This window comes from Elephas maximus, chromosome X, assembly GCF_024166365.1.
Source record: "Elephas maximus indicus isolate mEleMax1 chromosome X, mEleMax1 primary haplotype, whole genome shotgun sequence".
Taxonomy (NCBI): Eukaryota; Metazoa; Chordata; class Mammalia; order Proboscidea; family Elephantidae; genus Elephas; species Elephas maximus.
The window spans coordinates 4,679,190-4,749,355 of NC_064846.1; the positions used below are offsets into that span (position 1 = coordinate 4,679,190).

Below are 70,166 nucleotides of genomic sequence, written 5' to 3' on the forward strand. Positions count from 1 at the left end.
GACACTCCTGGGCCCCTGGTGGCCTGCCCCATGCTGTCCCATGGTCTCAGGGGCTTCCAGCCTGGCCCGTCTTTCTAAGCACATTGCATTTCCAAGTGCTCAGCACTGGAATTGATCTGCAGAGGTGACTCACAGGCAGACAGCCAGCACAGTCATGAAGCCCTGTCTGCATGCCCAATTTGCCTGCTCAAGTTGTCACCTTGTTAATGTTATTTACCAAGCCCAGTGCCCTGAATGCCTGTCCCTAGCCCCTGCCAGAGCCCTCCAGCCATCATCCCTGTACACCTGTCACATCCTGTCACTGCTGCCTGAATTCAACAGGTCTGGGCAGCCTGCCTGCAGACCTGCCTGCTAACGCTTCCTGTCTCAGGAGTCAGAAAGGTGGCCTAGCAGCCCCAGCCCCAACCTCTCCCAAGGCAGGTCCCTGGGGCGCTTGTCCCTCAGTCACATCCCTCTGGCTTTCCTCGGGCAAGAAAGGGACGGGGTTGCTAACAACGGCTCTGCGGCATGAGACTGTGTGGCTGGCAAGTGTGGCCAGGGTCCTGCAGGAAAATGAGGGGCCGAGGGCGAGGCAGGGGATGGGGAGACCTGAGATAGATGCCCAGAGAGCTTCCTCCTCTGGTTACTGCCTGGCCACTCCTGCCCCGGCCTGTGCCCACGGCTCACTTCTCATTACTCCAAGGACCTCGGGGGGTTCCCCTCCCTGGAGTCACACAGTACCGTGAAAGGGTCCCTGGGACAGGAGGGTGGGCACAGGCTTGGAGCGCGAGGCCGGCTCCACTCGCGGCGCAAGAGCGCCCCCACTATGCTCTGCGGCCTGATGTGGAACAGCAGCAGCATGGGCTGGCCAGCCCAACACCACCTGGGCCCCTGGCTTAAGCTGCCACCCACTCACACGGCTGCCTGCCCACACCGCCTCCATCTGCCTCCAAAACCCGAGTCCCAACAGCTGCAGCCCCCATCCATCCCATCCTCCACCAGCACTGGACAGACCAGCCTGCGCTTGGTAGGGGCCAGGGAAGTTCTCACCTCCCCAGAAGTAGAGTGCCCCAGAATGGCAGAACTGATGGAGTTCTGGAGACCTTACCCATTATACAGATTGGAAAACAGAGGCTGCAAATTTAAGGCATCCCCTTGTCCGTGGGCAGGCTTAGGAACTTCTGAAAATTGTCATCTCATTACTGCTCCCACTCTGAGGTTCTGAAGCCCCTCTGACCACCCACCGTGCCCTCTAAGACTAGCTAAGAGAGTTGGGCTATGCCTCAGGGACTCAGATCCTCAAGAACCAGATGGTCAACCAGTTCCCGGGGATACCCACTCCCCCGACTGGCCGCTGACTCCACCACTCTGAGAAGAAGTTGGAAGGACTTGGATGTGGCACAAGCCCAGGTTATGAAATCGAGTTGGCATTTAAATGACCTAACAACAAATTGGCCAATTTAATTTGCTTACTCAATCCAATAAAGGAGAAAGAAGAAAACCCATCTAATTAAAAACATTGATCTGTAGAAACTGGCAACTCCAAAGGCCTGGCTGGAAGTTGGCACTTGACCAAACTTGAATGAGGCAAGTGTATGAGTTGGGATAATACAAACCCATTCTCTTCCCCCAGGAGGGCTGCAAAGACCTTGAGAGATTCTCTTCTTAGAATCAATGGGAAGCTGAGCCCCAAAAGGAAAGCCACTTATCCAAGTTCATCCAGTGATGTCAGGTCAATTCCAGGATCTGTGGAGCCCAAGAGGGCATTGGGTTCAAGAGGTCATTGGGCTCATGTGCCACTCCTGCCACTCCCAACCAAAGACTGGGGCCCTTGCTTTGCTCTTCTACATTCTTGCACAGATAGCTTCCTGGACCTGGCACCCACCCTGCTTGCCCAACCAACCCATCAGCATTCTTCAAGACCCTGGGCAGGTATCATATTCTTGGGGACAAACCTCTTCATGGAGAGCAACAGAGTGGCTTGCCCAGACCCCCTTTCAGCACTGCCCAGTTTGATCATGTGAGTACAGGTTGGTTATAAGTGCTGAAAAAGAGCAGGGTCTCACCAAGGAAGGATTGCTTGATTGGATATAAACATAATACTCTCTTCCCCAGCTCCTCCACCTTGATATGTTTCGGGGGTAGAAATGTCCAGGCCCCCAGTAAGCGGCAATGGAGTAGGACTCAGCTTAGGTTCCTTCTAGGCCTTCCAGAGGTGTGGCCCTTGTTCCAGCCACAGCCCTGAGCCCCTTTGGGCCTGTTCTTAGCCAGCCTCTTAGCTAGAAGTGCATCTTCATCACCCTCCCCATCAGGGCTAGCTATAGCTGGCTTGGTGTTGGGCCCTAAATCAGGGCTGAATTGTCCTTCCAGGTAAATGTCTACCTCAGAAAGAGGCAAAACCACTCAGTATTTGGCAGTCCTTGCCAGCAGGAAGGTGACCTGCAATTGAACCCACAGCCAGTATGGCATGCCTTCCTCCCTCTGGAACTAGGTGGCATCCCAGGCTTGCCTGCCCAGCAACCCGTTCTGCTCAGGGAGCTCCATCTTCAGAAGGACCCACTAGGGACCGAATCCCCACCTGCTGAGTCCCCATCTGCACTCCCTCCCCAAATAGCCTCAGTTAGGGAGAGAGAAGGATGAATCCCACACAGACCTGCCCTCAAAGAGCAAAGGAAGAGAAGACATGACTACGGATGAGCACTGCGGACAGAGAGAACACACCTGCTTGTAGGGTATCAAAGAAAGCTTCAGAGAAGAGAGTACATTGGAGCTGATTATGAAGGATGAGAGGGATGTTGCAGGCTGGGGTTGGGAGAAAGAGGTAGATGTGAGTCGAGTACCCTGTGGGACAGCTCTGGGTACGTCACAGAGTGCGAAGGATCCTTGTGCGTCTGAAGCATGGAGTATGTGGATGGGCAGAGAGACGAGGCTGAGCCGCTGAGGTCTAATTCACTAGAGCCAGTGCCAGCCCCTCAGTGGTTGCAGGCATTTGGCATCCGAATAGCATTGTGAGGGTGCCAGTGGCTACTCCAAGTGCTGTGGGTAGAGTGGAGAACAAGCCAGTGCCAATGGCTGCTCTTTGGCAGTCTAGTGGGGGAAATAGATAATAAACAAGGAAATAAATGAGATGATTACTGAGGGTGGTGAAGGCTATAAAGAAAGCCAAGCAGGGTGATGAGCTGGAGCTGACTGAGGAGATGAGGGCTATGTTAGATCTGGGGCACTTTTAGAGCCCTGAAGACAAGGACCCAGCCATGGCAAGATCCAGAGAAAGAGGAATCGAGGCCGGGGCAACAGTAAGTGGAATAAAACCAAGACAGAGAGAAGTTCAGCGTGTGCGTGGCATTGAAAAGGGGACTGGCAGGACTGGGGCAGAGAGAAGCAGGGGGAGGAGTGGACAAGGTTGGAAAGGCTGGCAGGTGTCACCTCAGGCAGGGCATGGATTTTGGTTGAAGAATAATGGGAAACCACTGTGATATGATTTTCATTTTTTAAAAACAGTAGTGGCTGGGGGCAGACTAGACTTCATGGGGCATGGGTGGGAGCAGAGCAACCATTGCTGCCATCCGGGAGAGAGCTGGTGGTGGCCTGGACCAGGGTGGGGACAGTGGAGACGAGAGAGTACTTCTTGGCTGATTGGATGTGGTGAGTGAGGGAAAGAGAGGAGTCAAGATGACCTCAAGGGGTTTGGTCTGAGCAACTGGAAAGGAGGAGCTGCCATCACTGAGAGGGGGAGATGTGGGGGAGCAGGCTGGGGGGACACGCATTAAGAGATGGGTTAGTGAGCCCTGCTTGGCCTTTTGCTTGGTGAGGGAGGGTCCACAGAGCACAGCCCACCACCTTTCCTTAGGTCCATGCGCCCTCTGGTGGTCAGGTTCTCTGTCTCTGTGCACTGGGGGCTTCAGGGCTCCTGCTTCCAAGCAAAACAGAAGGACATCTTCTGCCTTGCCCTCCCCTCTTCCCGGAAGGGGGGGCAAGTAGTCAGGCCAACTTTAAGCTTCAGGCTGAGGAACAGAAAGATGCTGTTCAGGCTAGGACTCAAGCTGGGCCGAGGTGGGGTGGTCATGGTGAGCCAGGCAAGGGCCATCAGGGGTCTGACCAAAATGAGAGGGTGAGTGGTGGGCGGGAGCAGGGCATTTTGTTTTCTATAGAAGGTCACTAATGCATAGAAAAACAAATTGATGGCCATGTACGAAGAAGGCAATTTACCTCAGGTGGGTCTTTTCAGAGGAAAATAAAAAAACGCTCCAATTTAAACACACTGAATTAAGAGCAGTGAGCAACAGACTGTGCTGAATAAATACAACACATAATGGAAAATGTCCTTCAGTTCTTATATTATGACCAATTACGGGAGAGGCGGGGGCAGTGGCCGGCAGCAGGCTTGGGGAAAGTCATGCTTCTGTGGAGAGGGCAACCCAGAAGGGGGCAACCAGTGGGGGGGGGAGGTGGTCAGACACAGGCACCATCTCCTCAGGCTGACATCCATGTGCTTACACTGTATCCACACTGGAGTCCACACAGGCACGTGCACACACACGTGCACACACACACACAGGTATTCCTTCATCCTTTTTCCGATGAGCAAACTACACTTAGATGAGATGAAGAGACACTTGCAGTACGATATGCAAGGGGCTCTAGCATAGAAGGCTGTAGTGGGCTCAAAAGAGGGGCCTGTGAACTGAGTCTCAGAACAAGAGGAGGCAGAAAAGGGGGACGGTGATCCAGGCAAAGGGAAAAGCATAAGAAAAACCCCAGGAGCTTAAGAGGGCACAGGCATTCGAGGCGCCACAAAAAGCCATGGATGGCTAGGGATAGGGATGTCTGGGGAAAGGGAAGCTAGGGAGAGGGTGGCAGCTGAGTCATGGAAATACATGTCTCCATCCAGTGGATACTCCACGTGACCCAGAGGGGCCACCTGCTTTGCCCTGAGGTAAACCAGATTCAAGACTCAGTGTCTACCCCATGATGTTGGGACTGAGCTGAGGGTGAATCAGGCTCCAAAGAGAAACCCGGCAGATTTCTTGCTGAAACCAGGGCAAAAAAACTTCCAATGTAGTCATCCCCCTGCTTCTGGGCCCAGTGCCATCCTAGGCCTACGAAACTAACAGCTTGCCCAGGTTCCAACATCTGATGAAAACTGAACTCCTTAGTGCAACCTTAGCAACAAGCATCTTAGCAAGCAGCTGGCTGGTCTCCAAGGACTTCTCCTACTGCCTGCTCATCCTTTCTTATGTGAAGGGGTTCAGAACCTTTTCTTGTGCCCATCACCCAAATGGAGAATGTACAAAGAATACTGCCCCATCATGAATGCTATCTCCTTATTGCTGCCACTCTCAAGGACCGGGGCCTGGAACCGGCAATGTTACAGAGCCCTCCAGGTGAGTCTTCCCTTGTTTGAGATTGCTTACTGTAGGCTAGGGCAGAGGCCAAGAGATTATGCTGCACTGAAAAGAAATCTGACTAGAAGAAGAATCCCCATAAAAATGAATAGTGTGCATCAAGGCACCTGAGTCTGCACCTAGATCTTCCTGCCTACTGATTAGAACTTGTTCTTTGGGTTTCTGATCATCCTGTAACTCTCAGCTGAAATATCTACTCCTCCAGATCTTTCCCAACTCCCCAGGCAGAGTCAGTGTTTCTGTTCAGGTACAGTTGCTGACAGGTGGAAATGTAAGAGTTTGGGTCAGTTTTGTTCACTCATTCATTTATTCCTCTAGTCCCCCAGTGAATGAACATTCTCTGAATGCCTCCTCTGTGCCAAGAATGTCAGGAGGTTGCAGACAGAGAGTGAAGGAGACTGTCTTGGCCTTGTCCCCAAAGAGCTGACATCCTGGAGGGGGAAACAGGTCCATCAAAGTCCAACCACACAGTGTGATGAGAGCCAGGAGAGAGAGGCTCACAAGTGCTGGGAGGGCTTAGAGACGAGTTGATTGACTGCCTAGTGGAGGAGGGAGTGCAGTTAATGGGGCAAGTCATCCTCAGCTGAGTCCTGAAGGACCACTGAGGGTTATGCAAGGCAGGGGAAGGTGGCAGGGTATATTACAGGTAGGAAAATTCTGGATGGGAGGAGAGAAATATGGAGAAAAGAGAAGGAGAGAGGGAAGTAAGGAAGGGAGGAAAGAATGTGAATAGCATTGTTGAGGAATAACCACAAGTAGTTCAAAGGAATTTATTATTGTAAGTGCTTCTAATGCAGGTATTAACTTGAATAGTCCCCCACCGGCCACCAGCCTCCAAGACCTCTTCAGAAATGCTCTGCACAGAGGGGTGACAGCCAGATTTCCTGGACAGCCCCTTCTCCAGGTAACACTGCCCACTGGCAAATTGCCAGCTGCATTTCTTCTCATTCCCTGGCCTGGAATGGACCAGAAGTCAGCAGAATCATCATCTCCCTAGTTCAGAGATAACTGCAGAGACCCGCTTCTGGCTGGCAGACATATAGACCAATCGATAGGGAGGGGCAGCCTGGGGTGAGCACCCTCCTTGGGAGGCAGACTCTGGGTACCTGTGCTAAAGGTCTGCAGCCAGTGCTTGAACTACATACATATGCAGGGAGATGATGATTTGGGACACATGTTAGCAAAAGCAGGGGTCAGAACCAAGTGGGGAGTGGCTAGGTGCAAAGGAACCTGGAAAGAGGAGAGTATTGTAGCAGGGTGCACACCATTCTGCAGATGGGCCTCTTCAGAGAAGATTATTGCCCAGGCTCCCAGTCCCAGAACACGTACCCTGAAGACAGTTCAGACTTGAGAAAGCTGAAGCTCCCGGAAGTCCAGCCAGCACAGTCTGGCTGTTAGTTGGACTTTAGGGGTGGGGTCCTCGATGTTTGGGCCAAGAACTCTAGGATCAGAGAGGCTTCAGAGAGATTTCAGGGGGACATGAGGGTAATGCAGATAAATACAAAGACCTACACAGTTCTTCTAGGTCCTGGGGTCAAGACCAAGGCTGGAGAGGCAGTTAGGTCCCAACCATTATGGTTTCTCTACAGCAGCTGGCTCCGGGCTGTTTATCCCATCTGACAGGTAATCCTCTTCATTGTTCTGCTTCATCTTGGTTTCCAAAACTGTGATTCGCTGCTTGAGCTTCTGCTGGGCCCCCGTGTACTCGGCCAGCAGGCGGCCAAAGCGGGTGTACAAGGTCTCCATGTTAGTTTCCAGCTGCTCTAGCTTTTCCTGCACATCTACCTCCATAGTGGCTGCTACCTCATTCTCATCCAGGAGCCCCTCCTTCATCAGGATCTCCCTACCCCTCTCCTCCAAGACCTTCTTGGCGTCAGGGTACTCAGTCACTGCTTCCATAAGATCATCCTTGGACAAGCAGAAGAGATCTGAGTAGCCAAGGCTGCGGATATTGGCAGTGCGTCGATTGCCCATTTTGCTGCCCTTAATATTAAGGATGCTGATCTCTCCAAAGCAGCTCCCAGCTGAGAGCAGCGCATACTGGGTCACCCCATCATCAGCCACCACTGCCAACTTGCCCTCCTTGATTATGTACATTTCCTTGCCAATGTCCCCCTTACGGCAAATGTAATCCCCAGGGCTGAAGACCTGAGGACGGAGCTTCAGTACCAATTCCACCAGCAGCCCAGCCTCACAATCCTGGAAGATGCGCACTTTCTTGAGTGTGGACAGGTGGACATTGATAGCTATCTCAGCTCTGAGCTTGGCTGGCAGGTTCTTGAGAACTTCTCGCTCATCCACAGTCTTCTTATTGGTCCACAGGTAGTCAAACCACTTGATGACCTTGGCTTCCATCTCTTTGCTGACCTTGCGGAACTGCATGTAGTGTTTGACAGCATCAATCTTGGCTTGAAATTCAGCTCGGGTGGCATTCATGTTGGAAATCATGGAGCCGACATTTCCCACAATGGTGGCAAAGATGAGGACACCAATCAGGAAGTCAAAGATGACAAATAGGTATTCCTCATCCTTTACAGGGGGTGGTGTCTCCCCAATAGTGGTGAGTGTCAGTGTGGACCAGTAAAGGCAGTAGATGTATTCCCTAGCCAGGTAGCCATACGCAGGATCAGTGATGTTGGGGTAAACCCAGGTGTCGACTCCAAAGCCGATGGACTTGGAGATGGCATAATAGATGCAGGCATTCCAGTGGATGATGACCAAGATGTAGAGGACTAGGTTGCTGATGCGGAAGATGTTGGGGTAGCTGGTGCGGGTCTCAGTACGGTCAAAGAACTCAAACATGCGAGCAAAGTGCAGTAGGCGGTTGAAGCGCAGCTCAGGGCTGTGGATGCCCACAGCGAAGTAGATCAGGTCTGTGGGGATGATGGAAGCCACATCCAGCTTGAACTGCATGGTGTGAATGTAGTTGTCCCTCAGCTTCTTGGGATCTTTGACCAGCAGCCCTTGCTCCAGGAAACCTAGTGGAGATGAAAGCCTTGAGTCTGTCCCTTCTACTAGGTTAAAGTTAAGCAAGGGATAAACTATTTTATCAATTCTCCTTCCCAGAGAAGGGTATAAGAGCTAACATAGCAGGGCTGGCCAGAAGGGTCCTAGAAACCAACCCCAGGTCCCAACCTCACTAAGCATGAGATTCAAGATTCAAACTTCCAACTGAAGTTTCAGTCAGACAGTTGAATCCAACATGTGTCCAGAGGGCTTCTTGGAAATTGGACTCAGGAGTTTGGACTTGTGGGTCCTGCCTGAGCTTCCCAGTTGCTCACTCACCTGTGCGCAGTCGGATGAAAAGGTCAGCAATGTAGACCATATCTGAGAAGTAGTCCAGCACCAGCCACACTAGGTAGTAGCCTTTCTGTAGGTCACTGAAGCAGGCTCTGCAGGAAGACAGGGCTGGGCTTCATCCTCTGAGCCAGCCAAGGTGCTGGAGGTCCCGAGCTGAACACCCACTGTGTGCAGGGCTTGAGATGATCACTGGTGAGTCACATTCAGCCCAGCTCTAGAGAGACATTTAGAAACTCCTCCCCCAACCCTTGTCATTACATAGATATTATGGCTGGTCAAAGGAAGGAGTAGTTAAACTCTGACTAGTTGGTCACATTTAGAATAAAACCCCAGCCCCCTCCCCTGGCCCAGTCTTCAATGCCTTACTCACAATCCTCCAACCATACTAGGCCCTTCCAAAGCAGGGTATCTGCACTTGTTCCTTCTGCCTGGAATGCTTCCTCCCACCACCCTCAGGAATCTAAGTAGCTGGCTCCCTCTTACCATTCAGGCCTCAGGTGAGATATCACCTTCTCCAAGAGGTCTACTCTGACTTTCCTTTCTCCAGTAGCTTCCTGTCACCAGCCCCTGGAATCATCTTGGTCTTTTGTTCTGTTTCATGTTTACTGTCAGTGTCCCCACTAGCCTGAGAGCTCCAGGAAAACAGAGACCTTATCTGTCTTGTCCACATTATCCCCAGCACTGAACACAGAGCCTAGCACCCAACAGGTGCTGAATGAATCACTGAGGCAGGGGCTGGAAAAACTACTTGTATAGAGTGGCTTTTGAACTGGGCCTGCAAGGAAGAATCTTCGTAGGTTGAAAATGGGTGAAGGGAGTCTTCCCTTGAGGAAACAATATGTTATGATCCAAGAGAAGTGAGTGCTGGGACTAGGGTGTTCCAGAAGGGGGAGCTGGCGAAAAGGCAGTACCCAGGCCTAGAGGGCCTTAAAGGCCATGCTTAAGGCTTGAACTTCACCCTGTGGGCAATGAGGAGCCACTGAAGGGTTTCTGAGGGGAAATCACATCATCAGATCCCTGTTTCTACCTACTGTGCTAGTTGCAAGAGTGGAGAACGCACCGAAGCGGCAAGAGTGCCCACAAAGTTGTAGTTGTCCCAGAGAGAGATGAGGGTGACCTCACCTAAGACAGTTTTGGTGTGGTTGGGGAGGTAGGAGCAGATTAACAGACACCTGGACAACATCCAGCATGAAGGCTTGGTGACATGTTAAATAGAGAGGGGAGGTTGAGGGTGACAGAGCAGTTGGAGGTGTCGTTGGCAGGTAGGGAATCCAGGAGGAAGGCTGAGTTGGAGTGAGCTGTGTCCACAACTGGCACTAGGTGCTTTCAAGCCCAGGGCCTGTGGGCTCAGCTGCTTTGGGCACCCTCTCCCACGCCCCTGCTCACCTGGCGACCAGTAGGCACCAGTTGTAGAGGACAGGCAGGGCAATAAAGAAGAGCCAGCGGTAGTACCAATCCCCAGCCGGGTCCAAAACAAATAATTCAAATTTCTTCCTGAGGAGAGAGACAGAGGCCAGGCTTGAGGATCAAGCCCACCAGTGTGGCAGCATCCCAATTCCCAGGGTCCCTGAGAAAGCCCTGCTAAAGGGATGTGCAGGATAAGGTGTATGGGTGTCTGAGTAGAGCTCACATGTGTGAGGGGCACCCCTCTTCCCATCCTGACTCCAACAGACCCTCTGCCTCCCATGCCCTCCAGAGGCCCCTTGTCCAGGAGGGTGTGGCAGGGACAGCACTTTCAGTAAGGGTGAGCCTCAGAGCCTGGGGAGAGGGTTCTAAAGAAAACAGGAGAAGTGCCAGGTGAGGAGCCCATGTGCTTCTTGCTCTCCCACCCTCCCTGTTTGGTTGCTGACCTCCAGCGCCTAAAGCATTTTCCCATGTGCTGTGTCCCGCCTTAGCAAGAGCCCTTTCCTCCACTGGCCAGACACCTGAAGTCGCCTATTTATTCATCAAAGAACGGTCCCCCCGGCTCCATCTTTTCTGCCCCCCGCTCAATAGTTCCAGGCCTTCTCTGCAGCCCCCGGCATGGCCTCTTCAGATAGCCAACTCCTCACCCACATTGGGACTGGGAGGGGCATAACAGCACTCCCTAATCACACCTCCTCTGCACCTACTGACTGCTGGAACAGGCCCTGGAGCCCCAGCCCCGCCCTCATTTAGGTGCCCTCGCTGCTCGCTACATGAGCAGCGAGAGGAGATCTGGGGTGAGAAAAGCCACCAAAGGCGCCCATGGCAAGTGGACCAGTAGTTGTTGGGGAGGCTGTGGACAAGGACAATGGAAATGTTCTGGATTTTAAAAACATAGCAAGTCTTCCCTGGCCTCCTCTATCCCTACTATGGCAAGGCTTGGTGTATCCCTCCCTGCTTGTGGCCTGGCAGTGCCATTAGAGAGCCCACCCAGCCCTCTGACTGCACACTTGGGAGCCCTTTGAGCCCAACGCTCTGGGCAGTTATACTTGGTCCCCTTGCCCTCGCCGTCCTTGTCACTTTTGCCATCGCCTTGCTGTGTAGTCACAGTCTGGAGCTCAGGCCCACGGAAACGCTCGAGGAACGAGTCGGGTCTAGGGTCCTCCTCACGGAAATTCTTGTTGGCCCACTCTCGGATGACTCCCACCAGGCGGATGATTCTAAAGGAGAGAGAAAGCAGGAGCATGAGCTGGAGAACCACATTGTTCAGAGAGGACCTGCCACTGAAAGCTCTCTGTGAGGGAAATGGAAGACAGGCAAGTAAGCCTGGAAGCAGGCCATAATTTCCCCAGTGCTAACAGCTGGGATTGAGGCAAGCTGTGGCGTAGGGGCTAGGGAGCAGGGCACCACCCCTGATGCAGCCCGAAAGGCGGGGGTATCCTGGGAAGGCTTGCTGTAGGAGTTGCCACTTCACTTGATTGTGAAGAACAAACAGGAGGTCTCCAGGGCAAGATGGAGGTTGAGTTAAGCGTTGCCCTAGACTTCCTGATTTTCCTAAGTAGCCTATGACTCTCTGGGATGGAGATTGCAGGGCCCTCTACCTAGGCCCCTTGACTGAGATGAATTCCTCCCCCTGACACTGAGACAGGCAAGTCTGAGAGGAAGCCTGCTCTGGCCATTCAGTTCTTGCCTCCCAGGAGCATGGGTGGTTGGTCAGGACAGCACGACAGTGGTTTCCCAGAGGACCTGATGGAAAGGCCTAGAGAGACCAAGAGGAGGAAGGTCATTGGAGCCACCCAGGTAGGCCCTATTGGTGGCAGCAGGTGGCAGTAGGACAGTGGTGGGACCCACCTGCGGAAGCCACCCCTCCACTGCTGGGGGGCATCCATCTCCGCCAGCCTCTGCAGTTCTGAGGAGGTGTCATCATCAGCTGCAGACTGTGGCCTGCAGAGGAAGGAGCAGAGTTGACCAAGGGTTCTGTGGGAATACCTTTTCTCCTATCAGCACTCCCTCCTCCTGGGACGTGCCAAGAAAGCCCTTCATCCCTTTAGAAGGTGTCCTTGAGTCAAAGATTGTTTGCTCTATGACAATGAGACAGAGCGGGAAGGGAGTAACAGCCCCTGAGCCATCTCTGAAACTACCAGCCACAGCAGACTTACCTGCTGCTGGTCCGGCGGTCATCTTTGCCGTTGGCCTTGATGGTAGAGGGTACATGGTGGTTGTGGTTATTGGCTGGGGAGCTCTTCACACCATTGGATTTTTCTGTCATCCTCCATGTATGGCCCCAGGAGCCAGGACCCTCACCTGCCAGGGAAAGTGCTAAGAAGAAGGCCACAGAGGACCCAGACACCTACAGTGCTCAGGTGAGCAGGATTTGAGCAGAGCCAGGGCCCACCTGGCAAGTCCCAGCACCCCCGGGTACTGTCATGGCAGGAATCAGCATTGCCTGAATGCCAGGCTCTAAGCATTAAGAAGATGATGGTGCCCCCCCTCCCCCAACTCTGATAGGTAATTGAAAATTACCACAGTGCTGAACTGCAACATGTGTCAGGTGGTCTAACCCAGGTTGTTTTCCTTTACTCCCTCCCCATGAATATTTTGAAATAAATAACAAAAAAAAACAAATAGCAACTATCAAATCTAAAACAGCCCAAAAACACAAACGAAAATGGTTGAACCCATCTTTGGAGCCCCTGCTTTGCAGATGTCTGGCACATGCTTAGGCTGCCGTGCACCTCCAAAGTTGCCACTATCCCCAAGCTTCTGCCTCACAGGAGTGCATGTTCCTCCCTGGTCCAAAGGAACTGCACCTCTGCCCAGACCACCTCAGAGCTCACACTCCTCAGGCAGGAATCCCCTTTCTCACCAGATTCTTCAACCAGCTCCAATCACACTCTTTCCAGCACCACCTCAATAATGCCCATCACGCTGACTGTTATGGTTGAATTGTGTTCCCCCAAAAGATGTGTTAAAGTCCTAACCCCTGTACATGTGAATGTGACCTTGTTTGGAAATGGACGTTTTCTTTGAAGATGTTGTTCAAGAGGTCGTTTTGGAGTAGGGTGGGTCCTAATCCTAATCCCTTCTAAGTGGTGTTTTATAAAAGAAAACAGTAGACATGGAAACATACAGGGGGAAGACAGATGCCATGTGAAGATGCATCGATAGGCTAGGAAAACCAAGAAATGCCCAGGGCTACCAGAAACTGAAAAAGACAAGGATAGAGTGGACGCAGAGAAAGCATGGCCCCACTGACACCCTGATCTTGAACTCCCAACCTCCAGGACTGTGAGAGAATAAGTTTCTGTTCTTTAAAGCCACTCGCCTTGTGGTATTTTGTTATAGCAGCCCTAGGGAACTCATACACTGAGGAACAAGAAGAGGCTTGTGAATGGAGCAAGGAGTGAGGTTTGGAAGAGAACATGGAGGTGGCTGGCTGACGTAGGCCCTGTAGACAGTGGTCCAAATTTAGTAGTCTCTCTCAAGGGCTACTGGGAGCCTCTAAAGGGCTGAGCAAGAGAGTGTCGGGGACAGTATTATATTTTAGAAAGATCCATGTGGTTGCTGGGTGGGAGATAGAATTAGAAGGGGAGCAAGGGCAGAGGCAGGGTGGCCAGAGGGAAGGCTGGTGCAGGAGGTCTGCATCATCACTGAAGAAGATGGTGCCAATGGGGCAAAAGGACAGTGGGCAGACTGCAGAACTCTTTAGGATGGAGAATGGTAGGATTTGGAGATGGGTTGGATGTAGGGAATGGGAGAGAGAAAATAGGTGGGATCCTACAGGAATTGAGGACAAAGTCAGGGTCCAGGACATTTAACAGCTGAGCAAAGGAAGAGCCTGGACATATAAGAGTTGAGCAAAGGAAGAAGTGCCCCAAAAATCAGACTGAGAAGGAGCAGCCTGGAAAAAAGCAGAAGGGAAATAGAAGATTGTGCTCTAGTGTTTCTGACACGGGGTCAGGATGACTGAGACACTCAGAGCAGCTCCTTCCTGCTGGGGCTATCAGAACAAAGACATGGTCAGCACGTCCCCACCCTCCAGATTTACTGACACCCCTACTGCTGGACTCACAGCCCCCAGGCTGTTCCTGGACCCCCCTCCTCAGCTTGTTCCAGCTTCTGAAATTGTCACCATGGCGATGGCAGGCACGTCAAATGCTGTGGTGAGTGGTAACAACAAGCAGCCACAGAGCTGCTTGCCTGCTGCTCTCTGTGGGACTGTGGCATCAGGATGTTAATGAGGGCACCTGAGGGACAGGAACCAGCATCCCCAAGCCCCTGCTTGGACCCTGGGGGCAACAGGTCATGGAGACAGAAAGTTCTGGGTGATGCAAACAAAGCCAGGGCTGCTCACACTGATCAGGGTTTCAGGGATGGCCTCCTAGAACAGGTGGCATTGGACCCAAAGCATGAAAATGGAGAGGGATTGTAATCCAGGCCCAGAGTTAGCTTTAATAGATCACTGTTAAGTGAATGAATGCAGAGGTAGCTGAGGACAGTGAAGGGCAAGTGAGTTGAGAGGATGCTGGGACACTGGCGTGGGGTAACTGGCTTGGGGTGGCTGGACCCAAAATGGAGAGTGAGCTGGGCTTATAGGAATAGGGCAAGGAGGCCAGGGCCAGCCCAGGGAAGGTCTCAAGCACCAAGGAGAGGGCTTGGGACAACCCCCTGTTGATAGAGAGCGCATGCAAGTGAGCGCATAGATCCCCAGCTCCCTTTACTGATCATTCCCAATAGCCCTAGCCCTGAGTCCACAAGAGGGACAACTCTGGGGGCACACCATACGTTTGTGCCCTCTCTAAGGTTCTGGTTCCAAGACAAATTCCTCTCCCATGATCCCTGCCTCTTCTCTGCCAGAGAACAAGCCCTTCCCTTAATCTGGCCCAGCGGCTCTGCCACACACACTCCCCTTCATCAGAGCTGCCCTCTCAGGCTGGTTGCCTGGGAACAAGGGCTCTCCCCCCACCCCAGCAGGCAACTTGGTAGATGGCCCTCCTCAGCACACTCAATCCAAGAAACCTCATCTAGTTTCAAGGCTCCAATCTCCATCATGTCCCAAAGCAAGGTTTCCAGCCCAGTTCTCTCTCTTCTGAGCTCCTCACCCATATTTCCAACTGCCTGCTGGACATCTGGTTGGCCCACAGGCACTACAAACCTGACATAGCAAAAATGGGGCTTAACATTTCACCCACAAATGGGCTTCTCCTCCAATTTGCCATTCATAAAAGACCCTGCCTTCTACCCAGTCACCCAAGACAGAATCCTGGATGTCATCCTTAACTCCTGGTTTCCAGTCTCTGTCCTCAGTCAACTGTCTCCCCAGCAAAGTATCAAAGATCTGGCCACCCACTGCCCTTCATTCCCAATGTCCTGGCCTGGTCTTCCCCCACTGCTCTCCAGGCCTGCTGCAGCAGACTCTGACTGGCCCACCACTCACTGGGGTCTGGACTGGAGGTGGGAAATGGACACCATTAGGGTTTACGTGGGAGTTAAAAATCTCAGGATGGATGGGGCGTGGTCCCCTGTGTCATTAGAGAAGAGAAAGAGGCTGAGGATCTGTAACCTTGACAGACAGCTCACGGGGATGATCAAGTGGAGGACATGAGAAGGGCAGGCCAAGTAGTGTGAGGAACATGAGGAAAGAGTTCTCAGGGAAGGGAGAGTTTCAGCAAGGGAGGAGTCTTCAGGGCCAATGCTTCTCCCCCAACTGCAGGAAAACTAGGGCTGCCTGCAGAGCCTGAGCCTTCTTCCTCCAGAGATGAGAGCTGGAGTAGGGCCACTGGATTGAACAATGAGGACCTTGTTGGTGACCTTACTGAGAACAGTTCCAAGGAGTAGTGGTAAAAGATGCAAGTTTCACAGGGTCTAGGAGTGAGTAACAGGAGGTGAGGAGCAAGAGATAGAGAATGTAGCTGATTCTCAAAGTTTGACTGTGAGAGAAAAGAGAGAGATAGAGTGGGACCTAGGGGAGGATATGGGATTGAGAAAGGTTCTTTGTGTTACTATTGTTATTATTTTGCATAAAGAAGATAATAAAGCAAGTTAAAAGATTTCAAGGACAGATTCAGTAGCTAATGAAAATATCTGCCTTAGTGACCAACTCCAGTTGAGACTGTAGCCCATGAGAGATGGGATAATGGGTGGGTCCAGGTACCAGATGAAGTGAGAGGAGACTCCTCTAGAACATAGGGACATGGGTTATTCAGAAGCAGTCCAGGAGGGAAGGAGGCAAGAGGTATGTTTTAGATGGAGGTGTAGTGAGAGACAGTTGAAGGGGTTCACTCCTGGAAAACCCCAGCCTTCTCAGTGAAGTGGGAGGGGGCTCATCTTAGAGGCACCAGGCAGTGGTAGGTGTAGACTTTGGAGGAAGCCTGAAAGTTTGCAATAGCTGCTGCAAGGATGGATGAGGGAAGCAAAACAAGTGTGGGGACAGAACCAGGCTTGGTGAGAAAGACTGCAGGCCAGGTAGTTGCTAAAAAGAACAGAGACAGGGAGGGGATTTTTAGATGGATAATGGGATACTCTAAGAAGGTAACTTTGAAACCGAGCACGAGACATAATTATTCTATGAAAAGCCCAACTCCAGTCATGGTGGACTTCTGGACCCCTTTTCTCCTCATTCACTTGGATTCAAATTGAGCAACTAGCCCAAGACTACAGAAAACTAGCCCAGACAAAGGGGTTCCTGAATCCTGTTTGAAAGCATTTTGAAGATATTCCTTCAGAGTGTGGATGGAGATGTTAAGGCCAGAGAGGGAAGGGACAATTTAGTCATACAGCCAAAACTAGAAGCCAGAGCTACCAACTCCCAGGTGGTGGGCTCATTCAAATGCTCATTACTGCCCAAAGCTCTTTTATTCATTTATTTATTCCGTGAACATTCCCAAAGCACCTACTGCATGCCAGGTCCTGTGCTTGGTGCTGAGATTAGAGAGATGAGTCCGGCAGGGCTCCTGACTTCAGTGTTGCTCCCAGATTAAAAGAGGAGACAGCCAGGAACACAATTAATCCTGAGAGTCATTACTCTGTCCACATTCTACTCTGTTTCTGAGCAGCATTAGACATAGCTTATTTGCTCCCTCCTTTTTTTCTGGCACAGTGGTTAGGTGTTGGGCTGCTAACCAACTGCTCCTTGGAAACCCTAAGGGGCAGTTCTAGTCTGCCCTATAGGTTCCCTATGAGTCAGAATCAACTCGATGGCAATAAGTTCTTAAAACATTTGGTTTCCATTCTCCTGGTTCTCCTCCTTCCTCACTGCCCCCCTTATTATTAGTATCATTTGAAGAAGCCTCCTCCTCTTGCTCAACTCTAAAGGCTGAAGTGACCTGGGTCTCAGTCCTTGGATGGATCTTTTGTCTTTTCCATCCTTATCATTTCCTCATCCAGCCTTATGGATTTAAATACATCTGTATGCTGATGACTCCCAAATATACATCATGAGACTTGACCTCCCCCACCTAAACTCCAGTTTGTCTTCCTGACATTACCTATTGGATTTCAGTAGGCTTCTCAGTATCAATAGATCCAAAACTGAGCTCCCAGTCTTCCCCTCTAAACCTTATTCTCCCATACTTGACTGCATCTTATTTAAAGGCATTGCCATTTTCCTGGTTACTCAGGTCAAAACTTTAGAGTCCTCCTTGACTCCTCTCTTTTATATCCCATGTACTTTACTTATGCAAGTCATGTGGGCTCTACTTTCAAAAGATATTTTGTATCCAATCACTCCTCACTATCTTCATTGTTACCACCTTTTACTGTCCAAGCTGCCATTTTTCTCAGTGCCTGCCACACAGTAGGTGCTCAATAAATGTTGACTAAATAGTCAATGAACGATCTCTACATTTTTCACAATCCATTATGCCTTCTCTTTATACTTCCTTTATTCACTTAGGTGCCTGTTATATCAATTAGTTAATTTAAAAGGAGCACAAGACCTTCCATTTCTGGCCAAGATGGAGTAACAAGGACTGAATACACCTTCTGGATTGAAACAACCAAACTTAGAAAAATTTATTTTTAAAAAAAGTTTTCAAGACACTAGACAGTTTTTTTTTTTTTTTTTTTTTAGACATTAGGCAACAAAGGACAGCAATCCCTGGACAGGAAACAAATTAGGTGAACTCTAATATTATCCCAGCTTATTGCCTTGCAAGGCTTTCCAGGCCATGGCACGGGGCGAGGGGCGGTGGGACCCGGTGGAGCGTGGCAGATTCTCTGAGTTGAGGAAACAGAGCTGAGGATCCAGGGAGACTAAAGTAGCTAGAGTTTGCAATACATAATACTGGAGAGAAGAGGGCTTCAGGGAGAGAACTCTGGAGGTCTACAGAAGGTTCCTTTCAAACATCAGCTGAGTACTTATTGGGACACATCTATAAGGAAGCTATCCATGCCTGGGAAGGACCCACTCCCCGAAAATTAAAGGTTATAGTCCCCAGGTCACACAGTGCAGGGAATAGTGTCCAATGTCATCAGCCAGACTGGAAAACCTCATGATTTGTGGAGTACTGTGTAGGGGAACTTCCTTCAGAAGTGGGGAATAATTAGTCCTAGATTGAGTACTGCTCTAGTTCCCCTCCCAACGAATCTTGAAAGCAAGACCCAAAAGGATCAACTGTTTTTAAGTAAGTCAACTGCATCCCAGAACAAGGCTCAAGAATGTTTCTAAGAATACAAAAGTATCCAACATACAGCAAGATAAAATTCATAATATGCAGCATTCACTCAAAAATTAACAGGCATGAAAAGGAGTAGGAAAATACGACCCACAATAAGGAGAAAGGAGCCTTGGTGCACAGCGGTTAAGTGCTCATTGGCTAACCAAAAGGTGGGGGTTGGAATCCAACAGCTGATCTGCAGGAGAAAGATGTGACGGTTTGCTTCTGTAAAGATTTATAGCCTTGGAAACCCTACAGGGCAGTTTTACTCTGTCCTACAGGGTTGCTATGAGTTGGAATTGACTTGATGGCAACAGGTTTGTTTTTTTGTTATTGTTGTTTTTTTTTGTTCTTGTTTATATATATATATAAACAAATATATATATCAATCAAAATCAACCCCAAACTGAAGCAAATATCAGAATTAGCAGACAAGGAAATTAAAGCAGTTAATATAAATATACTCCTTATATTTAAAAAAAAAAAGTAAGAAGATTATGGATGATATAAAAAGACCCAAATCAAACTTCTAAAAAATGACAACTACAATTTGTGATATAAAAATACACTGGATGGTATTAACAGAAGATCAGATACTGTGGAAGAAAAGATTAGCGAACTTGAAGACAGAGCAATAAAACTATCCAAAATAAAGCACAGAGAGAAAAGATAATCAGAAAAAAAAGAAAAGAACAAAGCATCGGTGAGCTGTGGCACAGCTTCAAGTGGCCTAATATCGGTGTAATTGGAGTCCTCAAAGGAGGGGGCAGCAGAAAAAAAATTTGAAGAAATAATGGCCAAGTTTTTTCAAAACTTCATGAAAACTATGAACCCACACATCAATGAAACCCAAGCACAAGAAACATGAAGAAAACTACACCAAGGCATACTATAATTAAATTGCTCATATTCAGTGATAATGAGAAAATCTTAAAAGTAGCCAGAGAAATTAGACACATTATAGAAGAAAAAAAAAATTTTTTTTATATACAGAGCAACAAAATAAGGAGGACACCAAATGTCCAATAACAAAGGTGAACTGACATCAAAACAGCTCTGCTGAGCTTCAGACTTTCCTTCCAACTTCCAACTAGACATTACTCCCTGACTGCCCTGGTGCAGTTGCAACTTGTCTTGTCCCAAATCATCCTGAATTCATCACCACCAGTGGCCCTTTGACAGACATTCTTATGTGATTGACAGGGCCTTTAGTTCCTCAGCTGCTGGTCTTCAGGGAGGCTTGACACTGAAAAGAGCATGCCCAGGCTCATCCTCCCTGTCCACAGCCCCCTGCCTAACTCCCATGGTTCTGGGGTGAAGTCTGTTTCCAGGCTATGCCACCCTCCTCACCAGCACCCCCTGCGCCAGAGTGTGCACTGCCTGAAGGCAGGCATCAGTGTCTGTGTTGTTATGCACTGCAACCCCATACAGCACTGGGGCCTGCCCCTGGAAAGCACTCCGTAAATATTGGTGGAGAAAGAAAGGAAGGAAGGAAGGCAGGGAGGGAGGGAGGGAGAAAGGGAGGAAGGGAGGGAAGATGGAAAGGAAAAGGAACAAGACATAAAGGCCACACCTAGGCGAAGCTCTGAGGAAGCTCAGAAGCAAAACTCAGAAGAGGGAACTCAGAAGAAGGAACTGTTGATCCTGAAGCAGTGAGCCTTCCCAGAGAGCTCACAGAACCTTCCAGGTGACCAGATATCCCAGTCTTTTACAGTCCTGCCCATCTTGGATTCAGGTTCATGCTAGTACCAGGTCAAGCCAAGGTTTTTCCACTGTGATTGGGAAAGGGTGTGCCTTCCATGACTGACAGCCTAGAAAGGCAGGCTCTAAGAGTCATCCAGAAACTAGTCTCCCAGTACTCAATGTTAGCCATTGCAGTGGAAACAGTCCTGGGCAGCAGGCAGAGAATGGTGCCAAGGGAACAGCAGTGCACATCATGGGTGGCAGGGCAGTAGAGTGGGTGGGCAGGCAGTAGACAGCAACAGGGAAGGCCAAGAGGAAGCAATGGGCTTCCCCTACAAGCAACTAGAGCCTGGGGGTGCAGGAGCAGGTTCTCGTTCATTGAGCAGCTACCATGTGCTAAGCCTGCGAGGCAAGTTAGCTCATTTATTCCTCACCACAACTTTCCTAGGCTGATACTATTATGATCCCCATTGCACAGTTTCACACCTAAGCACACCCGGCCACAGAGCCAGCCTGGAAGGTGAGCAGAGCCAGAGAGTTAGGCATGAGGGCCCAGAGGAGTGTCGAGGTCAGATGTGCACTAGGAGCAGCAGGCACTTGGGGCTGACAACTAAGTGTGAGCTGAAGCTGCTGTGACCCCTCGTGCCCCAGGCCTCAGCTTCCAGCTGTGGAGAAGGAAAGCTGCAGAAGCTGAGAGTAGGCAGCCCAGAGCAGGAGGTAGAGAAGGGTTATCTACATAATCAATTCCAAACTCTGCCCTTGGGCATTCAGAACCCTTCACCACCTCTCTGTCTTGTGTGCTCTGTGCCTCTGCCTGTGGGGCCATCCCGTGGTGGGACCTGGTGGGGGCATGGCCCGGGCTGCTCCTGGTGATTCTAAGGGCACCGTGGCACCTGAGGACCAACCGTCAGCCACAGTTTGGGCTCAAGTCAAAGCAAATGTGCCAAACCCAAGCACTTAGCATTCCCCTCCATCCAGAGGCCTCTGTTTGACAAGGGGGCTCTACCTGTGCTCTCAAGTCTCAGGGCTCAGGCGGGCAGGGGTCTAAGGACCATGCCGCATGCATACAAGCTGTCCTCTACATGGGCACAGCCGACGCTGATCTGGGCTCCAGCTGAAATGGAGAGCTAAAATGGGGTGCTGCCCTTGGCTCTGGCCAGCTGCCTAGCCTGGAGTCTCCCTTCTGCCAGAAGCTACCAGGGCTTCACTGCAGATACAAAATGGCAGGTGGGCCTGGCTCCCAAAGCCTGAGAGAGCCTGAATGGGCAGTCCCCCCATGAGGTTTCCCAGAGAAAGCCAGGGTGCAGCACGAAGGGCCAAAGTGGAGACTGCAATTCCACGCAACCCCCTTCCCCCACCTCTGTTGCTCCTCATAAGCAGACAGCCATAGCACACCCACCAGCACCCCCAGTGCCCTGGGCCTGGGATGCAGGCAGCCCAGAATGCTCTTGGCCAGGCAGAAGTGGACATGGGCGCAGGCCTTAAGACCACAGTCCCCTCCCTTCCTCCACTGGACCCTGCCTGGCCAGGCAGCCCCTCTGCCCCTCTGCTCCCAGCCACCCGCCCTTGCCTTCAGGTCAGCCTAGTGTGGCACTCAGGGCCTTTGCCATCCTGGAGCCTGCAGGACTAGAAAGGGGACAGAGGTTCCCCACACAGCCACATCCCCGCAGCTCCCTGGGCAGACCATGCACACAAGGGCCCATGCCAAACCCAGGTGGCCCATGGCTACAGGAAGGTGTTGGCCCCTTTTCTCACCAATCAGAAGGCTTCAGAGATGGCGTGTACCCTGGCCACAGTCAGCATCCGTGCAGCCTCCGATCATAGAGGAGCCCTTGGTGCTCATCGGCACCGCAGGGGTGGGGGTGTATCTAGTCAGAGAGCTGCCCCAACCTGCTCTCGGCCAGCAAAGGAAGCCAGCAGGGGCCCAGGAGAGTGCATGCCTGGCCACCCACCGGCTGACGGAGTGCCTGACCCCCTCACTGTGGCCCTGCACACCCCAGGCTCTTTCTTGTGGGCAAAGGCTGAATGCTGGGCTGCGAGGCTGTGGAAGCTGCTTTCCAGACCCAGGTGCTGGCCCCTCCCAAGCTCTCTGGGGAGCTGTCCCTTGCAGGGAGCTCTCATTTTGAAGGACTTAGAGCTGCCAGCTTCCTGCCCCCATGCACCTGCCTCCCGGCCGTGGTCACCATCAGGTCAGCCCACCTGGCCAGGGAGAAGCTGGGAGAGAGAAGAGGTACCTGGAGTAGGGCAGGCTGTTGGGAAGCAATGCATTCCACTCTAAGGTCTGGGCTTGGCCTCCAGGAGGGGCTGGGGCTGGGGAAGGAGAAGGGCCAGGGGGCTGGACAAGCAAGGCTTTGGCTCCCTTTCAAGAGCCAGGCTTTCTGGCTTCTCCCAGGTACAGCAGAGCCTCCTCCTCTCCCCTCCCCAATGCCCACCTTCCTCTGAACCCCAGCCCTAGGCTGTTAGGAAACCACCTGGAGACCAAGGAACTGGGATATTGAGTTTCAGCTTCCACCCAGGCTAGAGGCCAGCAGGTGGGGGGCGGGGAGGGGCAGGGCAAGTCCAGAGGCTTCCAGTCCTCAATTTCTTGCCTGCACGGAGGCTTGGAATATGAGCCCTTCTCTCAAGGGGGCCTTGTGGGGAGGCTCAGATGAGATCCTGGACATACACAGGTACACAGAGCTGCATGTAACCACTTAGAGAAAGTCTGCAAGGATACATACCAAACCAGCCATGGGAGCTACCTTGGGGAAGGGCACTGACAAGGGGCAACGGCTTTTGTCAGCTACACCTGTGATGTTTCCCTTTTTCCGGACAATGCATTCCTGCCTGATGTGTACAATTCACTATTTTAAGAATGCAATGCACATGGCACTTAGGAGGTGCACCCTAGAGAACAGTGGTCATAATTGACTGACTTTTACATCGAGGGCAAGTTTGTCCATCCCTCTGTGAGGCAGACCAACAAAGCCAAACATGTTGCTATCGAGCAGACTCCATGTGTGCAGAGTAGAACAGCTCCACAGAGTTTCTAAGGCTGTGACCTTTCGAAAGCAGATCGCCAGGCCTGTTTTCCAACGTGCCTCTGGGTGGATTCAAACCACCAACCGTTCGGCTAGTAGTGGAGTGCTTAACCATGTGTGCCACCCAGGGAGTCCTCTGTGAAGCCATCAGGCCAGAAGTGTTGGGGACCTTGGTCAGAGGCCATTCCACCAGCACTTTACTTCTGCTGGGCATTAAGGGTGCAGAAGGCCAGAGCCTCTGCCCTTGCGAAGCTCCTGACCCAATGGGGGCACTGGCTGTGTCCTCCTCAAACCCCAAGCCTGGGTAGCACATGAGGGGCCTCACAGAAGAGCAAGAACTAACCTGCTGCTGAGAGATCCCCCTTCCCCACACCCAGCCCCGAGGTGTGAATGAATATCTCCTCTGTCCTCCGTAGGAGACCTGGGGATGTTCAGGGCTTGTCGGGGGAAGGGCCAGGCTCATGTTGGAGCTCTTGGGCGAGACGAGGGCTGCTTGGCAGGGAAATGCCATTGGGGCAAATGCCCTAGCTGGATTATAGCCAGAGGGCTAGGCAAGGGTGCCCCCCCCCACCCCCGGAACCGCCTTGGGTCTCTATGGAGATTGGCAGTCAGAGACACCAGCCCTCCAGAAATAAGCAGCAGGGCAGATGGAGGGGCAGCCAGGGCCCAAGCTCGGGCTCCACCTTAGCTCACCTCTCTTGGGTGTTTCTCCAGGGGACCTACATGCTGTTTATTTGCAACTCAGCTAAATTGCTCCCAAAGGTGCACCTTTGTTTCACAACATATTTTCAACCAGACTTTTTCTGCAAACATGTCCGTGTCTGCGCACGCACACCTGCACCCAAACCCCAAAGGACCGGCCTGGCCCCACCCCCTAGCTGCCTTCTCTTCCTCCAGCTTTCCTGGTCAGTCTGGTTGGAGCAGAAGAAAGGGGCAGCCTGGGGGGCCATGTGCCTAGCTCTAAGCTGCTCCACTTGGCTTGGCTTGGCTTCTATGCCACCCAGAGCAGGGGGCCATGAGGCTGGTGGCTGGAAGGACCACTTGCTGTCCCTCTCTGAACAAGTGGGCTACCCCATCTCCCTGTCTCCCTTCCCTGATCTGCCCTGAGACTGGGGGAAGTGGAGGAGTGGCCTGCAAAGGGGATCCCCAGCTTCTCCTAGCCCTCAGGGGATCCCTGCTTTTTGGCGCCAGTTTGGAGGGGGCAGGGAGGCTTCCAGTTCTCCCAGACCCTCTTGGCTCTCCTAACTAGAAGCACTTGATCTGGGAGGCGGTCCCCTCCCTATTCCACAGAGGTGCTTCCTCTGCCCCCGCCCCTTCCCTACCCCGCACCCTCTCTGCCTGCTCTGGGACCAGAGGGGATCTCCCAGCATTTCTTCATCAAGTGTCCATGGCTCTGTCTTCAGCAGGCACTGGCTCCAGGGTCCACGAGAGCTGTGTCCCACAGGGCTAGCAGGAGGCCTGCAACCTCTCAGAAACACTGTAGGCCCCAGAGTGTAAGGGAGGAGTGGAGGAACTCCCTCATTGGACAGGGGCACACTAAGGATCAGAGGAGGGTGGCATCCTCCTTGTGAGGAAGAGGCAGCTCTAGGACCCAGGGCTTCTGCCTCCCTCAGCAGCCTACCTTCTCTGGGCCCTTTCTCACACTCTCTCTGTGTCTGTCTCTGTGTCTCTCTGTCTTTGTCTCTCTCAAGCACATACACCTAGTGACTGACACACCCTCTTATCTCCAGATGGGGAAGCCATGAGAAATGTTAGAGGCTGGGGAAGGTCCCTTTAGCCACTAAAGCCAATGAGAAAGTTCTGCCTTCTTGCCCCCAGAGAGATGGGAATTTATCCCTTGGTCCCAGGGTAGGACACCAAGCACACAAGAACCCCGACCACCAGGATTTGTTGCTCTTGCTGCACTTTTATTGTTCTCTCTGCAGAGCGCGATGTGGAAGGAAACGCGGGGGGAATACAGAGCCAAGCTCAGCCCACAGAGGGATGGAGCAGAAGGAATGCTGAGGAAACAGAGGCAGGAGGGCCAGCCCAGGCCTACCTATGACACGACGAGGGCCCAGATCCCAGATGTTGCCTGTCACTGGTGTTGCCGTGGGAATGGGGTGCCCCTCCTCACCCTTTAAAGAGGTGCCATTTTGCCCCCTCGGACTTCCTGGAAGCCAACCTCCTCTGCTAGGACTTCTCAATGGGTGGTCGTGACTCCCCCAGGCAGGGGGCCTAGCCAGAGTTGAAAAGTGGCCCTGACACTGCCTGGGGCTGCTGGGGGTGGCGAGAGGGTGGGCAAGGGCTGGCGAGCGAGAGAAGGAGAACAGGGGACAGAAGCGAAGGCTCAGCAGTGCTCATCAGCTTGAAGGTTCAATGGCGCATCCACAGCCACAGGTTGACCACGCAAGCCGACGCCAGGATGATGAAGAACAGCGTTTCCCTGTTGTACCAAGTGGTTCCCTCATCCTCCAGGTCTTGCAGACGCCCAGTGATGACACGCAGCTGCAGGGAGACCAGGAGTGGACAAATGAGCAAGACTCATCTCAGGAGCCCAGGGCACAGCAACAGGGGAGAATGAAGTAAGAATCGAAAGGAGCTTTGACACTCTTTGGAAAGTCAACTGCCTCTGAGTGGGCAGCAGGCAGCCTAGCTGGAGGGCATTCAGGCCCAGGGCTGGGATGGGCCTGGGGGCTGGGGTGTCAGTGTCCTCGGGCCCAGCTTCCTCACCCCTCCCTTGGCATTACTGAAGTTCTTTGGAAGAAGTCAGTCCCTTCCAGCTGTGCCCAGGGAGCCAGGGAAGGGCTTGTCACCCCTGGGGTCCCAGAGTGAGTGTCCCAGAGCAGGGTGACTCAGTGGCAGAGGGGGCCATGGAGCTGCCGCCCCTGCATGCTCAGCCCTGAGCAGGAGGAGGCCGGGGCTTGGTAGAAGGAGGTTAGCCCCTCCCAGACCTTGGCATGTCTCTCTGGAGGCACCTCTCTTCTACTCTTTTGTTCCTTGTTCCTCCTCCTTTCCTGGTCTCTTGTTCCCTTCCAGCATCTCAGGGGTAGAGGTAGATGCAGGGTTGGGCATCCAGACAAGGCACTGAAGCCATAAGGACTGGGAGGAGGAAGAAGGGAGCCTGACATCCCCTCGCTGCTGCTAGAGGGCAAGATGATCTTAAGGGACTACTAAACATCAAGGGGGTGGCCTCAGAGCAGTCGAGGACCCACCTACCCTCAAAGTGGGGCCCTGGGTGAGTTGAGTCACCACAGCTGAATAGCCACCACGTCCTGGGGCCCCCTACATGGCAGATGCTCACCTGCCTTCTCATGACTTCCATCTCCAGCCCATTGAGCTCTTCTAGGCCAATCTCTGCCAACAGATCTGTCTCTGGGTTGCTGGCAAATAAGAAAAGACAGAGGGTCAGAGTGGCTAGTGTTCCCAGGCAGTGCCTAGCAGGGAACACAGAAAGTCCGTGAGGGCAAGCGCGTAAGGTCAGGGGCTTCTCTGGATGGTGACTCTCTCAGTCCCCAGCCATCCCCTTCCCTGGCAAGGAGCCCGGGGGCCTGAGGGCTAGGGAGCCGCAGAAGCCTCAGTGGGCAGTGGGCCAGGAGGTGCAGGGTCTGGTGAGGAGACACCAAAGGCCCCGCATGCCAAATATTGGTCAGCCGCTCACAACTTCTTTCTGGCCAGCCGACTTATTGGCCCTCAGCCCCATTCTGGCCCCTGCCTGAGCGTCCAAGGCCCAAAAAGCTCCAGCTTTCCTCTCACTGGTCCCGGGTAGCCTCCTTACCGCTCATAGTGGTACCGCACGCCTTGGAAGCCCCCAGGGTACTCCTGAGCATGGGCATCCCCATGGCCTGACTCTTTCGCCGTTCGGTGCCCCTGAGGACAGGAATGGTCAGTCAGAGGAGGCTGCTCAGCCTTGGCCCAGTGGTGACGCTACATGTTCCCCGGGACCAACGGTGCACCCCATGGGGAGTCACGTGGCCCTGGAGCCTCTGGAATCAAGGGCTGGCAGATTCAGACAGCTGGGAGAGTCTGGGAACCCCACCCCCATACGCTTCTCAGGAGCTCCTGGCCTTCTTCTAGGTAGAGGAGCAGTGACGTGGGCGGGTAGGCATCAGCTGAGAGTCCCAGCAACCTACAGAAGGAGAATGGAAAAGCTGGACTTTCAGCCAAGGGAATTAAGGCTTGCTGAGGAGACTTCACTTCCCAAGGTCTCAGGAGAAGTGCTGGAGCTGAGGGTAGAACCCTTGTTTCCGGGAAACCACAGACTCCCTCTTGGGGTGAGCCCGGCCATTGCCGTAGTGTTTGTTTTCTGTCCATCTGCTAATGGTTCTCCTGAGTCTAAGTCTCTCGCCCAAGCTCAGGACATGGGTACGCCTGTCCCTTCGAAGAGCCAGTGTGGGGCTGAGAAGCAGAACATGGCTCCCAGTGCCAGACTGGGTTCAAATCAGAGCTCTAGATCCATGTCAAGATGGACTCGTTCTCCAGCTCCTGTTTGAACACACACACTTACCACACGCTGGGCCTGTGCTGGGTTCTAAACCCTTACCGATATCACATCATTTAATCCTCATCACAACCCTATGAAACATTGTTATTAATACTTTTTATTTAATACTTATTAATAATTAATTATAATAATTGTATTAAAGTTTTAATTACACCATCATTACCCCCATTTTGAAAGATGGGGGAAACTGAGACACGGAGATGTTACGTAACTTGCCCAAGTCACACAGTTGGTAAGTGCAGAACAGTAATTTGAACCCAAGACATTTTGCTTCAGAGATTGTGCTCTTAGCCAGTACATATTGAACACTGCTGCCCCTTAAGACTCTATTAAAGTGACAAGAAAGAAATCTAAATGGTACAAATCCATAAAGGTACAGGGTGGGAAACAGAGGCATTAACTGTTCACCCTTCTCTCCCCACCTGGCTAGCAGCCAAGCACTTACCCTCAAGCCCAAACCTGAGCAAAATGTTGTTAGGTGCTGTCGAGTCAATTCCACCTCACAGCGAGCCCACGTGTGTCTAAGTAGAACTGCCCCAGAGGATTTTCAAGGCTGTGACTTGCTGTAAACAGATTACCAGGCCTTTCTTCTGAGAAGCCTCTGGGTGCGTTTGAACTGCCAACTTTCTGATTAGCAGCCAAGTGCTTAACCGTTTGCACCACCCGAGTTTCCGTCGGGGGTGACGAAAAGCTTTTGGAAATGGAGTGGTTGTGCAACATGGCGAACGTAATTAATGTCACTGAATTGCACACGGAAAAATGCCAACTATTTTATTGTATATTATTTTAGCACAATTAACTTCTTAAAAAATGAACAGGCAACCCAAGCTCATCTGCCATCTGAGGTAATTTACGTTAACAATATTAAACTACAAAGTGGAACAATTTCGGCATAAAAGATGTTCACGGGGACTATGCCACCGTGCTCCGTTTGTTGTCATAATGCAAAACGCCCCTTTTTCCTAAGGAGCACAAAGACATCAGGGAGAATTTTCTGTGAACAGAAGTTCACAGTTATGCTTTGTTATTTTTGTTATCTTAAGATAGCTAAAAAATAGCGGTGAAAGGACAGTGGGTGTCAAGGAGACCCAGCACTCTAAGGGGAGCTTAATCAGCAGTCTCTCAGACACCAAACCTCCAGACCATCCTTTGATTTTCCAACTGATTGGGATCAGAAAAGAAAAAAAAAAAATTGAGAGATTTGAAGGCAAAAGAAAGATGAGTGACTAGTGGCCGGTTTTGTTGTTTGTTTGTTTGTTTGTTTGTTTGTTTTTCTTTTGAGGTAGCCTGGTTTGTTATTAACATATCAAGATAATGAGAATTGCCGTAACCACATCTCCAGATTGATGATGCCCTTTCTTCCCATTGCCCATGATAAGGAAGGCCCCACCGTTCATGAAGAGTTGTTGCCTTTTTGATTTTTAATTTTAGATACTCTCTACTTGGCATTGCATACACTGTAAAGCATAAAACTTTTATGTTAACAGGATCAGCATTAAGAAAATCTATGAACTGTGCTAAGTCCCAGCTTCCTTCCATCAATTGTTTTTATTTCTATGTACTTTTGAAGGCATGCTATTTTTTTTTTTTAACTCACAGGATAGTATTATTATTATTTGTCTTCAAATGCTATGGTTTTCCCAGAGGCACGAACAGTTTCGTTAATTCTTTTATTTTCAGATAGATAGGTAAAATTAATAAATCAAGTAGCATACTTCATTTCTAAATTCAATATGATGTCTGTAATTTTTAAAACTGCACTCCTCTAGTCCTAATAGCTAAATTTCATTAACCCAGTGGTGACATCTCCCTCAGTCTCAGGGGCACGGGTCGCATCCTGGAGCCTGTCCTGCAGGAGCAACTTGATTTGGCTTTGGACACGGGAAGCCAGTTCAATATTTCTGGCTTATTTTCATTCACAAGCTGTCTCTGACTTGGGAGACCTTTTTCTTTTTTTCCATTGGGGGTGGGAACATTTCATCATTTACTGTAACTAATTCCCTAGAACGGTCCGGTCTCCTTTCCTCTAAAAATGATTGCCTTTTCCCAGTATCCTTTGCAACAGTGTAACTGCCATTTTTTCTAGAATGTTCCCTCACCCACATTGAATGTAGCTTAAAAGACTGGCAACAGATTTTTGTGACTCACGTGATTGGATTTCCTAATGGCCAGGAAGCATAGAAGCCTCACTTGCCTCACCCTAGTCCTGGCCCTGAAAGATTGATAGTTCAGATTTGGGGCTTTTTTTTTTTTTTTTTTTTTTTGGTTTTTTAAATAAAATAAAGTGCCATTTCACACATTCTATAGTTATACAGAGTAAAGTTATATGTACTCCCCAAGCAATATATGTTTCAGGCATTCTAGACTCCCAAGGGTTGAACTTCAGCTTACCAAAGGACGACCCTGAGCCTCCTGCAGGTCCTCCCAACCCTCAGTTTCCTGCCTGGCACACAGAAGCTTCCTCCTACCCCCACCTCAACATCTGGCCTTGGTCCACCTAGCATGGTCGACTGTAGCCCCTACAGCCAGTCTACCCAATCCCAACTCTGTCACCGAGTGCCAAAGGTCCCATACAGTACCGCTTTCTTGGGTCGGGGAGCATTCGTATTCCAAGCTGGTGAGACTCCAGTCGAGCCAGCAGCCTTTGACTCCAACTTCTGTCGCCGCTGGGAGCCAGCACCCAGGGACCGGAACCCACGATCCATCATTTCTAGGAAGAACAGAGGCCCCAGGAATAGCCATGGAGTTTGTACCAGGGCTTCCTAGGCAAAGGACACACCACGAAGAGAACAGGGCCCCCAAACCTCTTGAGGATCAAACTGCGCCATTCACCCCTGTCCAGCGAGTGACCCCAGCTCTCAGTTCAAAAGCTCATCAAGTATTTACTGAAGGCCCAGTACCGGAGAGAGAGCAATGACTAAGAGATAAGACCCCAGCAATCAAGGAATTGACTGTCTGTGAGTGTTTAAAGAGGAGTGGTTGTGCAAAACAGAAAATAATTAATGTAAGTTCAAAATAAAGAGATAGAGGCACCAAAAATGATGAAAATGGCAACATGATGGAAGGAAAGGACTACTTTTAGGAATCTAGGGAAAGAACATCCCAGATAGAAGAAATAGCAAGTATACAGGGATTTGGTATTGCTGTACTGCTGTGAGGGAGGCACAAGCTCAGGGTGTGATAAGGACAAGCATTAATGCAGAGTGGAGAGGCCGCTGTTGTGTGTATACACCACAGCCTGAGGCACTGAGGAGGGACCCTGGTGTCGTGTAGACCAAGGTCAGGCAAGGCACTAGAGGAGTGGGAGAGAGAACTGGTCTGTGCGGTCTTGTGACTCGAGTCTTCTGAATGTTTTGCAATCACTGCAGTGGTGGCTTGGACAAGGGAGAGACAAAGGGCACACACATGTGGCCCCCACCCTCCTCCCTCATGGGTTGCTCTGGGTTCAGTGACATAATGCGTAAGCTGCAAAATGCTCATATCATGAACCCCTGTCCCCTCAGCACATAAATATATGCACACCAAGGCACACACACATACATTCCCTCACACAAGTACAAACACATATATGCACACACATGAGTGTCCACCCAGGCACGTGTACACCTCCTCCAACACACACATGCCCAGGTGCCAACCACCTCAGGGAAGGGACGTTTTAGGGCATCCTCACCTGTCATCAGCTGCTCCTGGCTTGGCCCTTTGTCTCCAGGACACCGCTCTTCTGCCAAGGACGCTTCCATCTCTTCCTTGAGGCTAAGGGGGCCTCCTGCCATCCCAATCAGCTATGGCCAAGGACGTGCAAGGTGCAGGGCCCAGAGAGGCACTTGGAAATCCACCTCTTTGAAGGGTGGGAGCCCCAGAAAGATATACCCAGGCCTGGGGGTGGAGCCAGACTCCCTTTCTGGGCTCAGGCCTTGGGCCCAGCACCTTCTGTTCCTGCTGTATCTTCTTGGCTGTGTTCGAAGCCTTCTCCCCTGCTACTCTGTAAGCAACTCAGGAGAAGAGATAAGACTTCTCTGCCTGTGGGAACTGCTCTGACTCCTGGGTCTCCTGCCATGGCCCACTGGGGACGTGGCGGGGGGGGGGGAGTCCACCCTCCATCATGGTTAGGGAGAGGCAGGAATAGGGGCAAGGCCCCAAAGTCAGGCAGCAGCCAAAGCAGGGCTAGCTCCCAGGCCAGTGGTGGCTTCATCCAGTCTCCCACCCCCATCCAAGAAGGAACTCTCAGCAGAGCACACCCTGCCTCCGTACCCAGGGTGCCTATGCAGGGGAGGCAGCCTTTCTCTGACCTGGGTCCACCTGGGCAGGAACCATGAGAACCAAGGGAGGGAAAGGCAGGCCAGGAGGGACCTGCCTCTAGCAACACGGCTCCTGCATGCAGGAGGTTGGCCAGTGGCCATGTGTGAGTGGTGGGCTTCAGACCCAAGATCCCAATGGGAGGCCAGGAGGCCTGAAGCTCTTCCCCTCCCAGAGACCAGACAGTTGACCCTGGAGAGGAGAAGGGGGCCCAGAGCACATCTGGCTTATGTGTGTGTATATGTTTGCAGTTTTTTTCATACAAATGAGGTAATACGCTACATGGTTTTCTGGCACTTACTTTTTAAGCGAACAGAGGGCCTTGGGGATCTCCCCACGTCAGAGCAGATCAATCTCAGTTCTTTCAAGATAGCCCAGCTTCACGTCTGTGTATTGTTCATACACTTTGAGCTTTTGGATCCGGTGTCTTTTCTAAACAATGTAGCAGTGAGCACTCCTGGACAGGCCTCCTTGCACATATGTGCCAATGTGTTTGCAGGGCGGGTGCCTCGAATGGAATTAGAGTTCTAGGCTATATGTAAGGAGCCCTGGTGGTGCAATGGTTAAGTGCTCAGCTGCTAACCGAGGGGTCAGTGGTTTGAACCCACCAGCGGCTCCAAGGAAGAAAGGCCTGATGATCTGCCGTCAGAAACATTTCAGCCTAAGAAACCCTATGGGGCAGTTCTACACTGTCACGTGGGGTGGCTATGAATTGGAATTGACAACACCCAACAAGAGGGTATATGTGGAAGAAAGGCCTGGCGATCTACTTCCGGAAATCAGCCAGTGAAAACCTATGGAGCACAAGGACCCAACCCTAACAACAACAGGGTCTCTGTGTGTATGATTTTGACCAATATTGTCAAAGCCCCATCCAAAGAGGCTGCACACAGTGGGGGCCCACCACAGGGAAGAAAGTGTTTGCTTCTTTACGGCCTCATCAACAGAAGACATTATGAGACTTTCTAAAAGGCATCATTATGATGGGTGAAAAATGATATCTATGTTATTGTTGCTCTAATTTATACTGCTTTAATTATGAATAAACCTGAGCCATTTTTCATATGTTTATTGACCTTCTGTATTTCGTTTCCTGCGAACTATCTCCTGGAGGGCTTGGATCTTTATTAAAATAAGAGCTGTTTTATTAAGCGAAAGGGATAAGGATGAAAGCGCTCCTTCCCCTCAAGCTTAGCATCTCCAAAGAAAACATATCATCTTCTCCCCTAAAGGCAGTCGTGAGCACAGAGGCCCCACTGGGGACCAAACAAACCCAGTTAATTGCATCCAAGCTTTTGCTGATATCTAGAGGGCGTTCAGCCCCCACAGAGTCTCTCTCTGCCTGCACACCTCCCTATGTACCTGCCCCCAGTCTGGCTGCCACTCACTCTCCACTGCCCCTGTCAGCAGCAGTGGAAGGCAGAAGGGACCCAGGCCCAGGGCCAGAACTGCTGAGAGTGCCTCCTAGTCCTGGTACGGGGGGATCTTAAGCAAGTCACTTCCCCTCTCTGACGCTCAGTGGCCCCTCATCACACAGAGTAGTGGGCGAAAACTCAGATCCAGTTGTCAACTGTGTTTCATGGCTTCTGGAAGGTACATTTGGGGCTGCCTGGGCTTCAAGGCAGACCCCAGACCCTCTGCATCATAAAAGTTCTGGTTTGGTCACTGACTTATACTGGGGTCCCATGCAAGATATCATTCAAGCTGAAAGTCCTGAAGGAAAGTACAAAGCCTTTGGATGTGAGGACCCCAGGGCCTGCCTCCAGCCCTGTTCAGAGCTTCTCAGGCAGCTGCAGCTCCGAGCAAACCCAGAACTTCCAGGCACCTGGGAGCTTCCTCTACTATTATTAATGAAACTAGGAACCTGTGAACAATTCTCCCTCCTTCTCCTGGATGCAGCTGGTACTGCGGTCACCCCTCACCCCTGGAGCCCTAGGGCCCTCCCCTCAGCTGGAGAGGAAAGGGGCCCAGGACTAGCAGAGGCCTTAAAGAGACAGAGGGACAGACAGAGGGGCAGACACAAGGTCAAACCACAAGGGCTATAGCTGGCCCTGGGAGCAGAGAGAGGCAATGGGCAGTGACAAGGCCACCAAGGATGGCCCGCAGGATCGACCCCATGGGGAGAGGGCTGCCAGAAGGAAGTCACAGGGAGCCCCTTGATCTCCAGGTTTCTGTGTTGAATCAACTTACTGGGTGCTGGGCGCCAGGGATAGAAACCAGATCCCTGTCCTCACAGAGCTCATGCTCTAGGGAGCAGAGCCAAAACAGGCCAACAGGAAGGAAGCTCATGGGTCTGGAGGGAAGTGGCAGGGGCCTGTCTTTGGGGAAGTCATGCCCTTAACCCCGCCACACACTGCCTTACTGGCCTCTGTCAATCTGAGAGGGCCCTAAAGGGTGACCTGGTCCAACCACTGTCCCCTGTCATCGGATTGGTAAAAGAACCTTCCTGCTATTGAGTGGAAGCACTCTTGTGAAGTGTGGGCATGAGGCACCTGGATGAGATGCTCAGTGGCTCCCTGAGCCTCCAGGACCCTTCACGGAGGGGGCTGCCTGAGCATCCGGGGTGGGACCGAGCTATGAAGACTCCTGGGTACCTCAGGCCTGGCCTGGAGGTGGAGCAAAGAGCAGCACAGAAGGTGGAGGGGGAAGAGGAGGGCTGCCTCCCAGCTCTTTTCTCTCCGATCCCCCCTCTCTGAGCCTCAGTGGCCCCTCTTTGCACAGAGCAGAAGGCTAAAACTCAGATCGGGTTGTTGCCAACTGTGTTTCATGGAGACTTGAGCCAAGGGCACCTAGCCAACAAGGAAGAGGTGGAAAGAACAGTGCAGAGCCCAGACACTGACCAGCTCTAAAGCCGAGCTGTGAGCGAGCTGGAGGAAGACGTGGGGAAGGAAGGAACAGAAGGCAGAGGTGAGAAATGCTGTTCTGAGAAGTTGCATGACAAGTGCAGTGAGGCCAAGCCTCCGTTTTACAGATGTAAAAAGAGGGGCTTAAAGAGGGCCAGGGCATGACCCAGTTCACTTAGCAATTCAGTGGTACGGCTTGGGCAAAGACCAAGGTCTTCTGACTGGCAGCCCAGGAGCCTTGCTTGACCAACAGGAGGTCCCATGGAGGGACTGGGCCTAAAGGGTTTGGAAAACATCCTCTAACCCCATCCCTCCCAGATTGCCAGCAAAAAGGTTGCAGCTCCACTTCCTGCTCGCAAGCAGTGTACACCAGGGAGGTAGGGTGGTGAGAGCCTGGCTCTGGAGTCTTACTGCCCCCCTTGGGGTTTGAGCCCTGACTCCCCAATTCTTAGCTGTGTGACCTAGGCAATTGACTTTGCCTCTTTGTGCCTCAGTGGTCCTACCTTGAAAAGGGGGCTAAGGGGTCATTGAAGGGAAGGGACTTAGTTCCTGGTACAGAGTTTGTGCCTGATGCACATGAGCTGCTAGAACTTCCACATGGCCTCCAAGGCCTTCCTGCACTTACAAAGGACAAAGTGTCCATGCCCTGCACACGGTCGTCCCTCCCCTGGGTGTAGGATGCATCTCCAGCTCCGTCAGCAGTCTCCGTGCTTTCCCAGGCCCTCAGCTTCTCCCCCACGCCTGGACGTTTCTCTTCCATACATAAACATCTTCTTCACCTCTTTTGCCAGCACTGGGCTGTGAGCTCCATGAGGGCAGAGACTTTGTCTGCTTCCTTCTCTGTCTCCCCGCCTGCACTCAGCACAGCACAGACACATGGTAGGCACTCATTCAAGAGTAGTTGAGTTGGAAATGACCACAGCATCTTGTCTCACTCATGCTACTGTCCTTACGCTGCTCCCTGAGAGTGTTACCCATGCCATGCACACTGTCTTCACTTTCTCACCTCCCAGACTACTTGTTCTAGTCCAGCGACTCACCCACCGTCAATAAAACAGCCCCTTGTCAAAGGTCAACAGTGCCCTTCTGATTGGTCAACCCAAAGAACCTGCTTTGGTCCTTGTATTCATTTCCTGGGGCTGCTGTCACAAAGGACCACACACTGGGTGGCTTAAAACAACAGGAATTTATTGTCTCACAGTTCTGGAGGCCCGAAGTCCAAATTCAAGGTGTCAGCAGGGTCGTGCTCCCTCTGAAGGTTCTAGGGGAAGATCCTTTCTTGCCTCTCCCAGCTTCTGGTGGTTGCTGGTGATCCTTGGCATTCTTTGACTTGCAGACACATCACTCCAATCTCTGCCTCTGTGGTCACATGGCCTCCTTCCCTCTGGGCTTCCCCTAGGATCATGTTCATCGCATCCCATTGCTATCGCTTGTTTCATGCCCCCCATCCAACCCACCACTGCCTGAGCTCTAAGCAGGCATGATCCACAGCCTGGCTTGAGGCAGGAACACACCTGGCTTGTGGAACCCTGGGCTCTGTCACCACCCACTTCTGCATGTCCTATCAGCCCCAGGACCCAGGGGTGCCTGGACCCGCTGGCCCACCCACAGTGCTCCTGGGATTCAGCACAATCTGTCTCTACTTTTACAGCATATATAGCCTGGGGGAACTGAAGGCAGCATGAGGTTGAAACTCCTGGAAGAAATTATTGAAAGTCCCTGTTATTCCAGCTGCCAGTTTTGTGACGCCTGAAAACAACATGTTTTGTCTGTTACAAAAAAAAAAAAAATCTGAGGAGGCGCAAACATTTGGTCTATTCTTCAGGCTTTGGGATCTCACACCACTCCCCACAGATGGACCCCAGGAAAACCATCCTGACATCCACTTCTCCTCTCCCAACCCCACCTGCCTGTTAGGCCTTTGGCAACCGTCCCACGTCCAGTTGTTGCAGGGAAGAACTGGTTTCAGACTGGCCACAGTGCCCCCGTCTTTGCCAGCACCTCAGAGAAGCCATGATTTCCACCCCCTAAGCTTTTCCAACAGAAATCGGAAATTATCAAACAATATCATTAACATCGGACTCGAGTAAAATTTTGCTGTAAGATCATTCAAAAACTGACAAATTCAAGCTGAATACAGAAGAGGACATAGAACCAGGGATATCAGTGCTGATGTCAGATGGATCCTGGCTGAAAGCAGAGAATACCAAAAGATGTTTACCTGTGTTTTGTTGAATATGCAAAGGCATTTGACTGTGTGGATCATAACAAATTGTGGATAACATTGCGAAGAATAGGAATTCCAGAATACTTACTTAGGCTCGTGAGGAATCTGTACATAGAGCAAGAGGCAGTCATTCTGACAGAACAAGGGGATACTGTGTGGTTTAAAGTCAGGAAAGGTGTGAGTCAGGGCTGTATCCTTCCACCATATCTATTCAGTCTGTACTCTGAGCAAATAATCCCTGTCCCTGACTTGCCCACCCTCTACCAGGAATTCAAGTGTCGTGGCTCTGGCACCGGTGACTTTTAAGTGCAGCAGGCGGATAGGAAAGGGAGGTTCCAGGCCCTTGCATAGTGTCCCGAGGGGGACTTTGGAAGCCTGGGGCCACCCAGGAAGCGTTAGCTTCCTTTTATGGGCTAGCTGGGGACTGAGCCACTATCTAGAATGCTAGTCTCGGGGGAAAAGGGCCCAAGTTCAAAAACCATGTTCAGAACATGACCCCATCTGTGTGCTGAATAGCCTTCATTTGACTTCCCAGCATCCCCAGAAGGTTGGCATCGCTCGACAAGAATGAAACTCAAGGCTCTGGCTGCCATCCATGGCATTTAGCCTCCACATTAAATTCTCAGTGCCATCGTCTCATCACTGCTGGGACTTTTCCAATTCAAGTGCGGATCACTGTCATGGCCGGGGGCTGGCACGGTCTGTGCTGTGACTTCCCATGGCTCTAGTTCACTCCACATCAACAGCTGGGAGTCCTTTGAGGCTCAAAGCCCACTTCCTCCCTGTGGGCGCTGGGACATCATTGCACTCTGAACAGCCCCTGGCCCTAGCCACCTCAGAATTCAGGAGCCAGGACAAAGCTTAAGTGTCCTGTCCCACCTACGTGGGGCGGAGGACAAAGTCTCCCTCCCTGCCTTCCCCAGCTCTGAAACCAAGCAGACCATCCTTCTAGCAAGGATCCCTCTGTTTGCAACCAGGGGTTAGGTGACAGGGAAGTTGCTAACATGATCTGTGACAGATCTTACTCACCTCGTCCCAGGAGGATGGGTCCAGAGATCATCTTACACAGCTTGGGGATAACTTAAGGACTCTGGACATGTCTGCTTCCTCCTCCTAACCTGGTTTAGGCTGTTTCCTTATCTACTTCTGGCTTTTGGAAAAACAGGTTTGGCCTCCAACCATCCATACCTCATGAAAGTCATAGACAGGCATCAACAGTGACCCAAGATGGACGAGGCCAGGACACAAGTGAATGCCATTGCTCTTTATTATTATTAGTGATTTCTTGTACAGAAAGAGACAACGTTCAACAGCTAAACTCAACAACTTTAAAAAGAGAGAGAGAGAAATCAGAAGCAAGCATGTTTGCGGCCCCAGGCTCGAGTGAAATCCTGCCATATTGTTGAGTGTGCAGATGTCCCAGCTGACAATGGTCACCACATGAACACGAGCACAGTTTAAAGTGGGACAAAAGTGACTCTATTTCACAGACATCATTCCAATAGGCTCAGTGGCACATAGCAGGGTTTCTATTGTCACGAATTCACAATAGCAGGGTGAAATAGCAGGTGGGTGCAGGCCTGGGAAGGGGACATCTATAAGGGGAGACTGACTGGGAGGCTAAGGAGTTGGGGATTTGTCTCGATCCTGGATGTCTGTGGTCCTGCTTGGACCCAGAGGATGGGAGAAGGGCAGGCACCAATCACCAGTCAGTTGGCAGCACAGTGCAGCAACTGGGGATGCAGTGAGCCCGAGGGGGTGTGGTGTTTGGATACCTTTGCCAGAGAAATTCTTGCTCAAGAGGGAGAGACTCACTGCCCACAAGCCTGTGAAAGCAAAATCTCCTTAAGTTTGCAAGTTTGGGGGCGAATGATGAGAGGGCTAGTCTAATACCAAAACGTGTGCTTTTACAGACTCCTTGGAAAGCTACACAGGTGTGCTACTTACAACTACAGGTGAGTTCACAGACTCTGTTACTCGGAGGATAAATAAAGGAGTAGGGTGAAAGGCGGCAACACCCAAACATTGCCATGGTGGAGAGAGAACCAGAGATCATCCAGGACGGAAGGAGCCTCACACACAAGAACTGCTAAACCCCAAAGCTGAAGGCACGGTGACGGGATCCTTAATATCTTCAGGCCTTTATTTGCAAAAGGGACTCATTTTCAACTGGATTCCTCTTACACAGAAGACTCTGAAATTTTACTAAAGGGAAAAATATTTCCAATATTTTCACTCAGCAAGGCTCACAGAATAACTGTGAATTCTCTTAAGCTGCGATTTGCTCGAAGTTCTGAGTTAGTGGGCTTGAAATGAGTGGGGTTTTAGTGGCGTCGCAGGCAGTCTGATTACAGTACTCATCTTAAATGAGATAATTACACTGATTAGTATTAGTAGAGTGTAGTGGGGAGGATGTGTTTGTTTCTTAATCGGCACAGTCCTGAAATGGAGCCTCATTACTTGTCAGGCTGAAACCCAGCTTGGCACCTCAGCTGTGAGCGTGAGTATACATACCCAAGACAGCGGACACAGTCCTAGAAAGACAGAGCTGGGGGTATAGGGAGCCATGCCGGCTCTCTTGCTCTGTCTTGGACAAAGGAACATTCTAGAGGCAGTGTTGGCTTTTTTCTCATCTTCTCGGTGCCATTTGGTCAAAAAGTCTACTCTGGCTGGGGGTTGGGAGTCCTCCATTCACTGAGAGAGGCAAACCATCTGGCTCCAAAGACTTAACAAAAAGACAATGTCACACCCGGAATCCCTCCCATTTGGGCCACCAAAAGACAACGTCCAACAAATCAGGCTGATGCCTGGTTTCCAAAGCACCCAATGGAATTCACACGAGTGGCAGTGGGGTTCTTGTGGAGACCGCTCAGTAATGCGTTGACATCAGCCAGAGAGCGACACAGGTGTGCTGGTGGTGTTCACATGGGCACGGCAGCCATGCCTCTTTCTCTTGTGCTTTCATGCGGAAACCCGAGGTGAGGGGCAGAGGGGGACGGACGTGATGGTGGTTCTTGTTTTTAAAAGTCTTAAAAAGTTTTTGGTTGAAAACAAGTGACAGTCCTATTTCAATTAACTTTTTAAAGGCTTTTCTTCTTTTTTTTTCCTTAATGAAAAATGTCTAAATAGCTAGCTCTCCCCCCCTCATTCCCAAAGTCAATAGTCACATGCCTTTCCACACAAAAAAGGAAAACAAGGCCCAGGAGTGCTCAGATAAACATGTGAGAAAAGGCAACATGCACACGTATACACACACATACACACAGACACACAGGCCCCAAGACAACAAAAATGTAGCTACTCAGGGTTAATATTGTATCAAATCCAAGTCCATACAAAGACAGAGTTCGAAAAGTATGTACAGGGCATTCTTAAAGGCCAAATGTGCACCACAGGAGTCATGCCCACTGTGTACTGTACAGCCTTTTTCCTACAATATGCTTCTAAACATCCCAGAGACTGCAGCCTCAATCAACCTCGAAGAATGGAGAATCCACCTCAAGCACCTGAACCAAGACCACAGAGCCTCAGTTGTCCCAGGCTGTGCCAGGGCCTAAAGAAACTGACTCTAGGTTCTTCCCAGGGGCCTGCATTCAGCCTCTGAAGGACACGGACCTGCCCTGGACAGGCTGTTCCCCAGGCGCCTGCTTCCTGCTCTTTCCCATCTCCACCCAGCCCCAAGCTATCCAGGCCCTCAGCAGAGAAGGGCTCCGCAGAGGCCAAAGGCAGTAGGCATTGCTTGGCATCCTCCTTTTGTCTCTGGTCAGCGGGGCCCAGGCCTAGCTCTCTGCCAACTAGAGAGGAGGCACATTGGGGTAAGTGTCTTCTCATGGGCTCCCAGGTCACATGCAGGCACCTGCCTGAGGAAATGCTGGGACAGTGGAGCTGCCTTCCCTAGGCCCTCCAACATGGCCTCCTCCACCATGGAAAAAGAAGGGGCTTGTTAGGTCAAAACTCCCTTTGTGGAAAAGGGCTGGAGTGCAATGCTCGAGTCCCAGGGAAGGGAGAAGAAGAAATTAAAGGTGAAATGCCACGTGGTCAGCACCTCTGGCATTAAGGAAACCTCGGGGGTGGGGGAGGGGACTGAAAGGGCCAACTGGCAGGAGACTGACTCCCTAGGTTGAGGCTCAACATTTTCAGCTTGGGGCCTCCCAACCTCCTCAGAGGCATATGGGGGCCTCAGCTAATACTGATCCACTATAACCTACACATTTTTGGAAGAGTCTTCCTAAGGGCAAAGCTCATGGGCTCCCTGGTGCTTCAAGCACTTCACAGACATTAGCTCAGTCAGCTTCCAAAGGGCCTGTGAGGTGAGGGGAAGGAGACCCCTAGCCATAGGTCAAGTCATCCATGCTGCTGGTCTCACTGGGATAGGAACACAGCCCTCTAACTTTAAACACATTCCGTGGCAGGCTCCCAGGACCAGAGGGGTCTCCAGAAATCATCTGGGGCCTCAAGGCAGAGCTGTATTCCAAGGCCAGGCCCCACTGCCCACTGTGGAGAGCTCTTTAGACAGCAAGAAGCTTGTCAAGCCTGTGTGATTTCAACTGCTGTGGTTGCCAACAGACCCTGGCTGTGCACTCTTTAGGGCCCCTTAAAGATGTGCTACATTTTTTAAAGCACCACAGAGGAAAAATGGTTTGGCTCTGAGGCCAGGAAGAGGGAGGTGGGGTGGGGGAGGCAGTGTTGACAGTGTCTTACGCCTGGTCACTGACAGCCACAGAAAGGAGTTACTGAAAACAGACCAGCCCCTGGCAATGACAGAGCAAACCTCAGCTGGGCCTTCCACCCCGGGTCATGGGTCCCCCCCACCTCCCCACAAAGAAATAAGAAAAAAGGGACACTTTAGGATCTTCTCCCCAGCTAGGCACCATCATTACGGAGAAATCACTGATCTGAAGTTCAGGTTCAACACATGTAAAGGGAAGTATCCTAAATGTTCAAAGCCAGAGAGCACAGGGCTGTGGAGGCCAAGCTCATGGGTCCAATGGGCTTACAGGCCAGTCACCCTGCCAAGGAGAACACTTCAGCTCTCCGCCCCAGAGCCATGTATCAGACGAGCTTGTTCTGACAGCTGCGAGGACGGGGGAAAGAGCGGGGGCTATGCCAGGGCAAATCTTGCACACTAACTGGAGCTCAGCCCATCACTGGAGGTTGTGGGCAGGGTCAGCACAACGGTTTTCCCCATGATGCAGTGCTCTGGCCCAGCCCAGCCAGGACAGAAAGCACAGGACTGTTAGGGAGAAGGGGGGAAGGAGTGCTAAAGGACTGGCCTCTTGCCTGAACCTCTGTGGTTGGGATTCCAGACCCAGACAGGTCGTCCAGTCAGCCCCACAACCTTGGGTCTGAGCCTGTGGACATATGATTCCTTTGGCATAAGAGAAGCCAACCCCTGACAGGTGCACAGGAGGGTAGGGGCATGGGGGCATCCACAAGAGCTGGGCTCTCTGGTCTGTGACTCTTCCCAGGGCACTTTGACTCATGCATGATCCCTACCCCTGATCCTCCCCACCCTGTCGCTGCTAACTGACTTCCTACAAAACCACGGTTATGGAATTATTTGGCAACAAGGAGGCTAAGGCTGTTTTGTGGTGGCACAGTCTTAAAAATTGTTAAAAGAAAATCGAAGACACCTGAAGGAGGTTTCTACCCAGGGCCCTCGTGCCACTATTTATCTGAGCCAGGGTTGGCGGCCACTATCTCCTCATACTTTGGGGGCGGGTCGCTGTAAGAGACACTGGCCTCCTCACTGCTGCTCTCCTGGGGAGCCGTCACCTCCTCGTAGGATGGGGGCGGGGTGGCACTGGACAGTCTGGAGAGGGACAGCTCAGGGAGGTACAAGGTATTCTCGAGCCGGACCGTGGTCCTGGCCCCACGACTGGGTCCCAGCACCACGTGCGGGTTGCTCCCTGCTTCCCGGTGCCCAGAGGACTCAGCCAGACCATGCACAGTGCCGCGGTACACCATGACCCGGGGGAGGCTGTGCCCAGCGCGACTAGCAAGGTACCGGTTCTGAGCATAGGAGGGGTGATGGCGGGTGGCCTTTTGCAGCTGGCACCTCCAGATGATGAACAAGGCGATGACAATTAGCAGCGCCACTCCCAGGAGGGGCACCACCACATACATGGTGTCTGAGCTCTACACGGGGTTCCGGACAGAGTAGACTGCGTTTGGGTACCCCTTCCAGAACTCCATCTGCAAAAGAAGGGCAAGAGTCACTGGCATCTGGAGAAGACGGGCACAGTGGGAGGCTCCCTAAGTGCCCATGCCACAGGTGGGCTTCAGAGGCCCTCGGGAAGGCCAGTCTGCCCATCCCTTCACACCTGATCATCCTCAGGGGGACCCAAAAGACAAAGGGTAATGCCCCCAAGTGAGGAGGACTCCAGGAGTCAAGCAGTTGGAAGGGTAAGGACACTCCTCTGCTCTTCCATGGCTTCCCTTCAATGCTCCCCATTTGGCTGAGAGTCCAGGCCATGTCCTCGGAATCCCGAGGCCGATGCTGCTCCCAGCCCCCAGCCCCCAGCCCCCAGCCCCAAGGTGGTACGTGCCATCTGCTCTTTGTCCTCAAACACCTCCTTGACCTCCTCGTAGCTGCAGATCTCTTCCATGCAGCTCCTCCAGGAACTCACTGGTGTGAAGAAACCACTTCAGGATGGAGTCGGCATTCCTGGCCTCCAGAAACACTGAAGAGAGAGTGCAATGAGGCTGGGGATGAGGAGTGCCAGGGCTCCCTCGAACCAGACTGCCCAGAGGCCGAAGCATGATTACAGAAGGCATGAGGCCTAAGGGATTGAGGAAACACCAGGCTTCAAAGCGCCCCAGACAAGGGTGGGGCTGACTTCCTGTGACACTATGATAATGCCATGGACCTATAAAGCGTCCAAACCAAACCAAACCAGTTGCTGTTGACTCTGACTCATGGCAACCTCATGTGTGTCAGAGGAAAACTACTCCATAGGGTTTTCAAGACTGTGACCTTTTAGAAGTAGATTACCAGGCTTTTCTTCTGAGAAGCCTCTGGGTGGACTGGAACCCCCAATCTTTATGTGAGCAGCTGAGCGCATCAGCCGTTTGCACCACACAGGAACTCCTCAGCAAGGGTCAGGCCTCTGAGACACTGAGAACCAACTCAGTGGGGAATGCAAGCTGCCTAGGGATGATGGGTGGGATTTTGAACATTGAGGTCATGGATGAGTAAGTGCCCAGTGGCCTCTGCACCACCTAGAGAAAAAAAGCAGAGCCCTTATCTTGAAGAATTTATTGTCCTTTGAGGCAGCTGCTGGTGGGGCCAAGGCCAGCTAGATCCATAAGACTCCACCAGGGTGGCATCCCTCTGCCCTGTCATCAATTGCCTTGCCCAAGACGACCAAAAAAAAAAAAAAAAAAAAAAAACCAAACCCAATTCCAACTCACAGCGACCCTATGGGACAGAAGAGTAGAACTGCCCCATAGGGCTTTCAAGGAGCAGCTGGTAGAGTCAAATGGCTGACCTTTTGGTTTGCAGCCAAGCTCTTAACCGCTGTACCACGAAATCTGGCTGGGGCAGATCAGGGCACTGGGTAGACATTAACCTGAGAATTCCTCTGGGAAGGGCAGAGAGCAGATCTATTTGGAGTGCACAGATCCCTCTTGCAAAACTGTCTTTGGGTAGTGGCCATCCCTACTTATCCCAAAGGGAAAAGCCCGGCTACAGTGGGGCTGCTGGTGTGGATGGGCTGTGCACCCCATGAGCCTCAGCTGAGACTCTGGAGGGTGAAAGGAGAGGTGGCATCGGCTCCTGTATTCACCTAGAGTTGGGACTTCTTGTTCTTATGGCAACAAACCCCCTCTGTGCTCATGTCAGTGTCTATCCTAGTGGCCTGGGTAGGTGCACATCTACCAGGAGCCAAGTGCCTGGGATGGGAAAGGAGCTACTTAGCCAATCGGGTGCTGGCCACAGAGCCCCCTGGGGAGAGGAAGGCTTTTCCCATGAGCTCCTAGGCATGGCCTCCACCATTCAGCCTGGGCCTGGAAAGCTCACCAGCCATGATGATTCCTCAGATCCAGTGTCTCACTTGCCTGGTGAAGGAGAAAAGAAGAGTCACAGCAAAATCACACCCAGAGCCCTATGGGGCACCCATTTGGCCCTGGGATGTGCCCAGCCCCCTGGCCTGGGGTCAAAGGTCAAAGAGCACCTCCATGCGGCCACTCATAGCTCTGTGCATCTCATTCTTCCCCAAGCTCCTCCTAAGAGGCACCCTAAGGCCTAACAGAGCCCAAAGCAAAGCTTTCCAGTATGTCCCCAAGATTGTATTCTAACAGTCTAGACAATGTGAGGGTTAAAAAGAGAAAACTCCTACAGGGCAAGGCTCTTCCTTCCTTGCTTCCCTCAAGACACTTCAGAATTGGAAAGACCTTTGAGACAGGTGAGCCATGACGCCCAGAGAGACTGGGGACTTAGACAAGCTCATGCCAATCCACAGTGACAAAAACAAGACCTGAATTCAGAACTAATTTTGATCCCAATGAGAAGTCCCAGATACCTCTAATGACAAACACAGTCCTTGATAACAGGCAGCACATGTTTAAGAAGCAGGCATTGGCAAAAGCTTTCCATGGCAGTCACCACCATCTTAAAGTCACAGCCCAGCTGGGACTAGAGAAACCTGGAGAAACCTTCGAGAACACGTGCTTTGCAGGGCCAAGCTCCCCCATGCACAACACAGTCACCTTCTTACTCGGCCTGCCCAAATCCGCTAGTCCCAAACAAGCCCAGATGACCTGCTGTGTTCATAGTTCCCAGACAAGGCAGCAGAGTACCTGGAATCTTCCGGAAACAGGCACCTCTCCTGCCTTTGCACTAAGGAACACTGCAACAGAGCACCAAGACATTTATTTAAACGATCAGCAGTGAGAAGCAGTGCCTGGAACGTAAGCTGTTGTTCAAAAGCCTGTCTCCTGCTCAGGAGCTATCCAACCAGATGGACGCCACGGAGGCAGAATACTGTTCACCCCCGCAGCACTCTCTCACTCACACACGTATTCCTGAGCACTGGCCACGCCATCCCCATCTGGTAGCAATCACCCTACCTCTCCCCTCTCTAAGCAGCAGCTCTGGTTTTATGACTAACTGGATGCAGGACACATGAACTGTGTAACCCATTTTGCTACCCTTTTTGCCCAGGCTGCCAGGAAGCTCAGCATTAACACTGACATTGACCGCCAAACAAGGACGCATTACCAAATAAGTAAGGTACTAAATAAAGAAAAAAAAAAAAAAGGTACACACGGGCTTAATTGTGCTTACTAATCTGTAGAGCACAGTTTCACCTGGTTTTCACGTCTTTTAAACCCATATGAAATTGTTCACTATAGATTAGTAAGTGAACACAATTAAGCCCGTGCGTACGTTGCTTACTGGGTAATCCGCCTCTGCTGCCAAGCACAGAAATCCTGGAAACCCAGCTGCTAAGCACATATGCCTCTTTCCAGCGACATGGTCTATAATTTTCTATTTATGTTTTCAGAGTCTCACTGTATATTTCATAATATGTCTTCTAATCCTTTTGGCAAACAGGTAGGATCTAAATCATAACTCAGTTTGAAGTGAAAGGTAAAATAGCAAAGCTAACATCCTTCTGGGGGAAACACCATGTCTTGGGGCTGCTCCCTTTTGAGAATAACCCTCACCAAAAACTCTGTGTGCATTTGTCAACAGACAGCCTGCCATCATGAGAAAAGCTGGCCCTCAACCTTTACAAGAGCAAAGACACAACGTGATCTCAAACTCCTCTTCCATCATAAATCTCTGACGTTGTGCTAGAGCCAGCACCTCTGTGGGGTAGGGTGTAGGCATGGCCTGCCTAACAGCAAGTTGTTGACAGCACAAAAATGGAGGTGTTGTGTCAGGGGTTGAAACAGATGGGCAAAGCCTTCACTGATAAAGGAGGACAGAAAATAATACAAATTTCATTGATTATTGAAGAGAATCATAGGGTTTTTTTCTTTTGAATTTTTACACAGAAAAACCACATAACAGTTTACACACAGCCACCTTCTGTTCCAAACATGGCCGACTTGGTGCATGCATGCACACCCACACATGTCATCGCCTGAATGTGTGTGATCCTGACACCTGCCTGACACTTGTGGCAGTCATGAGTTCATTGGTAAGCTCCCAACAAGCCAGGAGCAGCCCCTGGTTAGCAGCTCACCTGGCATGGCCTGCCCCATTAGCCATTCTGTAGTCGCCACCACCACTGCTGCTGCTGCTGGTGATAAGGCCTCCTCTCTGCCCTCCCCAAATGTAGCGCCTGCTTTTTCCCCCTATAAATACACCATCAATAGACTGTCACTATGGCAACAGGGAGGCAGTGTGAGGGCTCCACGACAGAGACTGCTGCTGCAGTCAGGCAAGGCTATGTCCCTCCTGCCCCTGGTGGATACGTGTGCTGTTGAGAGGCCCAAGGCGTTTTTAACCCACTCCCCACAGGAAACATGGCTGAAGCCCGAGGGGTGCAAAGGAAGGAAGGCAGGGGCCACCACAAAGACCTCCCTTAACCCCAACCCAGGCCCAAGCTCCCAGATCACTAGGCTCTGGGACGCCACTGCTCCCAAAGTCCCTGACATGGGGACCAGAGGCCACCAGAGCACCTGGTGTCCAAGATATGGCCTCCAAAGCACTTCTCCAAATCCTAGCCCTTGGTGTCGCCTTCTCTCAGAACCGATCTTCAGGCCAGGCTTCTGTGACCTCCAAATCTCATGACTCATCGATCCACCCGTGAAACGGCCACTCCCAAATTAGGCTCAAACTCCAACTCTGGGGTCCCCTTGCGCTCATGCCAGCCCTGAAAGTGCCTGTCCTCGCCCACTGTGGCCTGCCACAGCGCCCTGGCCCAGCAGCACTCTTCCGGTGCCTGGCTGGGCCTCCAGATCCTCCCCCACAGTGCCTGCGCCCAGCTCTTGGCCCTGGACCCCGAGCCTGCCCTCGGGGCTGGGCGCCCAACCCCACTGGCCTCACCATTCTCCAGGCCCAGAGGCGGCCGCTCTGCCTGCACACGCAGCCAGCCACCTCGCCGCGCCTCACCGCCGGGCCCTGTCCCCGCCCACCTGCTCCGGGTCCACCGGGTCCTCTGCCCGGCTGCCTCCCGCCCCTGCCACCCCGCGGCCTCCCGCCGCCCTGGGCTCCGTTCCGCCGCCCAGGGTCCCAGCCCGGCTGCCGGGCGACCAGGCCCTGCCCGTTACCTCGGACCCCGGCCCGCTCGCTCGGGCTCCGCCGTGGTCCCCCCGCCCCGCTGCTACCCCCCGTGCGCCTTGGCCACCGCGCCCCTGTCTCCAGACCGGGATCGCCGCGCTGCCTTGCGTCCCGGGCCTTGGCGGGGCCAGGACGGGGAGAGCGAGGGCAGGGCCGCAGGCCGAGAGTGCGCGCGCTGGGCCAGGGGCGGTGGCGCGCACCCTCCCGCGCACCCTGCCCCGCCCACTCGCCCCCCAGGCACCCCGTACCCCAAGCACCCCGCCCCGCGTATCCAGCTCTGCAAGCCCGCCCACCCCCGCCCACCCCCGCCCACCCCGCCTCCGCACCCCGCGCACCCCGCCCTGGGCACCCCACCACGCTCACCCCGCAACCCGCTCCGTGCACCCGCTCCCCCACTACCGCGTACCCCGCACCCCCGCCCAATGCGTGGCGCGGAGGGGGCGGGGCCTGCTCTGCGCTCGGGGAAGGCGCTGTCCCCGCCTTGTCCTGGAGTGGCCCTCACCCATTGCCGTTGAGTCGATTCCGACTCATAGAGTGGCCCTTAGGTGACCTAATCTCCTGAGTCCCCAACGCGCTCACCTGCCTGCTTCCCGGGATACCTTGGTTGCCCGGCGCCAGGAGAGGGGCGTGGGCCGCAGCCTAAGCCTGAAGGAGAATGGCCGGGGCGAGACTGTGTGCTGCCAATAGCTGGGTGTCCTGGGCTCTTTCACCTACCTCCCCGACCCTGGTCGTTAGCCCTCCTGTCAGATCGTAGCAATGGGGCGAATGCTGTCTCCCTCGCGGAGTTACAGCGAGATGCAGGAGGACCTTGGCTCAGAAACCCGAAGGCGCGGAAAGGGAAGAGGAAGGAGTCTTCTGGGCCTGCTAAGAGCGCTAGGTGGGGAGTCCTCCGGAGCCTGGGATGCGGGACGTCCCGGAAGAGCCACAACACCAGGCAGGCTGCTAAGAGTGGGGCAGGAAGGTTCAAGGGAGCTAGCTCAGGGACTGGGAAAGCCTCGGAGAAGGCGCCGGCCCACCCAGCTGGGGCTTCAGGGCACCCCCAGAGCCCCCTCCCCTGGGTACGCTGGAGAGGGTGAACCTCTGGAAACACCCCCACCCCTATCCCAGGCAGGGGACCGCTAACCTGCCCTTGGGGATGTGGGCTCCGCCTTCCACCAGGACCAGGCATACACCCTCCAGCTTCCAGGGTTGGCAGGTTGGCAGAAAGTGTCCTTAGCCAGGGCTCAGCTCCCTGCCACCCTGCCACCCTTCCTGCTCCCCTCCCCTGCCCCCTGCCCTGGAGCAGTCCATCCATTCCAGCACCCTTCCCTGGCTGGCTGGCTCCTCCAAGACTCCAGGGCCTCCCCTGGCCTCTGCAGACCCTCTGTTCCCTCTCCCCACTGAAAGCAAGGACAGCCACACCACCACAGCCAGTCAGGAAGGATCCCACAGAGAAAACCAGGATCTCCTGGGGATGAGAATGGGGCTCATTTGCTGCCCAGAGGACTGGGTATATTTTAGAGAACAGCTCAGCTAGGGCGAGGGAGCCTGGGGTCTCCTTGGTGAGGACCCAGTCCAGGCTTAGGGGAACAGTGCTGCTCCTTACTGACTTCTGATGCTCCTAGCTCCCCAACATGTTCCCACCCTGATCTTAACAGCCACCACCCTCACTTTTCACAGTTGTTTATAAGGTGCCACTCTTGGGGTATGCATAGGGTCTCTGGCTCCCCTGCCCTCCCGGTCATTCTCAGCTCCAGCAGCCCCAGTCTTCTTCTGGGTGCCTGTGCCCAGACGTCCTTCCTCCCACTGCTGTCTATGCACTGGATTCATTCTCCCTGCTGACTTCAGATGCCACCTCCACTGAGAAGTCTTGCAGGACGCTTGACCCCATTCCATTATCTGCCTCAGGAACTGCAAGGCGGGGGCAGTGGCCCTGGAGTGAGCTGCCTGCTTCAGACATATTAGCTCTAAGATCTTGAGCAAGTGTCCCAACATCTCTGCATCTCAGTTTTCTCATCTGTCAAATGGGAATGATGATAATAGTACCGGCCTCAGGTATGTTTGGTTGTATACTTTGCTTACGTGCTTGTTCCACTTATGGTCCTGAGGATTAGGGACCGTGTCTATTCATGTGTCCCTCGCACACAGCAGGTGCTCACTAGGTCTTTGCAGAGCTGAGGCAGGAGAGACCAAATAGAAATGAGGAGCTGCAGCGAAGTTAGGCTTGTGACTTACCATCATGATGCCCCCAAAACCAACAGCAGCTCTGGCCCCTGCTTTCTCCCCTCGAGGAGCTGAGTCTTGGGCAGCTGGCTTTCTCCAGACTCTTTGGCTTCCTTAGAGGGCTTTCTAACTCTAGGAAGGCTCCAGGCATTCTGGGGACTGGCTGGGGAGGGCTGCCTGCCTCTCTCCCTCCCCCCCCCCCCACCGCCCCGCTTTTAGATCTTGATCTGAACGTATTGGAATTGGGGTACGACAGAAAGAGAGGAGTCAAGGATAGCTCTCGAGCTTTTAGCCTGAGGAACAGGAAGGATGGAGGGCCATTAACTGAGATGAGGAAGATTGAGATGGAAGAGATGGGATATGAAAGCTGGAGTTCTGGAGCAACCTCAGGACTGGAGATATAAAAGTGAAGAATTAGTAGCAGTTATTGTTAGTTACCATTGAGCTGGCTCTGACTCATGGTGGCCCCGTGTACCACAGAACAAATCATTGGTATGCTCTAGTCCATTGTTGTAGCCACTGTGTATTTCAAGTGTCTTCCAAACTTGGGGGCTCATCTTCCATCACTGCATTAGACAATGTCTGTTGTGCTTCATAAGGTTTTCATTGGCTGATTTTCAGAAGCAGATCACCAAGGCTTTCTTCCTAGTCTGTCTCAGTTTGGATGCTCCCTTGAAACTATCCACCATGGGTGACCCTGCTGGTATTTGAAATATGAGTGGCATAGCTTCCAGCATCACAGCAGCATACAAGCCAGCACAGTAAGACAACCTGACAGATGGGTGGTGGAGGTAGCATTTACTCAGCATTCAAAGTCATGAGACTGGATAAAATCAACAAGAAAAGCAGCCCAAGAACTCGGCCCTGGATGCCCTTGAGATGAGGAGGAAACAGCTAAAGGAGCTAACAGAAGAACGTGTCTCAAGGAGGAGAAGTGAGCAAGTGTATCAAATCCCGCTGACCGGAAAAGTAAGAGGAGGACAAAGAATGGACCATTGTTCTTAGCAATGTGGAGGTCATTGGTAACCTTACAAGAGCAATTTCCAGGAAGAGACAGGGGACAGAGACAGATCGAAGTGAGTTCAAGGAAATGGAAACAGCAAGTATTGACAACTCTTGCTTTTTTTTTTAATTTTTATTGTGCTTTAAGTGAAAGATTACAAATCAAGTCAGTCTCTCATACAAAAATTTATATACACCTTGCTATGTACTCCTAGCTGCTCTCCCCTACTGACTCAGCACACTCCTTGCCTCCACCCTATATTTCCCGTGTCCATCCAACCAGCTCCTGTCTCACTCTGCCTTCTCATCTCTCCTCCAGACAGGAGTTGACCACATAGTCTCATGTATTTACTTGAGCCAAGAAGCTCATTCCTCACCAGTATCATTTTATGTCTTATAGTCCAGTCTAACCTTTGTCTGAAGAGTTGGCTTCCAGAATGGTTTTAGTTCTGGGTTAACAGAGTGTCCGGGGGCCATATCTTCTAGGGTTTCTGCAGTCTCATTCTGTCAACTCTTTTGAGCTTTGCAACAAAGGAGAGCAGAGAAATGGAGTGGTGGTTGTAGGGATATGAGGGGACAAAATAAGGGAGTTTGCTTTAATACGGGAGAGACTACAGCATGTTAATGCGCTTGTATGCCAACAAGCCAGCAGAGGGGGAAAACTTGATGCTACAGGAGAGAGAAGGCAGATGCAGGTAGAAGGGTGGGGCTTGCAGAAGTTCTCTTCTGATGGTTTCAATTTTCTCAGGGAACCAGGAAGGTAGCCACCCGCTGAAAATGAGAATGGGGACGGGGTGTTGGAGGTTTGAAGAGAGAAAGTTTGAAATAGTCTTCTGGGAGAGGGAGAGGGTGAATGTATTAAGGAAATGGAGGATGATTGCTGGGCTGCAGTAAGGGCCAACTTGAGGGTTAAAAAAAAAAATGGCCATTAATTTACAGTGAAATTAGTCAGCATGTCTGCGTGGGTCTCTCCAGCCATGTGCACTCACACAGTTGCAGACACAGAGGAGGTTAGACAGTTGGATTTCGTCAGGGTTGGCATTTTGCCAGATGTACGTAACAGAGTACCTAGGTTGCTGTAGCAAAAAAATACCACAAATGGGGGACTTTAAAGAGGAGAAATTAATTTTCTCATACTTCTTGAGGCTGAAAGTCCAAATCAGGGTGTCATCCGTATTGATTCTTTCTGTGGGCCTCTCTCATAGTCTCTGGTGTCTGCCAGCAGTCCTTGGTGTTGCTTTGATGTAGAGGCTTCTCACCCAGAGTCTGTCCCCAGGTCTTCCAGCCCCCACGTGTGTCTCTGTGTCTAATCTGGCCTTTTTATAGGACACCACTCAAAAGTAATTAGGTTAGAGCCCACCCTGCTCTGGTATGGCCTCATTAACATAACAAAAGAAAACCTCTATTTCTAAACAGGCCATATTTACAGGCATAGGGATTAGGAATTGTACATTGCTTTTTGGGAGACACAACTCAGTCCATAAAACCAGGAAATGAGGCAGGGCTACAGGAGTTGAGTCTATATTCGAGGGAGAAATTATGGTGACTGACCATGGATTTTAGGCAGGGTAAGGAAGAAAGGAACCAGAGCCCTGATGGCGCAGTGTTAAGAATTTGGCTGCTAACCAAAAGGTCGGCAGTTCGAAACCACCAGGCGCTCCTTGGAAACCCTATGGGGCAGTTCTACTCTCTTCTATAGGGTTGCTATGAGTCGGGATCAACTTGATGGCAATGAGTCTAAGGAAGAAAGGAAGTACATAATCAGGGTTTGATGAAAGACAGTGAAAAAATAGTAGGATCAATGGTTTGAGGGTCCCAGTGGGGGTTAAAGGATCATTGGAGTTGTAGTGCTGAAGGAATAAGCTGGTGGTTGGAAAGCGGGATGCATGAAATGGAGATTATGGAGTGTTAAGGATTAAATTGTGTCCCCTCAAAATATGTATGGAGGTCTTGGCCTCCTCCGTACCTGTGGATGTGATCCTGTTTGGAAATAGGAGTTTCCTTTTGTTATGTTAATGAGGTCATACCAGAGTAGGGTGGGTCCTAAAACTAACCCCTTCTGTGTAGTGTTTTATAGAGAGCAGAATAGACACAGAGACACACACACAGGGGAAGACAGTTGCCAAGGAACACCAAGAAATGCCAAGGGGAGATGAGAGGGTAGAGAGGGTCAGAAGCTGGCCCAAAGGACACGAAAAGAAATAGAGGAGGGAAGGAGTGTGCTGTCTCATTAGGGGGAAAGCAATTAGGAGTATATAGCAAGGTGTTTATAAATTTTTGTATGAGAGTCCAACTTGATTTGTAAACTTTCACTTAAAGCACAATATAAATTTTTAAAATAATTTTTATTGTGCTTTAAGTGAAAGTTTACAAATCAAGTCAATCCCTCACACAAAACCCACATACACCTTGCTACATACTCCCAATTACTCTCCCCCTATTGACACAGCCCGCTCTCTCCCTACACTCTCTCTTTTCATGTCCATTTCTCCAGCTTCTAACCCCCTCCAACCTCCCATCTCCCCTTCCGCCAGGAGATGCCAACATAGTCTCAAATGTCCACCTGATCCAAGAAGCTCACTCCTCACCAGCGACACTTTCCATCCCCATTGTCCAGTCCTATCCCTGTCTGAAGAGTTGGCTTCGGGAATGGTTCCTGACCTGGGGCAACAGAAGGTCTGGGGGCCATGACCACCGGGGTCCTTCCAGTCTCAGTCAGACCATTAAATCTGGTCTTATGAGAATTTGGGGTCTGCATCCCACTGCTCTCTTGCTCCCTCGGGGGTTCTCTGTTGTGTTCCCTGTCAGGGCAGTCATCAGTTGTAGCCAGGCACCATCTAGTTCTTCTGGTCTCAGGATGATGTAGTCTCTGGTTCATGTGGCCCTTTCTGTCTCATGGGCACGTAATCGCCATGTGTCCTTGGGGTTCTTCATTCTCCTTTGATCCAGGTGGGTTGAGACCAATTGATGAAACTTAGATGGCTGCTTGCTAGCGTTTAAGATCCCAGACGCCATTCTTCAAAGTGGGATGCAGAATGTTTTCTTAACAGATTTTATTATGCCAATTGACTTAGATGTCCCCTGAAGCCATGGTCCCCAGACCCCTGCCCCTGCTATGCTGGCCCTCGAAGCATTCAGTTTATTCAGGAAACTTCTTTGCTTTTGGTTTAGTCCAATTGTGCTGACCTCCCCTGTATTGTGTGCTGTCTTTCCCTTCACCTAAAGTAGTTCTTTTCTACTATCTAAATAGTGAATGCCCCTCTGCAACCCTCCCTCCCTCCCCCCTCTCGTAACCACAAAAGAATGTTTTCTTCTCAGTTTAAACTATTTCTCAAGTTCTTATAATAATGGTCTTATACAATATTTGTCCTTTTGCAACTGACTAACTTCACTCAGCATAATGCCTTCCAGGTTCCTCCTTGTTACGAAATGTTTCACAGATTCCTCACTGTTCTTTATCGATGCTCAGTATTCCATTGTGTGAATATACCATAATTTATTTATCCATTCATCCGTTGATGGGCACCTTGGTTGCTTCCATGTTTTTGCTATTGTAAACAGCGCTGCAGTAAACATGGGTGTGCATATATCTGTTTGTGTAAAGGCTCTTATTTCTCTAGGATATGTTCCGAGGAGTGGGATTGCTGGATCGTATTGTAGTTCTATTTCTAGCTTTTTAAGGAAGCACCAAATCGATTTCCAAAGTGGTTGTACCATTTGACATTCGCACCAGCAGTGTATAAGTGTTCCAATCTCTCCACAGCCTCTCCAACTTTTATTATTTTCTGTTTTTTGGATTAATGCCAGCCTTGTTGGAGTGAGGTGAAATCTCATTGTAGTTTTTTGATCTGCATTTCTCTAATGGCTAATGATTGTGAACATTTCCTCATATATGTTCGTTACCTAAATGTCTTCTTTAGTGAAGTGTCTATTCATGTCTTTTGCCCATTTTTTTAATTGGGTTATTTGTCTTTTTGCATTTGAGTATTTATAGTATTACGTGGATTTTAGAGATCAGGCGCTAATCAGAAATGTCATAGCTAAAAGCTTTTTCCCAGTCTGTAGGAAGTCTTTTTACTCTTTTGGTGAAGTCTTTGGATGAGCCTAACTGTTTGATTTTTAGGAGCTCCCAGTTATCTAGTTTTTCTTCTATGTCCTTTATAATGTTTTCTATACTGTTTATGCCACGTATTAGGGCTCCTAACGTTGTCCCTATTTTTTCTTCCATGATCTTTATCGTTTTAGATTTTACATTTAGGTCTTTGATCCATTTTGAGTTAGTTTTTGTGCATGGAGTGAGGTATGGGTCTTGTTTCATTTTTTTGCAGATTTTTTTTATCCAGTTATACCAGCAGCATTTGTTAAAAAGACTGTCTTTTCCCTATTTAACTGTTTTAGGGCCTTTGTCAAGTATCAAGTGCTCATATGTGGATGGATTTATGTCTGGATTCTCAATTCTGCTCCATTGGTCCATGTATCTGTTGTTGTACCAGCACCAGGTTGTTTGGACTACTGTGGCGGTATAATAGGTTCTAAAATCAGGTAAAGTAAGGCCTCCCACTTTGTTCTTCTTTTTCAGTAAGGCCTTATTTATCCGGGGCCTCTTTCCCTTTCATGTGAAATTGGTGATTTGTTTCTTCATCTCATTAAAGAATGTCTTTGGGATTTGAATTAGAATTGCATTAAATGTATACATCACTTTTTGTAGAAGAGACATTTTTATAATGTTAAGTCTTCCTATCCATGAGCAAGGTATGTTCTTCCACTTATGTAAGTCTTTTTCGGTTTCTTGCAGAAGTGTACTGCAGTTTTCTTTGTATAGGTCTTTTACATCTCTGGTAAGATTTATTCCTAAGTATTTTATCTTCTTGGGGGCTACTGTAAATGGCATTGATTTGGTGATTTCCTTTTCAATATCCTTTTTGTTGGTGTAGAGGAATCCAAGTGATTTTTGTATGTTTATCTTGTATCCCGATACTCTGCTGAACTCTTCTATTAGTTTCAGTAGTTTTCTGGAGGATTCCTTAGGGTTTTCTGTGTATAAGATCATGTCATCTGCAAATAGAGATACTTTTACTTCTTCCTTGCCAATCTGGATGCCCTTTATTTCTTTATCTAGCCTAATTGCTCTGGCTAGGACTTCCAGCACAATGTTGAACAAGAGTGGTGATAAAGGGCATCCTTGTCTGGTTCCTGATCTCAATGGGAATGTTTTCAGGCTCTCTCCATTTAGGGTGATGTTGGCTGTTGGTTTTGTATAAATACCCTTTATTATGTTGAGAAATTTTCCTTCTATTCCTATTTTGCTGAGAGTTTTTTTTTATCATGAATGAGTGTTGAACTCTGTCAAATGCCTTTTCTGCGTCAATTGATAAAATCATGTGATTCTTGTCTTTTATTTATGTGGTGGATTACATTAATTGTTTTTCTAATGTTGAACCACCCCTGCATACCTGGTATGAATCCCACTTGGTCATGGTGAATGATTTTTTTGATATGTTGTTGAATTCTATTGGCCAGAATTTTGTTGAGGATTTTTGCATCTACATTCATGAGGGCTATAGGTCTGTAATTTTCTTGTGGTGTCTTTACCCGGTTTTGGTATCAGGGATATGGTGGCTTCATAGAATGAGTTTGGTAGTATTCCATTCTTTTCTATGCTCTGAAATACCTTTAGTAGTACTGCTGTTAACTCTTCTCTGAAAGTTTGACGGAACTCTCCGGTGAAGCCATCCAGACCAGGGCTTTTTTTGTTGTTGTTGCTGGGAGTTTTTTGTTTACCTTTTTAATATTTCAATGTTTTTTGGATTCTGCTAAGACTTGCTTTATGACCTAATATCTGTCCTATTCTAGAGAATGTTCCATGTACACTAGAAAAGAAAATATACTTGGTTGTTTTTGGGTGGAGTGTTCTGTACCTGTCTATGAGGTCAAGTTGGTTGATTGTGCCATTTAGATCTTCCGTGTCTTTATTGAGCTTCTTTCTGGATGTCCTGTCCTTCACTGAAAGTGGTGTGTTGAAGTCTCCTACTTTTATTGTGGAGCTGTCTATCTCACTTTTCAATGATGATAGAGTTTGTTTTATGCATCTTGCAGCCCTGTCATTGGGTGCATAAATATTTAATATGGTTATATCCTACTGGCGTATTGTCCCTTTAATCATTATATAGTGTCCTTCCTTATCCTTTCTGAAAGATTTAACTTTAAAGTCTATTTTGTCAGAAATTAATATTGCCACTGCTGCTCTTTTTTGATTGCTGTTTGCTTGATATATTTTTGTCCGTCCTTTGAGTTTTAATTTGTTTGTGTCTCTAAGTCTAAGGTGTGTCTCTTGTAGGCAGCATATAGATGGATCATGTTTTTTTAAATCAATTCTGGCACTCTCTGTCTCTTTATTTGTGCATTTAGTCCTTTTTCATTCAGCGTAATTATGGATAGGTATGAATTTAGTGCTATCATTTTGATGTCTTTTTTTGTGTGTTGTTGACCCTTTCTTTTTCCCACTTAATTTTATGTGCTGAGTAGATTTCCTTTTTGTATTGTCATTTCCTCATATTCGTTGTTGTAGATTTTGTTTCTGCTGAGTTTCCATTTTTTTTCTTGTATGACATTTTGATGTGTAGCATAGTTTGTCTCCTTTGTGGTTACCTTATTATTTACCCCTATTTTTCTAAATTTAAACCTAACTTTTATTCCTTTGCATTGCCTTGTCTTCTCCATATGGAAGACCTATGACTACATTTCTTAGTCCCTCTTTATTGTTTTAATGTTGTCTTCTTTTACAACGTAACATTGCCGTTTCCCTCTTTTGAGCGTTTTTAAAAATCTTGTTGTTGTTGTTGTTGTTAGGTGCCGTCAAGTCAGTTCTGACTCATAGCGACCCTATGCACAACAGAACGAAACACTGCCCGGTTCTGCGCCATCCTTACAATCATTGTTATGCTTGAGCTCATTGTTGCAGCCACTGTGTTAATCCACCTTTTTGAGGGTCTTCCTCTTTTCTGCTGACCCTGTACTCTGACAAGCATGATGTCCTTCTCCAGGGACTGATTCCTCCTGACAACATGTCCAAAGTATGTAAGACGCAGTCTCGCCATCCTTGCCTCTAAGGAGCATTCTGGCTGTACTTCTTCCAAGACAGATTTGTTCGTTCTTTTGGCAGTCCATGGTATATTCAATATTCTTCCCCAACACCACAATTCAAAGGCGTCAACTCTTCTTCGGTCTTCCTTATTCATTGTCCAGCTTTCACATGCATATGATGCAATTGAAAATACCATGGCTTGGGTCAGATGCACCTTATTCTTCAGGGTGACATCTTTGCTCTTCAACACTTTGAAGAGGTCCTTTGCAGCAGATTTGCCCAATGCAATGCGTCTTTTGATTTCTTGACTGCTGCTTCCATGGCTGTTGATTGTGGATCCAAGGAAAATGAAATCCTCGACAACTTCAATCTTTTCTCTGTTTATCATGATGTTGCTCATTGGTCCAGTTGTGAGGATTTTTGTTTTCTTTATGTTGAGGTGCAGTCCATACTGAAGGCTGTGGTCTTTGATCTTCATTAGTAAGTGCTTCAAGTCCTCTTCACTTTCAGCAAGCAAGGTTGTGTCATCTGCATAACACACGTTGTTTATCAGTCTTCCTCCAATCCTGATGCCCCGTTCTTCTTCATATAGTCCATCTTCTTGGATTATTTGTTCAGCATACAGACTAAATAGGTATGGTGAAAGTATACAACCCTGACGCACACCTTTCCTGACTTTAAACCAATCCGCATCCCCTTGTTCTGTTGGAACAACTGCCTCTTGATCTATGTAAAGGTTCTTCATGAGCACACTTAAGTGTTCTGGAATTCCCATTCTTCCCAATATTATCCATAGTTTGTTATGATCCACACAGTCGAATGCCTTTGCATAGTCAATAAAACCCAGGTAAACATCCTTCTAGTATTCTCTGCTTTCAGCCAGGATCCATCTGACATCAGCAATGATACCCCCGCTTGACGTCCTCTTCTGAAACTGGCCTGAATTTCTGGCAGTTCCCTGTCGATACACTCCTGCAGCCATTTTTGAATGATCTTCAGCAAAATTTTGCTTGTGTGTGATATTAATGATATTGTTGTATAATTTCCACATTTGGTTGGATCACCTTTCTTGGCAAGAGGCATAAATATGGATGTCTTCCAGTCAGTTGGCCAGGACATTGTCTTCCATATTTCTTGGCATAGACGAGTGAGCACCTCCAGGGCTGCATCTGTTTCTTGAAACATCTCAATTGATATTCCATCAATTCCTGGAGCCTTGTTTTTTGCCAATGCCTTAAAAAAAAAAAATTTTTTTTTTCAGAGCAGCTTGGACTTCTTCCTTCAGTACCATCGGTTCCTGATCATATGCCACCTCTTGAAATGGAATATCGGCTAATTCCTTTTGGTATAATGACTCTGTGTATTCTTTCCATCTTCTTTTGACACTTTCTGCGTCGTTTAATATGTTCCACATGGAATCCTTCACTAGTGCAACTCGAGGCTTGAATTTTTTCTTCAGTTCTTTCAGCTTGAGAAACACCTAGCGTGTTCTTCCCTTTTGGCTTTCCATCTCCAGCTCTTTGCACATGTCATTGTAATACTTTGTTTTCTCGAGAGGCCCTTTGAAATCTTCTGTTCAGTTCTTTTACTTCATCAATTCTTCCTTTTGCTTTAGCTGCTCGATGCTCAAGAGCAAGTTTCAGAGTCTCCTCTGACATCCATCTTGGTCTTTTCTTTCTTTCCTGTCTTTTCAGTCACTTCTTGCTTTCTTCATGGATGATGTCCTCGATGTCATTCCACAACTTGTCTGGTATTCAGTCACTAGTGTTCAATGTGTCAAATCTGTTCTTGAGGTGGTCTCTAAATTCAGGTGGGATATACTCAAGGTCATATTTTGGCTCTCGTGGACTTGCTCTAATTTTCTTCAGTTTCAGCTTGAACTTGCATATGAGCAATTGATGGTCTGTCCCACGGTCGGCCCCTGGCCTTGTTCTGACTGATGATCTTGAGCTTTTCCATTGTCTCTTTCCACAGATGTAGTCACTTTGATTTTTGTGTGTTCCGTCTGGCGAGGTCCATGTGTACAGTCGCCGTTTATGTTGGTGAAAGAAGGTATTTGCAATGAAGAAGTCGTTGGTCTTGCAAAATTCTATCATTCGATCTCCGGCATTGTTTCTATCACCAAGGCCGTATTTTCCAGCTACTGATCCTTCTTCTTTGTTTCCAACTTTTGCATTCCAATCACCAGTAATTATCAATGCATCTGATTGCATGTTCAATCAAATTCAGACTGCAGCAGGTGATAAAAATCTTCTATTTCTTCATCTTTGGTCCTAGTGGTTGGTGCGTAAATTTGAATAATAGTCGTATTAATTGGTCTTGTGTGTTGCTGTGATGCTGGAAGCTATGCCACCAGTATTCAGATATCAGCAGCGTCACCCATGGAGGACAGGTTTCAGCTGAGCTTCCAGACTAAGACAGACTAGGAAGAAGGACCCAGCAGTCTACTTCTGAAAAGCGTTAGCCAGTGAAAACCTCATGAATAGCAGCGGAACATTGTCTGATGTACTGCTGGAAGATGAGTCCCCCCAGGTTGGAAGGCACTCAAAAGATGACTGGGGAAGAGCTGCCTCCTCAAAGTAGAAAAAAAAAAAAAAGAGATGATCTTAAAGACATGGTTGGAGTAAAGCTTTCGAGACCTTCATTTGCTGATGTGGCATGACTCAAAATGTGAAGAAACAGCTGCAAACATCCATTAATACTTGGAACCTGGAATGTATGAAGTACGAGCCTAGGAAAATTGGAAATCTTCAAAAATGAAATGGAACGCATGAACATCGATATTCAGGCGTAGGTGAGCTGAAATAGACTGGTTTTGGCCATTTTGAATCGGACACTCTTTACTATGCTGGGAATGACAACTCAAAGAGGAATGGTGTTGCGTTCATCGTCAAAAAGAACATTTCAATATCTATCCTGAAGTACAATGCTGTCAGTGATAGGATAATATCCGTATGCCTACAAGGAAGACCGGTTAATACAACTATTTTAAATCTTACTTTGTTTTTTTGATTTCCCTGTCTGGGTTGACTTCTGATTGCTCTGCCCAGTGTTCTAGAGTTGAGTTGATACCTGATATTATTGATTTTCTAACCAAAGAACTCCCTTTAGTATTTCTTATAGTTTTGGTTTGGTTTTCGCAAATTCCCTAAACTTCCGTTTATCTGGAAATGTCCTAATTTCACCTTCATATTTGAGAGACAGTTTTGCTGGGTGTAAGATCCTTGGCTGGCCATTTTTTACCTTTAATTTGTTATATAAGTCATCCCATTGCCTTCTTGCCTGCGTGGTTTCTTCCGAGTAGTCCGAGCTTATTCTTATGGACTCTCCTTTGTAGGTGACTTTTCGTTTATCCCTAGCTGCTCTTAAAATTCTACCTTTTTCTTTGGTTTTGGCAAGTTTGATTATAATGTGTCTTGGTGACTTTTGGAAACCCTTGTGGTGCAGTGGTTAAATGCTACGGCTGCTAACCAAAGGATCAGCAGTTTGAATCTGCCAGGCACTCCTCGGAAACTCTATGGGGGCAGTTCTACTCTGTTCTATAGGGTTGCTATGAGTCGGAATCGACTCGATGGCCCTGGGTTTTTGTTTTTGTTTTTGGTTTTGGTGACTTTCTTTTAAAATCTACCTTATGTGGAGTTCAGTGAGCATCTTGGATAGATATCTTCTCATCTTTCATGATATCGGGGAAGTTTTCTGCCGACAAATCTTCAACAATTCTCTATTTTCTGTTACTCCTATCACTTGTAGGTTATTTCACTTGGTACCGTCCCACATGATTCTTAAAAAAAAAAGACCGTCCCACATGATTCTTAAGGTTTCTTCAATTTTTTAAATTCTTTTAAAAATTTCTTCAAATATATTTTCTTCAAATATATTAGCACCAAGTGCTTTATCTTCAAATTCAGAAATTCTGCCTTCAACTTGCTCAATTCTGCTGCTCTTTCTGTTGAGTTGTCTACTTCTGTAATTTTATTGTTAATCTTCTGAATTTCTGATTGCTTTTTTTATCTATGGGTTTTTCCAGCTTATTAAATTTTTCATTATGTTCCTGAATAATCTTTTTTAATTTCTTCAGTTGCTATATCTGTGTGTTCCTTGGCTTGTTCTGCATATTGCCTCATTTCCTTCCTGATGTTTTGAAGAGTTTTGTATGTTAATCTTTTGTTTTCTGCCTCTGGTAATTCCAGGAAGGCACTTTCATCTAGAAGATCCCTTGATTCTTTGTTTTGAGAGCTTGTTGAGGCAATCAGGGTCTGTTTCTTTGTGTGACTTGATATTGACTGTTGTCTCCGAGCCATCCACAAGTTATTGTATTAGTTTATTTTATCTTTGCTTACTGTGTCATAACTTCTTGCTTTGTTTTGTTTTGAAATGCCCAAATGGGTTGCTTGAGTGAGCTAGCTTGATTATTTTTGCCTTTGGAGCTCTGACGTCCTGTCTTCAGATGGCTAGAGCTGTTACCAGGTATATCAGTCTAGGAGTCCATTCACTTTTCTTGTATGAATTCAGTTCAAGTGTCCAGATAGCTCATCATCAAGTGTGTGGTACAGGCTCTGTCCTACAGTCTTAGAGGGGCAGGGGTGATTGGTGTAGGTACCGGTATCTGGTTGCAGCAGGATGTCACACTCTGAACAAGGCAGGGGGCTGAGAATCATCCCACATGTGTCTCTGAGGAAAGCATGTCCCTGTTCCCTAGAGCGTACAGAAGGGTGGATTCTGCAGACAGACAATTGGCACCCAATGTTTTGGGTTGTAAGGACTGCGAGGAACCAGCTATCCTTGGCCCCCTGTCACGGGTGGCTGGGTGACCTGAATGGAGCCACCAGTTCTTAGGCCCCTTATGTGGGTAGGTGAAGACCCTGTTTAATAGGCAAGGCAGTGTCAAACATCAAACACCCACCTCTCCACCACACTGCTGAAATGATTGGAGTCTGCCAACAAGGGCCTGTTCTCCTGAAATAGGCCCACACGGGTCCATGCAGAGGGGAAAGGTACTCAAAGTCCACTGACCATTTATGCCTGGACAGGAGGCGCTTCTGTCCTCAGCTCCCCTGGTTAGTGGAGCTGGCAAATTATCTTTTCCCCCAGTTGCAAATTTTTTCCTTCTCCAAGGCTGGGAGGATGGCTCTAGGTGCTCAACAGGGCCTGTCTCAGGCCCAGGGAAATCAGCCGCTGAAGCTGGCTTCGGGGGGGGGGGGGGGCGGGGCATGGTAAAATATGTGCAAGTACTTAGCTTTTGCGAAGAGTGCCATTCTTCTCTGGCTCTGGAGGTGTGAGTAGGTTGTGTGGCTGGCTGCTTCTTCCTGAGGAAACTGCTGTTGAATGCTAGTACCAGCCCACTGCCGCCACTCCCGGGAATGGTGCCTAAGTGCTCCCTGTGATTCAGGTCCGGTAACTCCTCTCTACTTCTGAACCATTTATTTCCTCCTCCCCCTGCCCCTCAGTTCTTTTTCTGAGCTTGCCTTTGATGTTCAGGACTCCTAGCTTGTCACAAATATACTCGTTTCACTTGTTTTTTTGAGTCTTTGTTGTAAGAGGGCTCGCTGGAAGTGTCTATTTCACCATTTTGGCTCTGCTTCCTTTTTTTTTTTATATCTGATTATAAAAGTCATAGCATGAACCTTATAAAAATACTCAAATAAAACATAAATACATAAAATAGAAAGCTAACAATCATCCATAATCCCACTACCTGGTGAGAGTCACTTTAGTATTTTAGCATCTGTCCGTCTGTATGTTTTCTTCCACACATATTTTTCTCTCTTGCAGGCCAAAATGAAAGGAATTATGAGCTGCTTTTTTCACTTAACAGTATCTCATGTTCTCGTGGCCATCTGTCCTTGTCAGTTCAATACAGAGTATGGCTAAACCAGTTCTTCTTTACTATTTCCTACTGATGGGCAAGGAGTCCTGTTGGCACAGTGGTTAAGAGATCTGTGGCTAACCAAAACATCAGCAAGTCAAATTCACCAGCCACTCCTTGGGAACCCTATGGGGCAGTTCTACTTTGTCCTGTAGGGTCACTATCAGTCTGCTGATGGACAGACACATATGTTTTAAGTTGCTTCTAGCTATCTCTATCACTTTTTTCTTTTTTCCTCTTGTTAACATTGCTGTTATGGCAGCACCTGTACACCCATTTTCTCCCTTTGCTTTCATTGCTTGAATGGAAAGCCCTCCTCCAATCTCAAAATTAAAAAATATTTGTGATTTTCTTCTGACATTTTTATGTTTTCATTAGTTAACATGTACGTTTTAAAACTGTCTGAAATTGAATTTGATTCAGCCTTTAAGATAAAGGTTAACTACGTTTTTTCTGATTGGTTAATCTGGTTTTGGAACATCATCATTTTTCCACCGGTGTTGGAGAGAAGGGTTAGCTTAGGGGGATTTAGATCCTTATATTTTTGTTGTGGTTGCTGTTAGGTGCCATTGAGCTGATTCCAACTCAGAGACCCTATGTGCAACACAACAAAACACTGCCCAGGCCTGCACCATCCTCACAATTGTTGCTGTGCTTGAGCCTATTACTGCAGCCACTGTGCAAATTCATCTCGCTGAGGGTGTTCCTTTTTTTCGTTGACCCTCTGCTTTACCAAGTGTGATATCCTGCTCTGGATCCTGGTCCATCCTGACCACATATCCAAAGTATGTGAGATAAAGTGTCACCATCCTCCCTTCTAAGGGTCTGTCTTAGTCATCTAGTGTTGCTATAACAGAAATACCACAAGCGGATGGCTTATAACAAAGAGAAATTTATTCTAGTAGGTTACAAGTCCAAATTCAGGGTGTCAGCTCCAGGGGATGGCTTTCTCTCTCTGTCAGCTCTGGAGGAAGATTCCTTGTCCTCATTCTTCCCCTGGTCAAGGAGCTTCACAGGTGCAGGGACTCTAGGTCCGAAGGACCCGCTCTGCTCCTGGCACTGCTTTCTTGGTGGCATGGGATCCCCAACTCTCTGCTTGCTTCCCTTCCCTTTTTATCTCTTGAGAGATAAAAGGTGGTGCAGGCCACACCCCAGGGAAACTCCCTTTACATTGGTTCAGGAATGTGACCTGGTTAAGGGTGTTAAAATCCCACCCTAATCCTCTTTAACATAAAATTACAATCACAAAATGGAGGACAACCACACATGGCCTAACCAGGTTGACACATATTTTGAGGGGACACAATTCAATCCATTACAGGAGCATTCTGGCTGAACTTCTTCCAGGACAGATTTGTTCGTTCATGCGGCAGTCCATGGTATGTATATTCAATCTTGTTCTCCAACACCATACTTCAAGGGCATCAATTCTTCTTCAGTCTTGCTTGTTCATTGTCCAGCCTTCGCATGCATATGAGGCGTTTGAAAACACCATAGCTTGTGTTAGATGCACTTTAGCCCTCAAAGTGACATCTTTGCTTTTCAACACTTTGAAGAGGCCTTTTGCAGCAGATTTACCCAGTGCAATACAGTCATTTGATTTCTTGACTGCTGTTTCCATAGGCGTTGATTGTAGATCCAAGCAAAATGAAATCCTTGACAATGTCAATATTTTCTCCTTTTATCATGATGTTGTTTATTGGTCCAGTTGTGAGGATTTCTGTTTTCTTTATGTTGAGGTATAATCCATACTGAAAGCTGTGGTCTTTGATCCTCATCGGTAAGTGCTTCAAGTCCTCTTTGCTTTCAGCAAGCAAGGTTGTGTCTTCTGCATATCACAGATTTGTTAATGAATTTTCCTCCAATCCTGATGTCCCATTCTTCTTCATATAGTCCAGCTTCTGGGATTATTTGCTCAGCACACAGATTGAGTAAGTATGGTGAGAGGATACAACCCTGACACACACCTTTTCTGATTTTAAATCACCCAGAATCCCTTTGTTCTGCTCCAATGAGTGCCTCTTGATCTATGTACAGGTTCTTCATAAGCACAATTAAGTGTTCTGGAATTCCCTTTCTTAAGAATGTTATCCATAATTTGTTATGGTCCATACAGTCTAATGCCTTTGCATAGTCGATAAAGCACAGGTAAACATCTTTCTGGTATTCTCTGTTTTTAGCCAGGATCTGACATCAGCAATGGTATCCCTCATTGTACGTCCTCTTCTGGATTTGGCTTGAATTTCTGGCAGGTCCCTGTTGATGTACTGCTGCAACCATTTTTTACTTACCTTCAGCAAAATGTTACTTGCATCTGTTGATTTGCCATAGTGTGGTAGTTTGCTTGTTGCTGTGATGTTGGAAGCTATGCCACCAGTATTTCAAATACCAGCAGGATCACCCATGGTGAACAGGTTTCAGTGGAGTTTCCAGACTAAGACAGACTAAGAAGAAGGACCTGGCAGTTTACATCTGAAAAATTGGCCAGTGAAAATCCTATGAATAGCAGCGAACCATTGTCTGATATAGTGCCAGAAGATGAGTCTCTCAGATTGGAAGGCACTCAAAATACTGCTAGGGAAGAGCTTCCTATTCAAAGTAGAACCAAACACCAAACAAAACCTGTTGCCATCGATTCGATTCCAACTCATAGTGACCTTATAAGACCGAGTAGAACTGCCTCACAGGGTTTCCAAGGAGCTGCTGGTGGATTCGAACTACTGATCTTTTGGTTAGCAGCCGAACCCGTAACCACAGTGCCGCTAGGGCTCCACTCAAAGTAGAGTCTACTTGAATGGTGTGGATGAAGTATAGCTTTCAGGATCTTCATTTGCTGATGTGGCATGACTCTAAATGAAAAGAAACAATTGCAAATATCTGCTAATAATCAGAATATGGAATGTACGAAGCATAAATCTAGGAAAATTGGAAGTCATAAAAAATGAAATGGAACACATAAAGATCAACATTCTCGGTATTAGTGAGCTGAAATGGACTGGTATTGGCCATTTTGAATCGGACAGACATATGGTCTACTATGCTGGGAATGACATCTTCAAGAGGAATGGCATTCCATTCATCATCAAAAAGAACATTTCAAGATCTATCCTGAGGTACAATGCTGTCAGTGATAGGATAATATCCATATGTCTACAAGGAAGACCAGTTAATACGACTGTTATTCAAATTTACACACCAACCACTAATGCCAAAGATGAAGAAATTGAAGACTTTTACCAACTTCTCCAGTCTGAAATTATTTCTGTTAGCCACCCCCTCAACATTTCTTTGATATGGATAATTAATATTCCCTTCATCTTCAAGAATCTTCTTTCCCTACAGTCCAGTGGCCACCCTTAAGATCTACCTCTAAAGCATCTCTGGAGCCACCACTATTCCACACTGACTAAAGGTTCCAGTTTTACCATGTATTTCTTTCTTATATATTGCTGATTCTGTTTCTAGTCTAGTCCATCGATGTAGTTCATCTTGTCTTATGCCAGTCACACACTGTTGAAACCATTACAGCTTTAACATCTTCTAACACCTGGTGGGTCAAGTACTCTCTTGCTCCTTGACCACAATCATCTCTATTTCTTTCCCCCCAAATTTATTTGTTCATTATTTTTAATTTATTCTTCTATATAACCTCTAGAGTAGTCACAAAAGTAAAACAATGCCGTTGTTATCCTGGTTGCAATGGCATTAAATGTATCAACTGAATTTGGGGAAAACTGATACTTTTACAATATAAATATTTTCAGGCAAGTACTTGGTATGATTCTATGTTTTCCTAAATCTCGTTTGATGTTCCTCAGTGAAGTTTTTCTCCTATAGGTCCTGCACATTTTAAAATATTTTATGTGTATTTGTGCTCTGTCTCTCTGTTTTTCTCTCTCTCTCTATATGTGTATATATATAATATGTATATATGGGAGCCCTGGTGGCACAGTGGTTAACGGCTAGGCTGCTTAAAGGAAAGTTCAGTGGTTTGAACCCACAAGCCACTCCATGGGAGAAAGATGTGGCAGTCTGCTTCCATAAAGATTTACAGCCTAGGAAACCCTGTGGGGCAGTTCTACTCTGTTCTATAGGGTCGTTATGAATCGAAATTGACTTGGCGGCAACAGGTTTGGTGTGTGTGTGTGTGTGTATATATATATAAATAAGTCAGCAATGACTAGTTAGAAAATATAATGGAAAATAATGTCTTGTTCGCAATTGCAATATATGTGTGTATACACACACATATATACGTATACATATGTCTTAGTCATCTAGTAGTGCTATAGCAGAAATACTACAAGTGAATGGCTTTAACAAACAGAAGTTTATTCTGTCACAGTCTAGTAGATTAGAAGTCCAAATTCAGGGCGTCAGCTCCAGTGGAAGACTTTCTTTTTCTATCGGTTGTGAAGGAAGGTCCTTTCCATCGATCTTCCACTGCTCTGGGAACTTCTCCTTGCAGGAATCCTGGATCCAAAGGATCAAAAGAGATTGGCTCGACCCAAGAGACAGAAGGGGCAACATCAATCAGCGACTATATCATCCTGAGACCAGAAGAACTAGATGGTGCCTGGCTACAACCAATGACTGCCCTGACAGGGAACACAACAGAGAACCCCTGAGGGAGCAGGAGAGCAGTGGGATGCAGACCCCAAATTCTCATAAGACCAGACTTAATGGTCTGACTGAGACTGGAAGGACCCTGGTGGTCATGGCCCCCAGACCTTCTGTTGGCCCAGGACAGGACCCATTCCCAAAGCCAACTCTTCAGACAGGGATTGGACTGGACAATGGGTTGGAGAGGGATGCTGGTGAGGAGTGAGCTTCCTGGATCAGGTGGACACTTGAGACTATGTTGGCATCTCCTGCCTGGAAGGGAGATGAGAGGGTGGAAGGGGTTAGAAGCTGGCGAAAAGGACACGAAAAGAGAGAGTGGAGGGAGAGAGCAGGCTGTTTCATTAGGGGGAGTGTGTAGCAAGGTGTATCAGGATTGGAGGAAGACTTATCAACAACCTGGGTTATGCAGATGACACAACCTTGCTTGCTGAAAGTGAAGAGGACTTGAAGCACTTACTAATGAAGATCAAAGACCACAGCCTTCAGTATGGATTACACCTCAACATAAAGAAAACAAAAATCCTCACAACTGGACCAATGAGCAACATCATGATAAACAGAGAAAAGATTGAAGTTGTCGAGGATTTCATTTTCCTTGGATCCAAAATCAACAGCCATGGAAGCAGCAGTCAAGAAATCAAAAGACGCATTGCATTGGGCAAATCTGCTGCAAAGGACCTCTTCAAAGTGTTGAAGAGCAAAGATGTCACCCTGAAGAATAAGGTGCATCTGACCCAAGCCATGGTATTTTCAATTGCATCACATGCATGTGAAAGCTGGACAATGAATAAGGAGGACCGAAGAAGAGTTGACACCTTTGAATTGTGGTGTTGGTGAAGAATTTCGAATATTCCAT

At 49.3% G+C, this 70,166-nt stretch overlaps 3 protein-coding genes across 3 annotated transcripts; all 3 read right to left on the minus strand.

Moving 5' to 3' along the window:
* Positions 1 to 6,956: 6,956 nt before the first annotated feature.
* CNGA2 (cyclic nucleotide gated channel subunit alpha 2) lies at positions 6,957 to 12,366 on the minus strand. Its single transcript, XM_049873412.1, has 6 exons — positions 12,248 to 12,366; positions 11,940 to 12,032; positions 11,138 to 11,308; positions 10,071 to 10,178; positions 8,670 to 8,776; positions 6,957 to 8,362 (listed from the first exon to the last, which is right to left on the minus strand). Exons 1-6 carry the CDS (start codon positions 12,355 to 12,357, stop codon positions 6,957 to 6,959), a joined length of 1,995 nt encoding a protein of 664 aa, XP_049729369.1. The 5' UTR covers positions 12,358 to 12,366.
* Positions 12,367 to 25,803: 13,437 nt separating this feature from the next.
* Positions 25,804 to 31,707, minus strand: FATE1 (fetal and adult testis expressed 1). Its single transcript, XM_049872954.1, has 6 exons — positions 31,605 to 31,707; positions 30,485 to 30,641; positions 27,475 to 27,556; positions 27,206 to 27,297; positions 26,732 to 26,810; positions 25,804 to 25,935 (listed from the first exon to the last, which is right to left on the minus strand). Exons 1-6 carry the CDS (start codon positions 31,705 to 31,707, stop codon positions 25,804 to 25,806), a joined length of 645 nt encoding a protein of 214 aa, XP_049728911.1.
* Positions 31,708 to 38,560: 6,853 nt separating this feature from the next.
* Positions 38,561 to 48,351, minus strand: PRRG3 (proline rich and Gla domain 3). Its single transcript, XM_049873415.1, is given in 4 exon segments — positions 38,561 to 43,495; positions 43,849 to 43,983; positions 45,321 to 45,358; positions 48,300 to 48,351. Coding segments are annotated over 2 exon segments (588 nt in total). The 5' UTR covers positions 43,909 to 43,983; positions 45,321 to 45,358; positions 48,300 to 48,351; the 3' UTR covers positions 38,561 to 42,967.
* Between the last annotated feature and the right edge of the window lie 21,815 nt (positions 48,352 to 70,166).

Bases quoted from the DNA above. Each gene is read 5' to 3' on its own strand.
- FATE1 (XM_049872954.1), bottom strand. From the start codon at position 31,707: ATGGCAGGAGGCCCCCTTAGCCTCAAGGAAGAGATGGAAGCGTCCTTG. The intron at 30,642-31,604 runs GTGAGGATGCCC...TGTTCTTCCTAG, and splicing joins CCAGGAGCAGCTGATGACAG to AAATGATGGATCGTGGGTTC. The intron at 25,936-26,731 runs GTGAGCATCTGC...GTCTCCCTGCAG, and splicing joins TGGAAGTCATGAGAAGGCAG to CTGCGTGTCATCACTGGGCG.
- CNGA2 (XM_049873412.1), bottom strand. From the start codon at position 12,357: ATGACAGAAAAATCCAATGGTGTGAAGAGCTCCCCAGCCAATAACCAC. The intron at 11,309-11,939 runs GTGGGTCCCACC...TCTCTCCTTTAG, and splicing joins TGGAGGGGTGGCTTCCGCAG to AATCATCCGCCTGGTGGGAG. The intron at 8,363-8,669 runs GTGAGTGAGCAA...CATCTCCACTAG, and splicing joins TTTCATCCGACTGCGCACAG to GTTTCCTGGAGCAAGGGCTG.